At 34.1% G+C, this 71040-nt stretch overlaps 8 protein-coding genes and 1 long non-coding RNA gene across 15 annotated transcripts in view; 2 read left to right on the forward strand and 7 right to left on the reverse strand.

Moving 5' to 3' along the window:
• Positions 1-1931: 1931 nt before the first annotated feature.
• Positions 1932-3072, reverse strand: LOC107937557 (uncharacterized protein At1g76070). The gene has a single exon (XM_016870457.2). The coding sequence runs from the start codon at positions 2841-2843 to the stop codon at positions 2094-2096; it is 750 nt and encodes a 249-aa protein (XP_016725946.1). The 5' UTR covers positions 2844-3072; the 3' UTR covers positions 1932-2093.
• A 614-nt stretch (positions 3073-3686) lies between these two features.
• Positions 3687-5239, reverse strand: LOC107937566 (uncharacterized). The gene is made up of 2 exons (XR_001694710.2): positions 4692-5239; positions 3687-4186 (listed from the first exon to the last, which is right to left on the reverse strand). It is a non-coding gene; the product is annotated as an uncharacterized lncRNA (long non-coding RNA).
• A 1492-nt stretch (positions 5240-6731) lies between these two features.
• LOC107937578 (pentatricopeptide repeat-containing protein At1g20300, mitochondrial) lies at positions 6732-9238 on the reverse strand. Its single transcript, XM_016870480.2, has 2 exons — positions 7531-9238; positions 6732-7179 (listed from the first exon to the last, which is right to left on the reverse strand). The coding sequence occupies exon 1, from the start codon at positions 9150-9152 to the stop codon at positions 7560-7562; it is 1593 nt and encodes a 530-aa protein (XP_016725969.1). The 5' UTR covers positions 9153-9238; the 3' UTR covers positions 6732-7179; positions 7531-7559.
• A 1227-nt stretch (positions 9239-10465) lies between these two features.
• On the forward strand, positions 10466-13949 carry LOC107937571 (probable prolyl 4-hydroxylase 3). The gene is made up of 8 exons (XM_016870469.2): positions 10466-10841; positions 10919-11003; positions 11464-11561; positions 11814-11911; positions 12243-12372; positions 12521-12708; positions 12936-13023; positions 13658-13949. The coding sequence occupies exons 1-7, from the start codon at positions 10651-10653 to the stop codon at positions 13007-13009; spliced, it is 864 nt and encodes a 287-aa protein (XP_016725958.1). The 5' UTR covers positions 10466-10650; the 3' UTR covers positions 13010-13023; positions 13658-13949.
• A 30-nt stretch (positions 13950-13979) lies between these two features.
• On the reverse strand, positions 13980-16978 carry LOC107937570 (RNA pseudouridine synthase 2, chloroplastic-like). The gene is given in 9 exon segments (XM_016870468.2): positions 13980-14354; positions 14571-14673; positions 14771-14840; positions 14843-14945; positions 15028-15106; positions 15192-15394; positions 15483-15716; positions 15814-15957; positions 16028-16978. Coding segments are annotated over 9 exon segments (1296 nt in total). The 5' UTR covers positions 16370-16978; the 3' UTR covers positions 13980-14336.
• Positions 16616-26493, reverse strand: LOC121229433 (calcium-dependent protein kinase 29). 5 transcript variants are annotated; one of them, XM_041113749.1, is made up of 10 exons: positions 25436-26491; positions 24199-24342; positions 23846-23998; positions 23563-23678; positions 23374-23391; positions 20340-20343; positions 17898-18043; positions 17675-17802; positions 17494-17593; positions 17007-17412 (listed from the first exon to the last, which is right to left on the reverse strand). In XM_041113749.1, exons 1-10 carry the CDS (start codon positions 26103-26105, stop codon positions 17341-17343), a joined length of 1551 nt encoding a protein of 516 aa, XP_040969683.1. In that variant the 5' UTR covers positions 26106-26491; the 3' UTR covers positions 17007-17340. The 5 variants fall into 5 exon arrangements, with proteins under 5 accessions (XP_040969680.1, XP_040969683.1, XP_040969684.1 ...); XM_041113750.1 differs by lacking the exons at positions 20340-20343; positions 23374-23391 and having other exon boundaries at positions 17898-18086; XM_041113746.1 differs by lacking the exons at positions 17007-17412; positions 17898-18043; positions 20340-20343; positions 23374-23391 and adding an exon at positions 16616-16965 and having other exon boundaries at positions 25436-26493.
• An 18719-nt stretch (positions 26494-45212) lies between these two features.
• On the forward strand, positions 45213-46571 carry LOC107958199 (NEP1-interacting protein 1). 2 transcript variants are annotated; one of them, XM_016893889.2, is made up of 4 exons: positions 45213-45505; positions 45621-45796; positions 45914-46060; positions 46172-46571. In XM_016893889.2, exons 1-4 carry the CDS (start codon positions 45361-45363, stop codon positions 46310-46312), a joined length of 609 nt encoding a protein of 202 aa, XP_016749378.1. In that variant the 5' UTR covers positions 45213-45360; the 3' UTR covers positions 46313-46571. The 2 variants fall into 2 exon arrangements, with proteins under 2 accessions (XP_016749378.1, XP_016749377.1); XM_016893888.2 differs by having other exon boundaries at positions 45214-45505; positions 45618-45796.
• A 2777-nt stretch (positions 46572-49348) lies between these two features.
• Positions 49349-53254, reverse strand: LOC107958198 (probable nucleoredoxin 2). 2 transcript variants are annotated; one of them, XM_016893887.2, is made up of 4 exons: positions 52862-53254; positions 50786-51280; positions 50034-50662; positions 49349-49688 (listed from the first exon to the last, which is right to left on the reverse strand). In XM_016893887.2, exons 1-4 carry the CDS (start codon positions 53024-53026, stop codon positions 49520-49522), a joined length of 1458 nt encoding a protein of 485 aa, XP_016749376.1. In that variant the 5' UTR covers positions 53027-53254; the 3' UTR covers positions 49349-49519. The 2 variants fall into 2 exon arrangements, with proteins under 2 accessions (XP_016749376.1, XP_016749375.1); XM_016893886.2 differs by having other exon boundaries at positions 50786-51283; positions 52862-53252.
• Positions 53255-70620: 17366 nt separating this feature from the next.
• Positions 70621-71040, reverse strand: part of LOC107958200 (E3 ubiquitin-protein ligase ATL23) — a 1481-nt gene continuing 1061 nt past the window's right edge. Inside the window, exon 1 of the mRNA XM_016893890.2 lies at positions 70621-71040. This exon is cut by the window's right edge and continues 1061 nt beyond it. The gene's annotated coding sequence lies outside the window, so the exon portion shown is untranslated.

Genomic DNA, 71040 nt, shown 5'->3' on the forward strand with positions numbered 1-71040 from the left:
GTAAATTGTGTTTTGTAATAGTCTTGGATGTTAGTACCTAGGCTACTCTTTATTAAAAGAAGGAGAAGAAGAAGATATTGCCCCTTTTTAACTTTTATGTCGCATTTTTAGAGAGATGAAGGTTTTGTCTTTTAAGGATTAAGTTGAAGACATCCTATCCTTCCTCTAATAATTTAGTAGAGTTTGATTTGTTCTCCGGCTGTTGGTGGTTTTGCTATGAGTGAGAGATAGGAAGGTTTTGACTTTTCAATGTTTGGAGAGAAAAAAGGCTTCTATCTATCTCTTGACCATCCATTTTTTTTTCTTTTTTGGTAGAAACCACCGCAATAGAGAGTAGGTAGAAACTTGATTTAAATACAGCAGTTAACTGATAATACATGGAGTGCTTTGCTTAATGCATTACTTGATACTCTAGTTTGATTTTTTAAATGTATTTTTTAAAATGTGATATTATATTTTGTTAATTGAAAATAACAATGTTAAATATTTTAGTATTTAATTAATTTTTAAAATTAATTTCATAAAAATTTATAATTAATTTATAATATTAATAATAATCAAATTTTATTGCATTTAATCAATTCAGCAAATAACATAAATTAAATAAATTCACGATTAACATTAAATTTATTTTATTTTATTTTTTGGTTTTTCAAGGTTTGTACTAAACTAAGTTCAGTGATTAATCCTATGTGTTTTATAGGCCCATTAATAAAATCATTGAAATTCAAACTTAATAATATTAATAAGGGATAAATCTCAAAATTATACATGAAATTTATTTAATGTGTAATTATATACACGAACTTTAATTTGGTGTAGTTATACACGCGAAACTTTAATTGTGGTTCAAATATATACTTAAAATTTTAATTTTAATTTAATCATACATATTCAAAGAAATAAATGCATCAATATATTTTTATATTAGATAAATAGAATTATTATTTATAGATATAATATATAAACATAAAATGATGTTATATCAATAATTTATATTAATAATTTATGAGAATTGAATCAAATAAAAATTTTATATATAAAATTATACAAAATCAAAATTTATATATACAATTGCATATTAAACTAAATTTTATATATAATTTTGAGATTTACTTACATTGAAATGTAGTGGATGAGTTAAAACGCAAGAAATTAAATTGAACATGAATAAAGTAAAGCCGCGGGTCACGTATTGAATGAGACAAATTTTGAGTGGGAAGACGTTTTTAAAAGGATGACTACATATTACTTCAACAGGGTTTTAAAAAATCCCAAAAACAGAAGAAAAGCATAAAGGGAAATCAAGGGTTTGCTTTAAATTAATTACCTATCCATTTATTTTCTCATCATAGAAAGATAAAGTGCCAAAATTAAGGTTGATGAAAGATGGAGCATCATTGTCAGCGGCGTTGGCATGTCGAAATACAAGCCCAAACCCCAGCTCAAAGTTGGACCACCCATCTTCGGATTAGACTTTTAAACCACTCCATTCCTGATTGTGGTTATTTAGTATTTTTCCATTTTGGCAGGCGGCCACTTTTTTGAAAGAGATAGATTTCACTTGTACAACCTAGTAACTGTTTAGCTATTTCAACTGTTCATACATAAACTGCAAGTTTTACTGGCAGTCATGGTTGAAAACATTATCACGTGGACATGATCTCGCTGCTTTCATTAATTAGCCTTATTCAAAGGGATTACGTATTAAGGATAAAAGCGTTGATCATTTCCTTCTTCCAAAACGGAAACAAAATTATTATTAGATTAAAAAAAATTATTCTTTTTACTAGAAATATTTTTTTCTTTTGCTAATCCTTATCCCTTGTTTGATGCAACAATTTTGTAATTAACAGCAATCTCCATGAAAAGGAAAAATGAAGAAGCTGTGAAGCTTAAGCAATCATTTTATATTTATCTGTACACAGGAATCAAAGGAATGCCAGTTATATTACAGACTTCTCAATGTTTCGTCACTCTATATTTGCAGTATTCTGTATATAATAAACGAGAAAAGAAGGAAGAGAGAGGGGAAAAGAGAAAAACAAAAAACAAAAAAAAAATTATACATACATATATATATATAAGAGGAATTACTTTGCGGTGACAATGGGATTCAATTGAAGGGGTCTAGGTGGATTCATGGTTCTTCTTTTCCATAAGTTAATTTCTTTTCTTGGCTGCAAAGGCACCTCTCCACCAACCGTGATTGGTGCCGAGAAAGGAATGATCACTTCTTCCTCTTCAAAAAAATCACTATCTCTTCTCTCATCACCAATATCATCATCCTCAGAGTAGTAACCCCTACGATCAGCTTCCACTGGTGCAATCTGAGTCGTCCAATCGAAACCGGCAAAAGCATCACGCCCACTTGCAAACCGCCTCATTTGGCCCAAGGAAGGTGCCCTATCACACGACTTTGTTTTAACACCTGGTGCTTCAGATTTCTTTGCTGGTTTTCCCATGCTGAAAAACCGCTTTAACTTGGACCCGTGCTTCTTTACTTCTCCAGAAGAAGAGGATTCAGAGACGACGGGCTTCGGCAGTTTGGGAAGCGAAACGCGCTTACCTTTTTTGATACACTTCTTGTGCTTGATCTGTCCCATGCAGGAAACTTTGGGTGAAGTTGGTTCTTGAGTCTCGAAGGCTTCACTTTCACTCTTGGACTTCCTTCGAGCTTCAGCTGGAATCATCGAAACGATAGGACCAGAGAATCCTTTCCCTGCAAAGGCTTTATGCTTCACTGGGCTGAACGGGTGGTTTTGAAAGCTCACACTGACCGATGAAGCTGCTTTGGGCAAAAACTTCAATATCTTGTTTCTGGGTTTCGCTTGTTTCTCCATTGTCGTATGCAAAAAATAAAATCACTTTTTGCAGAATTTGGCAAAAAACTCCTTTTTATATGTAATGAATATTGAATAAAATAAAAAAGGTCAGGAGTTGAAATGAAACTATGTGCTTTGAGGCATTTTATTTTGACCGAATCAGATAGGGAAAGGTTGGGTCAAAGCCTATTTAAGACTGCGCAAGCATTGTGTGTTGTTTAAATTTAAAACCATGCATTTACATTACAGCTTGCTATGGTGACGCAGAGTTCCCTTCTACTTGCAGACAAAATTAATTTGTATTCAAAGTTTCCATTTATTATTTTATTAATTACCCAATAAACAAAATGATTTAAATAAATTGGGCATGCCTTGTGGCTTTAGCTTTGTCGGTTTTTGACTATTTTTTTTAATCTAATCATCAAATTGTGTGGGTTATACAATGCAATTCACAATACTATTATTATGTTTGTTTGTTTTTTTACGTATTTATCATTAAAAATTATGATATATTTGATAATTTGAAGGCTTGGTAAGTCCTTATGAATAAATAGTTATAACTCTTTGAATTTGTGTTCCATACCTGACGTAGAAACATGTTTGATGGGATAAGTTTGAGAATTAAAATTGTTTTTGTTTAATAGTAAAAAGAAAAAGTTAATATTTAATTACGGTAGTGAGTATTATGTTTAGGGCTCAGGTAATCATGAGTTTTCAAAGTTAATATAATTTGAAACAGCCCACAAAATTGAAAGTTATTGTAATGCTGAGGGTCTTGATTTAAAAAAAAAGAAGAAGTCAACTACATACTTGGTAATATAATCATGTGATTTTCATGGAATTGAAGTCAGAGCTTTTACCTTGACGTCAAACAACTATTTATTTATCCAAAGACCATTGCCTTCCAATTTCTTTGGCTAAAGATACATGAAACAAAGTAGTTGTTTTGCAGTAAAAATAACTACGAGGGAAACAATGTTCCCACAGATATCCACTCCTTGCCATCTTTTAACATTGAAAAACTGTCTTCGGGAGACCTCCCTTATATTTCGAAATCAATAAAAATAACATATGAAATGTAAAACTGATGACAAAATAATACTTGATTGGTGTCCATGGACGTCTGTCAATCATAATATATTGTGATATTTGTAAAAGCCCATTTTTGCCTGGGCCCATACCAACAAATAACCCAAATAATAAAATCCAAAATAAAATCTCAAAACCCTAAACTCCCACTTGCCTCTTCTCACTCTCCCATGCTGTCTGCCACCAACACCACTCCCACTCTCCCATGCTGTCTGCCACCAGCACCATCACACACCCCCATACCGTCTACCACCACCATGCCTTTGCCGCACCTGCAAACAAGCAAAGGAAAAGGACAAAAAAAATGGAGCAATAAACAGTAACAGAATATTGTATTTTTGGCTATAAAAGCCACAAGCAAAATCGAACTCGATGGGGGGGGTTTCTTTCTTTTTACGAATACAGACACAAAAAAAAACAAATCAATACAGAAAAGCTTGAACAAAAAGTCTCCACAAGGTGATTTGATTCTCATTTTTCTTTCGATTTCGTTTCTGTTTTCTTTGATTTATCTATCACATGAAAAACGAATAAAAGGGGGGATCGATTGTATTTTGGGGAAGAATCGATTGTATTTTAGGGGAGAACCGTTTGTAAATAGGGGGCTTTCTTTTTTTTTCCTTTGTTTTCAAGAGAAACGGGTATGGATTTTTGAAGATAAAATATGCAAAAAAAAATATTTCTTAGGTGATTGCTTGTTGCACTTTTTTTTTTATTTCAATTTTTCTTCTTTCATTCGACACAAACACGAAATATAAGAGAGGACGAGAGGCTTACCGAAGTTGTATCGTGTTTTCGCTGTCGAAGGGTCTTGCTTTGTTGGTCACAATCAAATTTTGGAGAATGGTTGAGGGCTTGAGATGAGCCTTTCGGCTGAAAAGAAAAGGGGAAATGAGGAGAGTAGAGAGCATTAAGGATTTTTTTTTAAAAAAAGAAAAGGGGCAAAAGTAAAAATGATTTTAAAACAGTTTTTATTTTATTTTAAATAGTACAATAAAACAGCATTGGAAAGGGGAAAGTCAGCATGCGACTTGGGCCATGTGCATTGTCCCTTTAGATGGGGGATTTGTACTTTTAGTCTCTCCCCTTCGCGCCAGCTTCTAAATTGGCCCAGTTCGCATTTTATGTTCTTGTAAATTTATCCTGAAATTTGCATACTGTCCCAATTTGGCCCAGCCCAGGTGTTGCATTTAGGAGTTTGGATTTTTTTGAGCTTTTGGTCCCTCCTTATTATTCGCGTGTTCGATTTGGTCCTATTCTCTTTATCTTTATTTCGGACCTGCCCCGAATTTTTGTTTTCAATCCAATTTAATCCTTTTAGTTAATTTGCCATTTTATTATTAAAATTGATTAATTATATTTATTTATTAATTTTATTATTTTTGCTATTATTATTATCATTATTTTTATTCTGTTATTGTTATTATTTCTCTTGTTGTTTTCATTATTATTTATATTATTGTTAGTACTATTAGTACTCTTTAGTTTATTATTATTATTATTATTATTTCGTCATTATTTTCTATTATTGTTATTAATATACTACTATTATTCTTATTAATGTATTACTATTATTTTTTTTACTTTATTATTACATTATTACTATTGCTATCATCACATTATTAAACTGATTAATTTCGGATTGATTTTGTCATATTATATATTTTCTCTTTGTATATATTTACATTATTATTGCTATTACTATTATTATTATTATTATTATTAGACAATACATATATTTTATATTATTATCAACTTTAAATATTTTACAAATGTTATTTCTTTTAAACTTTTGTATATATCGTTTATATGTTAATGATTTTAAATTCTATTATTGTTATTTCTTTTGAACTTTATATACATATCACTTATTTTAAATTTTATCTTAAAGTTTTACTGTGTATTATATTTATATGTAAATTTTCATCTAGACTCTTTTTAAAAAAAATTCATTAAAACGAAAGAGACGTTTGACATTTGGCAATCCATGGAATTGTGCCCTAACGTGCTGGGTTTCGGTTTTCTCGTTCGACCAAATAGCCGAATATCCTTTTTAAACTTTCAAAATAAGGTAATATTTCGTATTTAGAAAATTCGAGAAAAATCGTGCCCTAACTTACTGAGCTTCGATTCTTCTCGCGTTGATCCTAAATAACCGAACATCCTTTTGAAATTAAAATAAATAAGGTTTAAACAAAAAAAAATAAAGGCAAGCTTACTCTCGAAAATACGATGTGTTGTATCCTAACTTACTGGACGTGACATCTTGTTACTTCGAGATAAGGAAGCATTTTCCATTTTGATTTATTTGAGTAATTTTAAAATAACAATATAAGGAGGGATTGTATTTTAAATTCTTTTTGAGTTTTTTTAATTTTCGACACCAAGACATTAAGAAATCAACTAGGTACCAATTTTGGGCGTATCGAGGGTGCTAACCCTTCCTCGTGCGTAACCGACTCCCGAACCTGTTTTTGGATTTCGTAGACCAAACTCGTTGTTTTAATAAAATCAAATTGTTTATCAAAAACAACCATTTTACGAGGTGACCCGATCACACCTCATCAAAAAAGATTGGTGGCGACTCCCAATTTCGTTTCATTTTCAAAATCCAAGTCGACCCCGTTTTCATCCAAAAAAAATGGTGTCAACAATATTCACTTTGGAATTTCCGATCTTCCGAATTATAGGGTTGAGCTTGCCTGCCTGCCCTGGAGTTTCCATACAGCTGTGCTGATTGTGTTTAAAATCTCTCAAGTCCACGGTGGATGTAATCTATTTTTATATCAATTTCTTTATTTATTACTTTCACTATTATTTAAATTCAACAACTTCCAATCAACATAACTTATGGTTCATGTCCAACTAAGAAAGTAATGGATTGAACTCAATTACCCGGCATCCATTGTAGGCCTATAGCAAAGTGAAAAGAGTCCAAGATTTAATGATTCTAACATGCGTCTATTCAAAATTGTACATTACACCCAACGCTGCTTGAATCACTCAATAAAAAAAAATGCATATTCACTGCTTTGTTGCTTCTTTTACCAAATTTATCAGTTAATGAATGTGTTTCAAACACTAAGTGTACTTGCTTTGCCTGAAACGAAATGGATTTTGCAGAAGGAACCTGATAAGACTGAAAGGTCTGACTGAGATGCTAGATATGATATGCAGCTGTGGCGTCATTTGTCGATCATTTCAGTTTATTCTTAACTCCCATCAATACTTGGTTTTTTTAACTGGTAACCCTACCCAAACTAACCTGCAAATTTATGAGATTCTTCACAAAAGTATTACAAACAGGTACTCAAAAGGAAATTCTCTAGATGTGATGTTCAGGGGGTAAAGACTATCCATAAACAAAATATCATTCAAATATATTGCTTCAACAGATACATGTAACCAAAATTTGAAGGGGATTTGACAATCTAGAAGAGATGATTTATCAGTAAAAGATCTATGAGAACTAAGTATGCTACTGGTGAAAAACCGAAGGGTGAAGATACAACAATGCATTCTAACTTTCCATTCTACATACTTATGACCATACTCAACAAAAAGATGACATTTGAAGCTTTTAATCGATTGATGGCATGAAAAATTGGAAAATTACCTCATGGATAGAACACCAAGAAACTACTTCTACAAAGGACGTGTTGTGAATCCCCTATCAACCATCTTCTCTACCAGTTCCTCATGCTTCTTTAACTGCTCAGCTTTTCTCAACTGCTCCAGCACCATTTCATAAAGAGGCATACTTGGTTTCAAGCATTTTTCCTCAATCATCTCTTTAAATAGCTTGTAAGCATTGTTCCAATGCCCCATCCCACAATACATTGTGATCAAAATCCGATATGTATTCACATTAGGCTCAACCTCATTCTCATCCATTTCCTTCTTTAACTTGAGAACCATATCAGCAGACTTGGCGCTGGCAAACATTCGCATCAAAACATTATAAGTAACAGTATTAGGCATGCATTTATACTCCTTCATCTTAGTGTACATTCGGTGAGCGGCATTCACATCCCTTAACTTCTCAATACACTTAAATATAGTATTGAAAGTAGACGAATTCGGGATACACCCTTTCTTAAGCATCGAATTAAGCACTTTAACAGCCTCATCAAGGTTATCATCCCTACAATGACTCTCTATGAGAAAATTATAAGTTACCGTATCTGCAGCACAACCGAGTCTTTTCATCTGATTATAAACCTGCAAGACCTTCTCTGTGCGACCAGCCTTGACATGAACCCTCATCAAGTTATTAAAAGTAATGGAATTTGGCTCACAACCTACATCAACCATCTCCGCAAAAACATCATAAGCACGCGTAATTTGGCCACATCTACACAATGCATCAATCACAATCGTATAACTATACACATTAGGCTTAATCCCTGCCATTTTCATTTCTCTGAATACCCTTTCGGCCTCTGAGATATTACGGGCTCGACACCAGCCGTAAAGCAAGCTGGTGTAGAGAATCACATCAGGTTCAAATTCGTCCTTCAATTTATCGAAAAAAGTTTGGGCTTCATCAGCCCTTCTTTTTCTGCATAAAATACTAATCAAAACTGAAAACGCAACCTTATCGGGAACGCACCCGTAATCCTCCATGCGATTAAACGCGTGCACGGCCTCTGCAGCCAATCCGGCCTTCACATAACGCCGTATTAGTATGGCGAATGTTTCGAGTGAGATGTCGACGCTTTTGGCTTTCATCTGATCGATCAAATGCCAAGCCAAGCCGAAATGCCTCAACTTTCCAGCAAGGTCGATCATTTCGTTGTAAGGGTCGGGAGAGTGAGCAAAGTCGGGACGTGCGGCGGCCCAATTGAAGAAGGACAGGGTTTGGAGGAAAGGTATGCCATGGCGAACCCCACTGCACTTGTCAATGACGTAGCGCACGAGGGAAGGGGAGACGGGATGGACGGTAGAGATATTGGAGAAGTCGAGGGAGAGAGAAGGGATGGTGAAGTTAGGGGATGGAGGGGTCGAGTTCGGGTCTGGGTTGGGGTTTTTGCGGTGGTTCTCTTTGATTAAGGAACGGAATTGTTCGGCGACTTGGGTTTCTTCGGGGGAAAGTGCGGCGGGTTGGGGTTTTACAGTCGTTTCAACATCGGCGGCTTCAACTTCTTGTAGTGGGGTTGACACTGAAGAAGAGTAAAATTTGAAGAATGGAAGAGAGAAAGAGGATGGAAAGCGTTGCCTTGCCTTGGTTAAAGCCATGGAAATTGCCTTTTGCGGTTCAAAAATGAGGGTAGAAATAAGATTCAGAGTTTACAGAGTGCTAGCTGCAGCAGCTCAAAGATTAACTAGCTTTTTGAGGGGTTTTAAGAGTTGATAAATGAGGACGCTGGAATTGTATATGGGCTCTTTTCAGGGCCTTTTCTAGTTTATGGATTTTTGGCCCAACCATGTCGTACGGTCTTCCTTGGGCCGCTTATTGACGTGGATTATTATTCCAATAAAATATTAGATTATTATGATTTGCTGCTTATCATCAATAATAATTATTATGTAAAAAGCCTAATCCATCTAATTTAGGATTTCAATTTTTTTTTTTTGGTATAAAGATTTTCTATATATTGTGGATCTTCAACCAAAGTTATTTGTGACGTAATCATCCATCTTCATTTCACTCCTTATTACTTGAGAATGACAAATTGTTTGTAAGCATTACATGCCATTTATACAAAATTTATTTGTTTTCAATACGTTGAATTCGAATATAAAGTTAAATTTAAAAAGAAATGGACAAAAAAATTGAAAAATAAACTAGAATTATTACTTTTAGTGCCTAAACCCGTGTCTGCCTACAACTATACTTGCCTGTGTCCAATTTATTTAGCTCGGCTTGAAGATTCGCTCTAAAAGTAAGAAAATTTGAGTAAAATATAAGTCTGAAAAATGGGTTTGAACAAAAAATTAAAATCCATTTTAAAAAACAGGTTGAGCTTCAGATAAGATTTTTAGGGCCAGAGCTTGACTTGACTTTGGAAAAAAAATCCTGTTGTTTCTATTTTTTTTAACAATTTTAATATATATGTTAATTTTAGCACAATGCATAAAATTATCCATAGTCTTTCCGCAATTCATAAATAGGAGAATATTGCACTTCAACGCACTTAAACCCACGTCTCTTACATTGGCAGCAATGCTTATGCCAATTGAGCTAAGACTCAATCTACTATTGTTTGGATATTTTATAACTTTGGCTTTCTAATCATTTTAGAGACATTTATTAAATTGCATTAATTATTAAGTATCTTTTTAAAAAAATTGTTTTTAATTTGTTGAAAAATATTTATTTTAATATTTTTGATGAATTATATTTTTAATTTTTTTATATATAAAAAATTAATACGGCCAGACTAAACTCGAGATTTTAACATATTTATCTAAATTGAACTTAAGTAAAAAAATTAGACTCATTTTTCGGACTAAACCTATCATCCAGGTCTAAAAATTTGTTAGGGCCTGAACCGGGCCCGGCCCTGGACAGCTCTACCTACAACCATAGAACCAGCCCAGACGTAAACACAACGACAACGTCTTAAATGCTATGCTTAGACGGGGGCGTCTGTCAGTCAGTCCTCTAATGGTTCCAAAAGAAAATTTCTCAACATTTTCTAATCTTTGTTTTACCCGGAACTAGGGGTGGTTTTCTTCTATCCATCCTTAGGTTTTGAGTTCATTTCTTTTGTCTTTCTTTTTTAATTCAAGAATGGCGAAATTGAGACATTCTCGATTGCAAGCGAAGAAATTGTCGACAGTAACGCTTGTATTATCGATGTTGTTTATGTTAACGGTAGTTTTATTGATGCTTTTAGGATTAGGGATTTTCTCTCTTCCCATTAACGGCGATGATTCTCCGCCTAATGATCTTACTTCCTATAGACGCATGGCTTCCGAAAGGTAACTGGGTCTTGATGCTTTTATTTCTAAGCTTTGATCTCTTTTGATGGTGTTTTCTGATCTTGGTTTTCATGCAGAGGAAAAGGCTTGGGAAAAAGAGGGGAGCAGTGGACTGAAGTCCTTTCATGGGAGCCTAGAGCTTTCCTTTATCATAATTTCTTGGTTCGTTTCTATTCTACTCTTATCTTTGTTTATAATCTTTATTTATGAATTACTGTTACACATGCATCAAGGTTCCTTGCGTCCTTGAGATCTTTTGGTTGGTATAAATAATTTGAAATTGTCAATCTGATCTTTCTCATTGTATATGTCTGCACTCGAAAGTAATGTCATGAATGTGAATTAACAATGTAGTCGATGTGTCAAATAACGTAAATGAACTTTGTACATCCCTTTTCTTATTACTGAATCGGTATGATTCTGAGTAGTGGGCTCGGCTTGTTTCCATGATCACCTGCTGATGTATGTTGGATTTGAGGTCTTACTCTTAGTTTTTAGTTAATAATACGAGTAGTAGTAAAACTAAATGATTATGAATGTGATGATAGTATTATTTTTCATTACTTTCTTTTTTCTTTTTTGGGTTGTTATCTTGATTTTCACTTCTTACTCATTCCAACAGTCCAGGGAAGAATGTGAATACCTGATAAATCTTGCTAAACCTTACATGAAGAAGTCCACTGTTGTTGATAGCAAAACAGGGCAAAGTAAAGATAGCAGGTTTGCATTTTCTAACCCCCCCCCACCTCTTCTTGTAGTTATAAATGCTAAGATATGATTTTAAGGTATTGAACATATTCTTTTGTGGATAATGAAGATATTGAACTTCATTTCTCCTGCTTATGCTTTTCTTTCTGTAATTTATTATGCTAAATCTTATTTAAGGAGGCCCTGTTTTGTATGAAGACCAATTATGTGTTGAACTCTGAACCTTATCTTACATCTATCACATTTGACTGGTATTGTTCACAGGGTGCGTACAAGTTCGGGTATGTTTCTGAGAAGAGGGCAAGATAAAATCATCATGGACATAGAAAAAAGGATAGCCGACTACACTTTCATACCTGTAGGTATGAGATTCTAAGACCAAGTGAAACCTTGCATAAATATTTTACTTTGAAATCTATAATTGAACCCTTCTTTTTTGTGCAAAAATTCTCTCTGAAAACTCTTTAGTTATGAGTCTTAGTTAAACCTAAGTAGTGATCATGTGCATATGGAATACTTGTACCATTTTCCTCTAGCACATTTATTATCTACAGCTATTGATGTCCAGATTAGATCTTTCCAAAATTTGTTATCTTTTTGTTTCATTTTGGAGTTAAATTGATAGTTTTCAATTTACTTTTGGTTTATTGCATTTTTCCTTGTACAAATTGAAGCTAACTTTGTGATGCCCAGAGAATGGAGAAGGTCTTCAAGTTCTCCACTATGAAGTTGAACAGAAATATGATGCACACTTTGATTACTTCCTTGATGAGTTCAACACTAAAAATGGAGGCCAGCGGATGGCTACTGTGCTTATGTATTTGTAAGTTCTATAATTTTATCTGTACATGTCTATGATGCATTCTATAGCCAATCTAGTTTCAGAGAACTACTTTCCTCATATCATCTTTCTATATTTGAAAAATAGAAGGATTTGGTATCTCTTACCTTACTTTTTGCTACTCATGAAGGTCAGATGTTGAAGAAGGGGGTGAGACAATATTTCCAGCAGCCAAGGGAAATGTTAGTGCTGTGCCTTGGTGGAATGAATTGTCAGAATGTGGTAAAAGGGGTCTTGCTGTGAAACCTAAGATGGGAGATGCATTGCTGTTCTGGAGCATGAGGCCTGATGCCACACTAGATCCTTCAAGTTTGCACGGTCTGCAATAAATTATTTTTCCTACTTTTTTTTTTTTGGCTTTTATCTTTGGTTGCAATTCAAGAATGATTCAGCAGTTTTACAGTTCCCATAGGAAAAAAATTGAGCTCTTACCATAAATGATTGACGCATGTTCAGAGACTATTTTTCATTTTATCATATAGCAACTCTTAGTTTTCTACTGCTTAGAGGACAGATGATTTTAACTGTCTTGTGGATGATGCCAGGTGGATGCCCTGTGATTTCGGGGAACAAATGGTCCTCAACGAAGTGGCTGCATGTTGAAGAATACAAGTTGTAAACTGCTATATAGAGGTACCTGTCTGCACCTATCGTAGTTTGTTGCGCCAAGAAGCCACTGTGGTAGTTGACTGTGTTCAGCCTTTTGTTGACAAGTGCACACCATGAGCTATCCTTTTCTTGTTTCCCTCTCTAAAATCCACGAACCACTTTGAAAAAGAAAAAAGAGATTTTAAATGTACGAGGTCCTTCAAACCACCTATAGAGAAGTTCATTTGCTGAGCTAGGTAGCTAGCTTCTTCAGTGATATATCAAGCTTGAGCACTAGTACCCTGTATATGCTAAGAGTCAAGTATCATTCCAGATATTGTTTAGATTAGTTTTTTTTAGCTGAACCAGTTAGCTAGCTTGTTTGATGATTTGTGAATCCTTGGATATTAATACTTTGTATGAGCTAAGGGTCAACCCAAGTTTTCTTTCTTTTCGAGGTCATTGAGGGTGTAGATTTAAATGAAATTATGGAATGCAAAAATACAAAATGCAGAATCATCGTGGGTTTAGCTTTGTTGGTTTTTGATAGTGAGCTGGTTTTAAGGATTAATGTTCTAATTTATTTTAGTAGTTATAGTGTCTAAGTAAATAAGAAGATCTTTGGTGGTTGATTTGGTTCCTTAGTAATTTGATACATATGCTGTTTTTTCATTGACAGGATAACAGGGTACATCAGTACTTGTCATAATCGGACGGTGCTGAGAATACAGAGTGATGTAACCCCTATGTGATGGGGGCATTTGTATCTCTTGACCTAATTGTTAGGATGGGAAGTACTTGTTCTCATTTTTTTTTTCTTAAACGCCGTCGGAAACTATCGGCCATTTTCACTAGTGAAAAATACAATTCATAGATTCGTTAGAAGATAGGAACATTGATAGAAGGTGAATGCACAAACAGCCGATTGTAAAGTAGTTAAAAATAATGAATAGAAATGTATTAACTTTTAATTCCTTGGCGCTATTTAGAATTGGATGGTCTTACTCAGAAATATTAAGTGCCCTGCTATTTCATATTTTCATCCCATGTTTAACACTTAAAATGTGGTTCATAACTCATAACACAGACAAGACGGATAAACTAAATTTTACCTATTTTCAGATAAATTTGATAAATTACAGGCAATGACTTTAGCCTTTCAAAATTCAACAAATGCAATTGCCCTTGGAATTCGGCTCATGGGAAAGGATGAAACCAAAAAAGAAAGTTGTAGCCTTAATGTTCTTGGTGATGGATGATAAGGCAAGTGTCGATTTCTTCTTTTTAATTGGAAGAGCCCCCCTTGATCTGAGTCTGCCCATAGATGAGTAGTATTTGTATGCCGCAAATAAATCTGATTATTCCTTAGAAATAGGCTGCAAGCGAGCAAACATGTTTAGGTTATCTTATGATGCATTTAGTCACAAAACGCTTTCTGGTCAACAGAACATTGCTTTCATGAAAGAACTTTGCCATCTAACATAAATGTGCAACTCTACCACATTAAGCATGCCTATCATTACCACAATGCATCATGCAGAAAATATAAGTCCAATGATACGAGTAGCTGGCATCTCAATCAGAAACTTTACCTTCTCTATGCCAATTTTACGAAGATGATTCAATATTTCACCAAAATCTGGAGGGGGTGGGCATGAAAACCGCATCTTCTCGCCTGAGTGGGGATGTTCAAAACTACAAAAGAATAGGCAGAAGCAAAAACTGATATCACTTTCTGATGTTTATGATTGAAACAGAAGCAAATACAATAGGTTAAGTTTTATCTTCTAACCCAAGGACTAAAGCATGAAGGTATGGCCTCTCCAATCTAGAAACCAGCCGTGAAAGTTCATCATTATAGTACGGGGGGTCCTAGGACGAAGCAGTGACAAGGCCATGTTCTTTGTCCCGCCATACACCTCATCACCCAACAAAGGAATTCCCATGTACTTTGCATGTGCACGAATCTACTTCACAAGCATACAAAGAAACAGATTATGAACACTGAACGAGATCTGATCTATGAACAACAAAACTGTAACTGTATACCTGATGAGTACGCCCGGTTTCCAGTCTCCATTGAACCAGTGCGGAACCACCACCAGCGAGCACTTCAATTACTTTATATCTGGTAAAAGGGAACGACCCTCATCTTTCTCCATTATTTATAGAACCATCAAGATAAAATGATGTAATGGAGTACTATAAATCACCTACTAGCAGCATGACGAGCCCGACCATGATGACTTAATCCTGGTACAGCAACCATCCGAATGCGGTTATTTGAATCACGGCCAATGGGAATGTCCACACGCCCAGCAGAAGCTGAAGGCACTCCACAAGTAAGACTAATGTAGACCCTCTGGATAGTGTGTTGCTTAAACTGTTCCGACAAATGGGCATGGGAATGTTCATCCTGCCATACACTAACTATATAACCTGAGGCTAGTTCCTTAATTTATGCAACTTGCATTAGCCAAGAGAAAAAAACAAAAAGGACTAACCTTTGCAACAACAAGCAAACCACTGGTGCCTTTATCCAATCTATGTACAATCCCTGGCCGAACAGAAGCTGGTCCTGCACTGGCGCCATGGAAAATATCTTGTTCATCATCAGACATATCCTCTGTGTCAAAAAGGACTTCCTTTTCAGACGATGCCACTGTGGGTAAACTACAATGGTGGAGAATTCCATTTACTAATGTCCCATTAGCATTTCCAGGTGCTGGATGAACAACCTCAACCAAATAAAGCAATGCCATTGGCAAATGTCAGACTTTTACAGCCGAAAGTGAACTTGAAATAAATTTTCTTTTAAAGGTCAAATTAAATTACCATGTGGGAAGGTTTATTAACGACAAGAACATGGTCGTCCTCGAAAACTATATCCAATGGAATATCTTCAGGTTCGGCTTTCAATGGTTGCAGATCGGAAATTACACAATTAACCTTATCTCCAGCTCTCAGGCTATGCGAGACCTAATTAGAAACTTAACAAGTTAAAACTCAGAATTGTCCAAATGTAATAGTAAAGGTAAAAATGAGTTACCTTGTCGACGACGCGGCCATTGACCTTTACAAGGCCTGATTTTATACTGGACTGCACACGAGCTCTGCTGATGCCTTGAATTCGAGAGGAGATCCAGGAATCGAGCCGAAGCTTGCCTTGCTTGGTCTCATCCACGGTTTCTTCAAGTTGAACGCCTGCATAGCTGGTTCTTATCGGTTCTTCATGTTTGGCGGCAGAAGTGGAAATGGAGATGGCCCTAAGGATTCTTGAGATCGTGAAGGGAAGAAATTTAGGGTTTCGAGAGGAGAGCAGGAGGAAAGAAGGGGAGATTTGAAGGGCTTTAGATGAAGGAAACGGGCAACAAGTGTAGAGCGGTACCATTCCGACTCCCTGCTCCAACCCAAATTAAGAACCGGTTTAACAAGCTGTTTTGAGAGTAAAATAGAGGCAACAGAACACCCAGGCCCACCTTATCTTTATAAAAACAATAGATGATTAATTTTTATTAGTATTTTAAGAGTTTTAATTTTTAACAATTCAATCCTATCATCATAATAAAAAAAAACAGCATCCATTCTTGCATGGGAGACGAGTCAAGTCTGAATCAAAAGCAAGTGCAAGCAAACATTTAATTAACAAAACTCTGCTAGTTGTATTGTATAATTCATAAGCAACACTTGGGTAGGGGAAAGTATATAACACTCTCTTCCATGCAGGAATGGTTGAATGCCTTGCTGTTGTCTTCCTTCTTATTCTCACGATTGAAGCTTTGGCGGCTGACTTTCGAATCCGTTTTCATGTTGCTGTTTGGCTTGTCCCCTCGCGGCTCATGTTTTCCTCTTCACCATGATTGAAATGAGCTTCAGCTTCTGTTGGCCCCCTGTTTTCTGGTTTCTTATTGCTCCTGTGCTATTTTTCTTCTTTTTGCTTGGATTAGGTCTTCTTATGGTCCGCTTCTTCTGCTGTAACTGTCTCTTCTGAAGTACGAAAGTTTTCAAATAAAAAAAAAAATGATCTCTGAACTCAGAAACCCACGGTTCTCCATATGAAAAATAATAATATTACAGAGTACATGATTTGGGGGAGAGAGAAACACACTCTTTTTCTTTTATTTACCTTTCCTCCCACTTTTGTTGAGAAATTTGAGATGCCATTTCTATCTACATACAAAACAAAAGCTAAAAACTACATGGATTCGGAATGATGATCATCATGTCATAATTGGTGTTTAAAGATGGAAAGAGAAAGAGCCCAGAAGTAGCCAACAAGATGATCTAAATTTGGTGAAGTTCCTTTTTAGCTTTTCATGGAACATGCAGTGGCAGCAGCAGTGTTTCTTTCTCATCTGTCTTTCACATCCCATCCCCATCTTGAGTTCCCCTTTTCATCATGGCTACAAATTCCTCATAATTGATTCTCCCATCCTATATCATATCTACACTCATGCATCCGACACCATTGGCAAAGGAAGAAATTTATGAAGGATTAGAACAAATAGATTTTACCTTGTCAGTATCAACATCCTCAATGACTTCATCTATTGTAGCCTCATCTCCCATCCCATACTGAGTCATAGCTTGTCTTAATTCATCTCTCGTGATAAACCTGAATGAAAGGTGGGGGGGAGAATTATACTAAAGTCAAACAAGCAAAGATGTCATAGGAAGAGTCGTGGAATACACTAACCCATTGCTATCCTTGTCGAAGTAGTTGAAAGCCTTGCGTATGTTATCTTCCCTGTCGAGCCTATGTCGATGCATTGTAGCTGTGACAAATTCAATGTAATCAATGGTTCCACTCTTGTCAACATCAGCCTGGTAATAAAATTTAGACATTCAGAAGTTGGCAGTTGTTTGCATCTCAAGCTTTGTTTCACTATGTAAACCAACAAAAAAAAGGGAACTGTTACAGCATCCATAAGCTGCTTTATTTCTGGTTCAGTTAGCTTAGATCCTAATCGAGCTAATCCATCCCTGAGTTCTTCAAGTGTTATTGTACCACTTCCATCCGTGTCAATGTTGTTGAACATCTGCTGTAAGCCCTTCTTCTCTTCTTCTGATGATAGGTTTGTTGAAAAGTCAACAAAGGTAGGAAGCAACTTGTTAAAAAGGTTGAGCAAGTTGCACCGAATGTTGAAAAGTTGAATGGGATAATTGCAATTTTGGTCCCTAATTTTTTAGGCCATTTGCAAGTTAGTCCCTGAACCTCAACTATAAATAGGCCTTTTCATTTTTCATTTCAACCATCCCAACCAATCTTTCTCTCTTAGTTTTCTCTCTTCTCCCATTTGAGAATTCTTAAGGAATTCTATTTGTTTGTAATAGTTTGGAGATAGTAAAGTTATCATCTGGTGTTAGTGCCCGAGGACGTAGGTATAATTACCGAACCTCGTTAAAACTCTTGTGTTCTTTCTTGTCCTATTTTTCTTTCAATATTTGAGGGTATAATAGTAGTATTTAATTGTGCTATTAAATTACTATAGAAGGGATATTTTGTCTAAGGAAAGACTTGGTATTTAAGAGATCCATGTGATCCACCTCTCTTCCCTGGGAATTGAACTTTGTGTGATTTTTTAGTACAATAATTTACACGCTTCCGACCCTATTGGAACAACAAGTGGTATCAAGAGCCGAAGGTTAATCGTAGTATGCTCTGTGGTTGCAGTTTAAACTGATCTTCCACATCAGAAAAGATTTCCTTAGGTATATATTGAAAGATTATGGAGAAAACGGTCGGTGTAGGAGCTTCAACATCGTCCATGTGGACAAGACCGACAATTGCAAATGCAAGACTGGCCGTGGAGATCTTTGATGGCACAGGCCATTTTGGTATGTGGCAAAGTGAGGTTCTAGATGCCCTTTTTCAGCAGGGTCTAGACATTGCCATTGATGAAGAGAAACCAGATGATGTTCAGGAGAAAGATTGGAAGGCGATCAATCGGTTGGCATGTGGCACAATTCGATCATGCCTTTCTCGAGAGCAGAGGTATGCTTTTTCAAAGGAGACTTCTGCAAATAAGTTGTGGGTAGCACTTGAAGAAAATTTTTTGAAGAAAAACAGTCAAAATAAGCTCCACTTGAAGAAAAGACTGTTTCGCTTCACATACGTCCCAAGTACTACAATGAATGATCACATCACCAAATTTAATCAGTTAGTCACTGATTTGCTGAATATGGATGAGACATTCAAAGATGAAGATTTGGCTTTGATGCTGTTGGGGTTACTTCCTGAGGAGTTTGAGTTCCTAGAAACTACTCTACTTCATGGCAGGAGTGATATATCTCTGAGCGAAGTCTGTGCGGCCTTATACAGTTATGAACAGAGAAAGAAGGACAAACAGAAAAACTCAATCAGAGATACAGAAGCTTTAGTAGTCCGAGGTCGTTCATACACTCGGAAGAAAACTCAAAAGGGGAGATCAAAGTCAAAGTCCAGACTCGGGAAAGATGAATGTGCTTTTTGTCATGAGAAAGGCCACTGAAAGAAAAATTGTCCAAAGCTGAAGAATAAGGGAAAAGCTGCTGTAGATGCTTGTGTTGCTAAGCATGATACTAGTGACTCTGAACTATCACTGGTTGCATCATCATCGTCGTTCCATTCAGATGAGTGGATATTGGATTCGGGTTGTACCTATCATATGTCCCCTAACCGGGAGTGGTTCTCTGATTTAGTAGAACTAAATGGAGGAGTTGTTTATATGGGCAATGGCAATGCCTGTAAAACTGTTGGGATAGGTTCAATCCAATTAAAGAATCAAGATGGATCAACCAGAGTTCTGACTGATGTTCGGTACGTGCCCAGTTTGAAGAAAAATCTCATCTCATTGGGAGCCTTGGAATCCAATGGTTCAGTTGTTACTATGAGAGATGGGATTTTGAAAGTGACATCTGGCGCACTTGTGATATTGAAGGGCATCAGGAAAAATAACTTGTATTACTACCAAGGTAGTACAGTTATTGGAGCAGTCGCTACAGCTTCCGGTAACAAAGACTTGGACTCAATGCAGTTGTGGCATATGAAGTTGGGACATGCCAGCGAAAAATCCTTGCAAATTCTGGCAAAGCAAGGATTGTTGAAAGGTGCAAAGGCTTGCAAATTAAAATTTTGTGAGCACTGTGTTCTGGGAAAGCAAAAGAGAGTGAAATTCGGCACTGCTATCCATAATACAAAAGGTATTTTGGAATATATTCACTCAGATGTGTGGGGGCCTTCCAAAACACCTTCGTTGGGAGGAAAACACTACTTTGTTACTTTTGTTGATGACTTTTCCAGAAGAGTTTGGGTGTATACCATGAAAACTAAAGATGAAGTGCTTGGAGTTTTTCTTAAATGGAAAACTATGATCGAAAACCAGACTGGTAAGAAAATCAAGCGGCTTAGGACGGACAATGGAGGGGAATATAAAAGTGATCCGTTCTTCGATGTGTGCCAAGAGTATGGTATTGTTCGACACTTCACAGTTAGGGATACACCACAACAGAATAGAGTGGCAGAGCGTATGAATCGAACATTGCTGGAGAAAGTTCGATGTATGTTGTCCAATGCTGGGTTGGGCAAGCAATTTTGGGCTGAGGCTGTGACATACGCTGGCCATCTTGTTAATCGTTTGCCATCATCTGCATTAGAAAGAAAAACTCCTATGGAGGTATGGTCTGGAAAACCGGCTACAGATTATGATTCCTTACATGTGTTTGGATCCACTGCATATTACCATGTGAAGGAGTCAAAGTTAGATCCGAGGGCAAAGAAAGCTCTCTTTATGGGAATCACTTCTGGAGTGAAGGGATTTCGTCTTTCGTGCTTAAGCACAAAGAAAATGATCTGTAGCAGAGATGTTACCTTTGATGAATCTGCCACATTGAAAAAGGTAGCAGATAAAGATATTCAGACGAGCAATACTCCACAGCAGGTGGAGTGTACTCCAAAACAGGTGGAGTTTGAGCAGATGGGGATTTGCCCAGTTAATAAGTCTAATTCACCAGCCACAATGGAGGAATTAGAGGTTGAAGAGGTTCTGACCCAAGAACCACTAAGTACACCAGAACCAGTTGCAGTTGCAAGGCCACGGAGAGAAATTCGTAAACCTGCTCGATTTACTGATATGGTGGCCTACGCCCTTCCCGTTGTTGATGATATTCCTATCACTTATCAAGAAGCAATGCAAAGCTTAGAAAGTGATAAATGGAAAAGCGCCATGGATGAAGAAATGCAGTCTCTCCGGAAGAACAATACTTGGGAGTTGGCGCAATTACCAAAAGGTAAAAGGGCAATCGGATGCAAGTGGGTATTCGTAAAGAAAGATGGATCTCCTAGCAAGAAGGATATTCGCTACAAGGCAAGATTGGTAGCTAAAGGCTACGCTCAGAAGGAGGGAATTGACTACAATGATGTATTTTCCCCTGTTGTGAAGCATTCCTCCATTAGAATTTTGTTGGCCTTGGTAGCACAGTTGAATTTGGAGCTAGCTCAACTTGATGTTAAGACGGCTTTCTTGCATGGTGAGTTAGAAGAGGAGATCTATATGACTCAGCCAGAAGGATACACAGATGCTGGTGGTAGAAATTGGGTTTGTAAGCTTAACAAATCGCTATATGGATTGAAGCAATCCCCGAGGCAGTGGTACAAGCGATTTGATAGCTTTATGAGAAGGCAGAAGTACACAAGAAGCAAATATGACAATTGTGTGTATTTGCAGAAGCTGCATGACGGATCTTTCATTTATCTACTCTTGTATGTTGATGATATGTTAATCGCTTCGAAGAGCCAAAATGAGATAGATAAGCTGAAGGCTCAGTTGAATCAAGAGTTCGAGATGAAAGATCTAGGTGAGGCCAAGAAGATTCTCGGCATGGAGATAAGTAGAGATAGACCGAGAGGCAAGCTCTGTTTAAATCAGAAGCAATATCTGAAAAAGGTATTACAATGTTTTGGTGTAAATGAAAACACAAAACATGTAAGTACCCCACTTGCTTCTCATTTGAAACTTAGTGCTCAATTATCTCCGAAGACTGAAGATGAAAGAGAATATATGGCGAAAGTTCCATATGCTAATGCAGTTGGGAGTTTGATGTATGCGATGGTGTGTACGAGGCCTGACATTTCACAAGCTGTTGGAGTTGTGAGCAGGTATATGCATGATCCTGGAAAAGGACATTGGCAAGCTGTGAAATGAATTCTACGGTATCTTCGAAAAACCGTAGATGTTGGTTTAATTTTTGAACAGGATGAAGCACTTGGTCAGTTTGTAGTTGGATATGTTGATTCCGACTTTGCTGGTGATTTAGATAAACGTCGTTCAACTACGGGGTATCTGTTTACTCTTGCGAAAGCCCCAGTGAGTTGGAAGTCTACCTTACAGTCTACAGTAGCTGTGTCTACTACAGAGGCAGAATATATGGCAGTTACAGAAGCTGTTAAGGAGGCTATTTGGCTTAATGGATTATTGAAAGACTTGGGAGTTGTTCAAAGTCACATTAGTCTATATTGTGACAGTCAAAGTGCTATTCATTTAGCGAAAAATCAAGTCTATCATTCAAGAACCAAGCATATCGACGTAAGATATCACTTTGTGCGGGAAGTCTTTGAAAAAGGAAAAATTCTACTTCAGAAGATTCCGACAGCAGATAATCCCGCAGATATGATGACCAAGGTGGTAACAACAATCAAGTTTAATCATTGTTTGAACTTGATTAACATCCTGAGAATTTGAGCACCTTTAGGTGTATGGCGCTCGAGAGCGCATTTGGAGGCACTACAAAAGATAGCTTTATCGAATTTGGGGAGTTGAAGGAAGTATGTGAAGCTGTGATTATCCTAATCAAATCTTCAAGGTGGAGATTGTTGAAAAGTCAACAAAGGTAGGAAGCAACTTGTTAAAAAGGTTGAGCAAGTTGCACCGAATGTTGAAAAGTTGAATGGGATAATTGCAATTTTGGTCCCTAATTTTTTAGGCCATTTGCAAGTTAGTCCCTGAACCTCAACTATAAATAGGCCTTTTCATTTTTCATTTCAACCATCCCAACCAATCTTTCTCTCTTAGTTTTCTCTCTTCTCCCATTTGAGAATTCTTAAGGAATTCTATTTGTTTGTAATAGTTTGGAGATAGTAAAGTTATCATCTGGTGTTAGTGCCCGAGGACGTAGGTATAATTTACCGAACCTCGTTAAAACTCTTGTGTTCTTTCTTGTCCTATTTTTCTTTCAATATTTGAGGGTATAATAGTAGTATTTAATTGTGCTATTAAATTACTATAGAAGGGATATTCTGTCTAAGGAAAGACTTGGTATTTAAGAGATCCATGTGATCCACCTCTCTTCCCTGGGAATTGAACTTTGTGTGATTTTTTAGTACAATAATTTACACGCTTCCGACCCTATTGGAACAACAAGGTTTTCTGCTATCACCTTCCAGCAATCAAATTTCAAGGTATTAGCTGGAGGTAAAACTAAAGAACAGATATAACCGCCCTACATTATGTTATGTAAATTTGATATGGTTATCCGAGAAACATAGTTTAATACCTCTTGGATATGCAAGTTTCACATTTGTGAAAAACCAGAACCATGAGGTCATACCTTCAAGGCAAGTTTTTTAAGCTTGTTCATTACTCTGAACTGCTTCAACCTGCTAAGAACAGCACTATCAATAGGTTTATCTGATGCCTCACCACCCTCCTTCATCCATGGATGTTCTGATTCAAATACACAAAATGGAAAACAATAATGGCTCACTCATTATCAAACTATGTTCTGCGTTAAGGATGAATGCAACATCTAATGTTGTCAATCCGATTCTTTTGTTTCTTTTTTTCTAGAAATTTGCCTAGTAAAATTTTCAGATATATATATATATCTTTACCTAGGGCTTGAGCAGCTGTAATCCGTTTCTTAGGATCCCTTGCTAGCATCTTTCTGATGAGGTCCTTTGCACCTTCAGATATAGTTGGCCATGGCTGACTTTTTAAGTCAAGGTTACCTTCTGAAACTGCTTTAAAGATTTCTTTGTCGGTCTCTGCAACAAGTATCCATTAACAGATGAAAAGATATCAGAACCAAAAGCAAGCCATCGACAAACCAAATGCAGTTTAAGTTACTTAAATCTCTCTCAGGAAATTAAAGACCGAGTGACAGCCTGAGAGAACAAGTAGCCAGACAAGTTTGAGTCTCTCTTTGACTAATGAAGAAATCATCAAAAAAGGAAAGATCCCATACCACCCCAAAATGGAGGCACTCCACTAAGAAGAATGTATAAGATGACTCCAGCACTCCACACATCTATTTCTTTGCCATATTTCCGCTGTAAAACCTCTGGTGCAACATAATATGGACTTCCAACAAGGTCCTTATACATTCTACCTGAAAAAGTAATTAGCATTCAAGTGCTTTGTAGTTGATTACTTGGAAAACCTAATGCATAAACAAGTAGCAATACCTTTTTCATCCATCATTCGCTCATATCACTCATAAGAAGTAATTAAGAAAGGTGAAGTTGGGCAAAGAGGTTAACACATACACATATGATGTCACCAATTAGTCCATCATCTATTTCTTTTTCATTATGAAATTTAATCCTAATTGTATCAATTTTGATGGTTCAATGGCAATAACCACCAGTTTACCTAGAAATATGAAACTACATATTTAACTTAACCAGCTACTTAACAACCATAATCACATTATCTGATTTACAGATGAACTAAAATAGAGTAGTAATAATCCCTTATTTACTGAGAAAATCTGTCAACCATGCTGCTGAATAAGTAAAATCATGTTAGTTGGTTTGTAAGTATCAAAAAGGAACAGTGCTGCATAGGTGTTACCAAGATTTGATATGATATCACAGTCAGTATGAATCATTGAACCACTATTGGATAGAAATTGCCTCATGAGTGCGTTTATATATATACCAAAGTTGATATATAGATTAATTAGTGCTTTCACTGTCATAGCAATATATATAGTCTTTTGGACGTTAATATAACAGGGAAGCACCTGGTTTGGTCATGAATCATGATGCAACCTACCACGTGTTTCTGTTTCTAATTAGCCTTATTTTTTGCTCTGCCGTATGAACTCATTATTTAGCAAAAAATGAATAAATGATCATTGACTTGGTTGACCGGTCCCTTTCTTCATTGACTTGGTCTGGTTGACCCCATGATTATATCTAGAAAGCATAACGTGCAGAGCCCGCTTCCAGCTCCAATTGCTTCTAGCTTTTTATTTACTATGCAAAACTATTAAAAACACTTATTAAAAAAAATGAAAATCCACAACATAGTTTGAAAACAGTTGAGACTTTGATTAAGCTATGATCAATTCATGTTTGATTGCAAAAGGATCGAGAACACATATCATCCAAGATTCAATGGAGAAAGCTTGAATTTTAGGAGCAAAAGGATAATAAATAAAAGAGAAATCGAGTAGTAACAAAGTGATAGAACCCAACCTTCCTCAATGAAGACAGAGAGTCCAAAATCAGTGGCCTTTATTTGAGAATCCTCATCCTTGCTAACCATCAAGAAGTTCTCAGGTTTCAAGTCCCTATGCATAACCCCCATAAAATGACAGGCATGCACCACATTCATAATCTGCCTACAAATGGAAGACGCTTGGCGTTCAGAATAACTCCTTTTGGCTGTGATCCTATCAAAAAGCTCGCCACCTGAGCACAACTCCATCACCAAATGCAGATTCCGGGCATCTTCATAAGCACCTTTGAACTCCACAATATTTGGCTGCCCGGTAAGATGCTGCAGTATCGAAATCTCTCTCCTAACATCACCAACGTCCTTGTCAGTGGTTAGTTTACGCCTGGAAATGGACTTGCAGGCGTATTCTCGTTTCGTAGCCTTTTCAATACAAAGATAAGTGATGCCAAACTGACCTCTCCCCAATTCTTTGCGAAGATCATAAAGAGAGGTGATGTCAACGTAAGGTTTGAGCAAAATGGTTCCAGTCTGGGAAGATGAAGGAGCTTTAGAGAAAGAAGGGTTTTGGCCTCCCGAGGTTGATACTGTCAATGGTTGGTACGGAAGGGGAGGAGAATCAGAAGAGGACGACACTGGGATTTCATGAGATTTGCTGAAGCAACGGCAGAGAGATTGGCAGATACCCATAGATGACGACAGTGAAGAAAACAGACGGGTTGGAGAAAAAAAGTAAATGTCTTTTTTTTTGTCAGAATGGATGGGTATGATTTCCTGAAATAGGCACCCAGCAAACAAACTAGTTTTGGTTACACGGTGTTGCTTTATTAGTTAGGTGCTTTGCTTTTGCCTCCTTGATGGTCTCGAGTATCATTCCTTTGAACTTTTCTTTTTCCTTCTTTTTTTTTTTTTTGCCCTTTTTGACACTCACCAGTCACCACAAACTGTGTTGTGCTGTACTGTGCTTTGCTTTGCTTGGATGTGCGGTGAAAGAGAGAGGAAACAAATAAAAATGGAAGAGGCAGAGGAAGAGGAAAAGGATATGCTTGGTGTTTCGTTTCGGAGTTTACATGGGTTGTTAAACCAAGCAATCTTACGCGTTTTAATATCTTCGCCTTTCTTGTTTCATCCGATTTCATAGCCTCATTTTTCATTTGTAAGAAATCCCATCCATAGGCCAAAGCCCAAAGAAACCGTGGAGACCCATTTCGGAAAAGCTGGCGAACAAATCACTAGGTACCTCAAAATTAAACTGGACCATTTTACCAATAAAGGCCCATTTCCAACTTTATTTATGGTAATGGGGCAATTTTTTATTATTTACCGGAAAGGGTTGAAATATGCAATACGCATCCAAGTAGGAGCGTTTTTAGGTGAAATTTCAGTAAATTGCATCCCTAGGGGAGCGATTTTGCCATGTCAGCACAAAATGCACTAATGTGATAGTGTTTTGCTGACGTGGCAAAATCGCTCCCCTAGGGACACGATTTGCTCCGTGTTTTTCTAGAGTTATGTTTTTTTGCATGTTGCCTCTAGGATTTTTTTGGCATAGGGTTTTAAGGTTTTGTTAAAATAATTTAAAGTTAAGGTTAAGGTTTTGTTAAAATAATTTAGGTTTAGGGTTTAGGGTTTAAGTTTTTGTTAAAATAATTTAGGTGTAGGGTGTAGGGTTTAAGAATTTTAAAAAATAAATCAAGGTTTAGAGTTTTTTCTAAAAATTAATTAAATTAGGTTTTAGGGCTTTTAAATAAATTAATTAAATTAGGGTTTAGAGTTTTTAAGAAAATTAATTAAATTAGGGTTTAGTTTTTTTAAAAATAATTTTGTGTTTAGATTTAGGGCTTAGGAAAAATTATATTGACAATAAGGATTTTTTTTCCTACAGTAGTTTCAGAAAAATTAATTTTAAGAAGACAATTCTGAAAAGATAATGTCAAAAATGCTTCAAGTAGAATGCACTATTAGCAAAATTACTGAAAAAAGCTCCTACGTGGACACTCTTTTTCTACAATAGTTCCTAAAAAATAATTTTGAGAAGGTGGTTCTGAACAAATAGTGTCAAAAACGCTTCAAGCAGGATGCACTGTCAGCAAAATTACTAAAAAAAACTCCCACGTGGACGCTCTTTTTCTACAGCAGTTCTTAAAAAATAATTTTGAGAAGACGGTTCTGAACAAATGGTGTCAAAAACGATTCAAGCAGGATGCACTGTCAGCAAAATTGATGAAAAAAGCTTCCACGTGGACGCTCTTTTTATTCAGTAGTTCCTATTTGGCCTTAGGCTATAAATGAGCCAAATTTCATTCTTAGGTTGCATAAGCTGCAGCAAGAAAAATTAGAGAGACTGAGCAGAATAAAAATTAAAGATGAGTGAATGTATTAGTGCTATTATTTACCATGATGATGAGGTCCGTGACATTGAGGACGACGTTATTTTTTTATCGGAGAACACAACGCAAGTGCTTTTTAACCAGAACATAGATTTGACAGAACTTCGTAAAAGAATTAGGCACAAAATATTCGGAACAACGTTAATGATGGTTTCGTCTATTAAGTATTGATTTTGTACTTCAATTGATCCCGTGACATATGACTCATTTGATATCAAAAGTGGTCGTAGCTTGAATGCGATGGTGCAAACTCATCTCGTTAATGGATCACTTTATCTTGAGTTATATGTACAATTTTCATCTCCAAATGAAGCATTTGCGACTTCAACATCTACTACTATTTGAGAAGAATATACGTCCCCTACCCGACACTCCATTAGTGGGAGGCAGAACACGGAAGCTTCCGTGTTTGGTGGAAGTATGGAATACACAACTCTTACACGACACTCAGTTAGTAGATGGGATATGCACATCAGTAGGTCGATGTTCGATGATGGAAATACATGTTGGGGAATGACATCAACTTTTAGTGGTTAACAATTCATATCTGATTAGAGACGTTATGAAACGTCCATAAAAAGGGATGATATACTCCTTACGAGGTCCACCGGCTAGGGGACCTTGTACGTTGCAGATGATGGTGGGTTGGATAATGAGTTCGATGTGCATCCACCTCAAAAGCCCGACCCAGATGGTGCAGAAGTTGCATTATTTTCTGAATCGAAACTTGTTCCAACCCAACCTGAAGATGTTGAAAGGGTCCAGATGAAGATGTAGAAGATCCACGATTTAGGACGTATTCGCCTCCAGTCCACATACATAATATTGATCTACAGGCAGATGATGGGTTGGAGTTTCCGGATCTACCATATAGAAAGTGTAATCGTACAAGTTCATCATTGGATTCGGATGAATTGGAAGTTAGTAAGGAGTTTTACAGTAATGATAGTTTTCTTGGTGCATTGAAATAACATAGCATCATGAACGGGGTTAACTACAATGTGGTTAAATCCAAATCTGAGAAGTTTAAGGCAGTGTGCAGTGCAAAACGGTACATGTTCATGGAAAATCATGGCTTCACTTAGGAAAAAGACAAGCTTGTGGGAGATAAAAAAGTACAAAGGTCTACATACCTGTGCTGCTAGTACAGTATCACTAGGTGTTTAGGGTTTTTAAATAATACTGTTATTACTTAATGCTGCATTATTTAAAGTACTTCGTTGATAGATGTTCTATAAGATCATCTCAATATGAATTTAGATATGATAGCTAGTTTAATATTACCGACAGTGAAGGCATATCCCAGGACTTCTGTATTGGTCTTAATTGCCAATATTCGTAGCCAATTGAGGTACACCCCCTTTTACCGTAATGCTTGGATAGCTAAAAAGAAGGTGTTAGAAAAGATGCATAGTGGGTGGGACGCTTCATATAATGAGGTATGGCAGTCGTGTCAAGTACTAGGGAGGTACGTCCCAGGTTACATAACAGACATTGGAACGGGCCTTGCATACTACAACGATCGATTGCTCCGTTGATGCCAAGTGTTCAAACGTCTGTTTTGGAGCTTTAAGTAATGTCGGGATGCATTTGTGTATTGCAAGTCATTGGTACAAATTAACTATACATTTATGTATGGTAGATATACCCATCTGCTATTGCTAGTTGTGGTGCAGGATAGCGGTGAAAGAATTATTCCGATTGCGTTTACAATAACACTGGGAGAGTCAAGTGAAGATTGAGATTTCTTTCTTTCTAGGTTAAGATGGCATGTCTGCCCCCTACTTGATATTTGCGTTATACTAGCTGCAATTGAGCGATAGGAAAGCCTGTGGGATCGCACACACCATCGGTATTATCTAAGGTACATTGCGTCCAACTACTACGGACAATATCAGTCTACCACTGTACGATCGCAAGTGACCAACATGGGTATTTAATCTCTATTAATATAATTTCGTTTGTAATATTCAATTTATTTTGAATGGTAGAGTGGTATGTAATTTTCGCTATCAACTTATATTGGCAGGGTACGAGATCAATAAGGACAGTTTTCATAAGATGTTGGCGATTTTGTGTTCAAATAACGATGTAACAACCCAAAATCCGTGGGCACCAGAAAAGTGTGTTATCGGGCCTCCGTAAATAAGTTCGAAAATAATTATTAAAAATATTTATGAGTCTAGTAGTGTGTTTAATTAGGTTTTAATTAAGTAAATTTAGCTTAATTTAGAGTAATTAGTAAAAAGGATTAAATTGAATAAGAGTAAAAGTTTAATTATAGATTAAAGAAAAATTAGAAGGACTTAAGAGGAAATTAAACCATTTCCTATAGCTGAGGCAGTTTAACGTGAAAAATATTAAAGATTTTATTGATTAAAAAAATATATATTTATTTAATAAATAAGTATATTATATTATATTATATTATATTATATTATTATATATAAAAGAAACAAATAAGTTAAAAGAAACAGAATGAAAGCAAACGAAACAGAGAAGAACAGGGGAGAAAGAAAGGAAAGAAGAAAGAAAAGGGGAAATAAGGTTTATGAAGCTTGGAGTTAATTGGTAAGCTCAATCAAGTCCTTTTCTCATAATTTTGATATTTTAGAAGTCTTAAAACAAGTTTTTGATGAAATTAAGTTGTTAGTTTGGAAGTTCTTAGGTTTTTAAACAAAGTTCATGTTGAATAAAATGATGAAATAGGGGTTTAATTGAACGAAATTCAAGTTAGAATAGATATAAGGATTGAATTGAAAAGTAAGCTATAAGTTTTGTGTTTTAGGGACTAGATTGAGGAAAATTTGGAATTAAGAAAATATGTTAAAAATTTAATAGTTAAATTTGAGTTTAAATGAAATTTGAATAGGAATAAGGTGTGAATTGGTGTTATAAATTTGGTTATTAACATTTTTCATCAAAACAGTTTTGGGAAGTAGCAATGGTCTGACTTTGAAAATTCACTAAAAATTTTATAAATTGAACTAGAGGATGAACAAAATATGGAATTAAAGCTTATTGAGTCTAGTTTCTTATAGTAGAAACAATGTAAGCAATTAATTGATGAATCAAGAGATATTTGAAATTTTGTAATACTGGTTCGGGGTGATTTCGAGATGTCCTGTTTTAACTTTGGAAAATCATTAAAAATTGTACAAAAATTATTATGGAGTGTAATTTATATATGTGAACTCCTTAATGAATCTAGTTTCAAAATAAATAAACAAGAACCTTATTCGAGTTCTGTACAATGAGATAATTTAGTTTTAGTAGAGAGAGGTCAGAACTGTCAAATGAAATAACAGGGGAGTATTTAACGAATAAACTGTATTAAATGGCTAGACCAAAAATTCTGGAAATTTTATGATTAGAAGATATATGAGTCTAGTTTTAAGAAAAATTTACGGATATTAATTTGGAGTTTCTTAGCTCAAGATATAAATAATTTAGTAACAATGACTCAAGTAGACAGCTTAATGGTGAAATTATATATATACATTAAAAATGGTTAAATTTGCATGTTTAGGCTCATGAATTAAATTGAATCATGTTGTATTGATGATTATAAATTATTATTTTCGTAGCCAACAAAGAACCTGAAGCATCAGCATCGAAAGGAAAGGAGAAAGTCATCGAGTACTAAAACGGGAGAATTACGGTGTGTATTACTATAATTCGAATTTTAATTATTATTGATTGCTGAATTTTTTTTATTGTTATGTATGGTAAGTAAGACTTGAGGTAAGTATGTGAAATTGATATGAATATTGAGTGAAAATGAAAGTGATGCAAATTGAATCAAATTGAATTGAATAAGTGAATTATGGAAGATGTAATTATTTGAAAAGCGTATTGATTGAAAAATGATTGGTGATTTGAATTGTGAATTGAAAGTGATATAGGATTGAGAAAGTGAATTGAATACCCTATTAACTAGTCGGGCTGAGTCGGATATAGTTGGCATGCCATAGGATTGGAAGTGTTCAGGGATACTTCGACCTCGAGTCGATGAGACACTGGGTGTCACTATATTTCTTCGGATAGATTCGATGAGGTATTGGGTACCAACTTTACTTTGGCTAGGCCGATGAGACACTGGGTGTCAACTATTACTTCGAACTATCCGATGAGGCACTGGGTGCCATATTGGTGTGTTTGGTTGGATCCGTGTATCCGCCAAAGTCCGAGTTACGTTAATAGGGTGAAAAATTGAAATGTGAATTTGAGGCATTGAAACGAGAAAAATAAATTGAATTACGAATTGAAATTGGAATTGTGATAATAAGAGAAAAATATGAAATGTATATTCATAAGTGATATAAATTTAAGTTTGAGAAAATACATTGATTTATGAATTAGTACATATGACATTAATTGTTAGGTATTTTAATATTTATGTTTTTACTATTGTTGATATAATTTGAATTATGGTAATATCACTGAGTATATCCATACTCAGCGTACGGTTGTTTCCGTGCGCAGGTTAGTAGAAGTCAAGTGTCCCGGTTCAGCATCCAGAACATTCCCGACTCCAACACAAATTTGGTGATGTATATTTTTCTTTTGGGTAAAGGTGGCATGTACATAGGTGTTATATAGTCACTTGAATATGCATATTACTTTGGGTAGTGAAGGTTGAATTATAAGATTTAGATGGTTAAATGAAATGGTAAGAAAAGTATATGATATTTTGATACATGAACATTAAGTTGTTAAATGAATGAAGTTTTTAATCAATTTTGAATGATACTATGATAGTTATTAAGTTGAAATTATGTTAATGATATAAATATTAGTTATATGAATGTGAAAAATTGGTGCTGGTTGTTTTAGTTTGAATTTGCAGAAGGTTTTAGGTAAAAATAAGCAGACCGAAATTTTTATAAAAAAAAATTCAGAATATTCGAACAAGTTCCGTTCTACTTTTAACACGTGCTTGAACTTTGAGAGTTCAAGATAGGGACTCAATTATTATATTATACCATAAAAGTTATATTAATTGTAAATTATTAGTAAGTTGTCTGATATGTCCGGTAATGCCTCATAACCTCGTTCCGGTAACGGTTTGGGGTTAGGAGGTGTTACAATTGTTGGTATCAGAGCTATCAGGTTTAGCCGATTCTCGGGCTAAATTGGGCTCGGAAGTGAGTTTAGAAGTACATGCCACTGTCGAGTCGAAATTGAGTCGGGATTTCTGGATGCTAATGTATTTATTTGATTTTGTTTTATAGATAAAATGTCAGATGAAAGAATGGATAATGTTGAACAGGAAATGTATACTGGAAGACGAGAATTAGAAAAAACTGAATCTGTTACACCTGGTGTGGATCCGTTAAATAATCAATCTCCTAACGTAGGGAGAGAAAGAAATACCTCACAAGTGTTAAGAGATATAGCTGATGCATTACAGCATATAGTGAAAGCTATACCTGCTACTACATCTGTACCTACTGTTAGACAGGCCCCGATTAAAGAGGTACGAAAATATGGTGCCACGGAATTTCAAGGATTAAAAGGAGCTGATACATCCGTTGCTGAAAATTAGATAGAAACAACAAAAAGAGTTTTGCAACAATTAGACTGCACCCCCCGAGAAAGTCTGATATGTGCTATATCACTGTTACAAGGAGAAGCGTATCTCTGGTGGGAATCTGTGGTTAGACATTTGTCGGATGATCAGGTAACTTGGGACTTATTTCAAAAAGAATTTCAGAAGAAGTATATTGGGAAATTGTACATCGAAGAGAATAAGCAAGAGTTTTTATTGTTGAAACAGGGGAATATGTCAGTACTGGATTATGAGCGAGAGTTCTCTAGATTGAGCAGGTATGCTTTAGAATATGTTCCAACCGAGGCTGATAGTTGTAAACGATTTCTACGGGGACTACGAGATGAAATCAAGATTCAATTGGTAAGTCTCAAAATTACTGAACTTGTTGATCTGGTCGAGCGAGCAAAAATGATAGAACAAGTACTGGGCCTGGATAAAAAATCAAAAATTGGTAAATCAGCTGGGAAACTTATGGGAACTACTAGTTTTAATCCATTACCGAAGAGATTCAAAGAATCAAGAAGTGACTGGAAATCTAGTTTTAGTTCAGACAGAGGTGGTAGAAGCAGAGGTAAACAGATGACAGTAACTACTAGCAGTGTGAGAGGTCCATCTCGAGGTGTAGAAATTCCAGACTGTGAGCACTGCGGAAAGAAACACAGAGGAGAATGTTGGAAAGTAACTAGAGGTTGCTTTAGATGTGGTTCTACAGACCATTTTATCAGAGACTGTCCGAATACTGATAGTGCTGCACCTGTATCATCACAAAGATCAGTATCTACTGCTAGAGGCAGAGGGTCAGGTAGAGGTAATTCGGCTTCCAGAGGAGGTGCTGGTAGAAGGAGCAGTGATATTGCTACTCAGCAGTCTGAAGCCAGAGTACCAGCTAGAGCTTATGTGGTCAGAAAACGAGAAGAAGGCGATACACATGATGTTGTTGCAGGTATATTTCTATTGTATTCTGAGCCTATTTATGCTTTAATTGATCCGAGTTCGTCACACTCTTATATAAATTCAAAACTAGTCGAATCGGGGAAATTAGAATCTGAAATGTCTAAAGTTTCTATAGAAGTGTCTAGCCCTTTGGGACAAACGGTGTTAGTAGATAGAGTATGTCAGAGGTACCCGTTAATAATACATGATAAAATGTTTCTTGTGGACTTGTTGATCATGCCTTTTAGTGATTTTGATATCATTTTGGGTATGGACTGGCTATATGAACATGGGGTAGTTTTGGATTGCTATAAAAAGAGGTTTAGTATTCAGACAGAAAATGGGGATAAAATTGAAGTGAATGGCATCCGTACCAGTGGTTCGACACGCATTATTTCAGTGATGAAGGCTAATAAATTACTGCGGCAGGGTTGTCCAGCATACTGGGCATATGTTATTAATTCTGATTCAGTTGGGAGTCAGTGCAGTCAAATTAGGACTGTACGTGAGTTTCCAGATGTATTCCTAGAAGAATTACCGGGCTTACCACCTGACAGAGAGGTTGAATTTGCTATTGAGGTGTATCCAGGTACAACACCAATTTCTATACCTCCGTATCGAATGTCGCCCACTGAGTTGAAAGAGTTGAAGGTGCAGTTACAAGATTTACTAGATCGTGGATTTATTAGACCAAGCATTTCACCCTGGGGAGCTCCAGTGTTGTTTGTTAAAAAGAAAGATGGTTCTATGCGGTTATGCATTGATTATCGACAGTTGAATAAAGTGACGATCAAGAACCGGTATCCGTTGCCTCGTATAGATGATTTGTTTGATCAGCTTAAGGGAGCTTCAGTATTGTCAAAAATTGATTTGAGATCCGGGTATTATCAACTAAAGGTAAAAGAAAGTGATGTACCGAAGACAGCTTTCCGTACGAGGTATGGCCATTATGAGTTTTTGGTAATGCCATTTGGGTTAACAAATGCCCCAGCTGCTTTTATGGATCTCATGAATCGTATCTTTCAGCCATATTTAGATCAATTTGTGGTGGTTTTTATTGATGATATATTGGTTTATTCAAAGTCAGAGTCAGAACATGATCGGCATCTAAGGATTGTGCTACAGACTTTACGAGAGAAACAGCTATATGGAAAGCTCAGTAAATGTGAGTTCTGGTTATCAGAAGTGGTATTTCTGGGACATGTAGTATCTGCAAATAGAATCCGAGTTGATCCGAAAAAGATTGAAGCAATTGTTCAATGGAATGCACCGAGGAATGTATCTGAAGTACGTAGTTTTCTTGGTTTAGCTGGGTATTACAGAAGATTTGTAAATGGATTTTCAAAGATAGCTTTGCCGATGACCAAGTTGCTGCAGAAGAATATTCCTTTTATTTGGGATGATCAGTGTCAGAAAAGTTTTGAAACATTGAAGCGAATGTTAACCAAGGCACCAATTTTGACATTGCCAGAATCGGGTAAAGATTTTGTAGTGTATAGTGATGCTTCTTTGAATGGTTTGGGTTGTGTATTGATGCAGGATGAGAAGGTAATAGCCTATGCATCTCGTTAATTGAAACCACATGAAAGGAATTATCCCACTCATGATCTTGAGTTAGCAGCTGTGATTTTTGCATTAAAGATTTGGAGACATTATCTTTATGGTGAAAAATGCTACATCTATACTGATCATAAGAGTTTGAAGTATCTTTTTTCTCAGAAGGAATTGAATTTGAGACAAAGGCGTTGGATAGAGCTTCTGAAAGATTATGATTGTGTTATAGACTATCATCCGGGAAAAGCTAATGTTGTAGCTGATGCATTAAGCAGAAAAGCTGTAATTGAATTAAGAGCAATGTTTGCACGGCTTAGTATCAGTGAGGATGGGAGTCTTTTGGCCGAATTGAGAGTAAACCGGTAATGTTTGATCAGATTAAATCAGCTCAGTTGGAGGATAACAAATTATTGAAGAAAAGAGAGATGATACAGAATGGCACAGCAGAAAATTTTAGTATTGATGATTGTGGATGCTTGAGGTTTCAAAATCGGATTTGTATTCCAAATACTTCTGAGCTTAAAAAGCTGATTCTACGAGAAGCTCATGATAGTTCATTTGCTATGCACCCCGGAGGCACGAAAATGTATCGAGATTTAAGAGAATTATACTGGTGGCCAGGGATGAAAAGAGACATAGTAGAATTTGTAAGTAAATGTTTGACTTGTCAACGGGTAAAGGCAGAACATCAGGTTCCTACTGGATTGCTTCAGCCTATTAATATTCCTGAATGGAAATGGGATCGTATCACGATGGATTTTATTACGGGATTACCGTTGTCAGCAAGCAAAAAGAATGCTATTTGGGTGATAGTTGATAGATTTACCAAGTCAGCACATTTTATAGCAGTCAGGACTGATTGGTCGTTGCAGAAGCTTGCAGACGTGTATATTCGAGAAATTGTTAGACTACATGGCATTCCGATATCAATAATTTCAGATCGAGATCCTCGGTTCACATCGAGATTTTGGAGACAGTTACATGAGTCGTTGGGTACTAGACTTAGTTTCAGTACAGCTTTTCATCCCCAAACTGACGGACAGTTCGAACGGGTAATTCAGGTACTAGAAGATATGCTTCGAGCTTGTATTATTGAGTTTGAAGCAGGTTGGGAGCGATATTTGCCACTAGCTGAGTTTGTCTATAATAATAGTTTCCAATCTAGATTCAGATGGCTCCGTATGAAGCGTTATATGGTCGAAAATGTAGATCACCAGTATGTTGGACGAAGTTGAATGAAAGAAAAATAATTGGGTCGGAATTGATTCGTGAAACAGAAGAAACAGTCAAGAAGATTCAACAGAGGTTAAAAGCAGCTTTTGACAGACAAAAATCTTATGCTGATCTGAAACGTCGGGACATTGAATATTCAGTTGGAGATAAAGTGTTTCTCAAAGTTTCTCCTTGGAAGAAAGTATTAAGATTTGGCCGAAAAGGAAAGTTAAGTCCTCGGTTTATCGGACCATATGAAGTTATAGAGAGAGTTGGACCAGTTGCTTACCGATTAGCTTTACCTCCGGAATTACAACAAATTCATGATGTTTTTCATGTTTCCATGTTACGAAGGTATCGATCGGATCCATCTCATATTATCTCTACTGAAAACATTGATATTAGACCAGATCTATCATATGAAGAGGAACCAGTTCAAATACTAGCTCGAGAAGTGAAAGAATTAAGAAACAAACGAGTCCCTCTGGTAAAAGTACTGTGGAGAAGCCATAGTGTAGAAGAAGCAACGTGGGAGCCAGAGGAAACCATGAGATCGCAGTATCCTCACTTATTTTCAGGTAAAATTTCGAGGACGAAATTTTTTTAAGGGGGGAGGAAATGTAACAACCCAAAATCCGTGAGCACCAGAAAAGTGTGTTACAGGGCCTCCGTCTTAGTGAAATAAGTTCGAAGATAATTATTAAAAATATTTATGAGTCTAGTAGTGTGTTTAATTAGGTTTTAATTAAGTAAATTTAGCTTAATTTAGAGTAATTAGTAAAAAGGATTAAATTGAATAAGAGTAAAAGTTTAATTATAGATTAAAGAAAAATTAGAAGGACTTAAGAGGAAATTAAACCATTTCCTATAACTGAGGCGGTTTAACGTGGAAAATATCAAAGATTTTATTGATTAAAAATATATATATATTTATTTAATAAATAAGTATATTATATTATATTATTATATATAAAAGAAACAAATAAGTTAAAAGAAACAGAATGAAAGCAAACGAAACAGAGAAGAACAGGGAGAAAGAAAGGAAAGAAGAAAGAAAAGGGGAAATAAGGTTTATGAAGCTTGGAGTTAATTGGTAAGCTCAATCAAGTCCTTTTCTCATAATTTTGATATTTTAGAAGTCTTAAAACAAGTTTTTGATGAAATTAAGTTGTTAGTTTGGAAGTTCTTAGGTTTTTAAACAAAGTTCATGTTGAATAAAATGATGAAATAGGGGTTTAATTGAATGAAATTCAAGTTAGAATAGATATAAGGATTGAATTGAAAAGTAAGCTATAAGTTTTGTGTTTTAGGGACTAGATTGAGGAAAATTCGGAATTAAGAAAATATGTTAAAAATTTAATAGTTAAATTTGAGTTTAAATGAAATTTGAATAGGAATAAGGTGTGAATTGGTGTTATAAATTTGGTTATTAACATTTTTCATCAAAACAGTTTTGGGAAGTAGCAATGGTCTGACTTTGAAAATTCACTAAAAATTTTATAAATTGAACTAGAGGATGAACAAAATATGGAATTAAAGCTTATTGAGTCTAGTTTCTTATAGTAGAAACAATGTAAGCAATTAATTGATGAATCAAGAGATACTTGAAATTTTGTAATACTGGTTCGGGGTGATTTCGAGATGCCCTGTTTTAACTTTGGAAAATCATTAAAAATTGTACAAAAATTATTATGGAGTGTAATTTATATATGTGAACTCCTTAATGAATCTAGTTTCAAAATAAATAAACAAGAACCTTATTCGAGTTCTGTACAATGAGATAATTTAGTTTTAGTAGAGAGAGGTCAGAACTGTCAAATGAAATAACAGGGGAGTATTTAACGAATAAACTGTATTAAATGGCTAGACCAAAAATTCTGGAAATTTTATGATTAGAAGATATATGAGTCTAGTTTTAAGAAAAATTTATGGATATTAATTTGGAGTTTCGTAGATCAAGATATAAATAATTTAGTAACAATGACTCAAGTAGACAGCTTAATGGTGAAATTATATATATACATTAAAAATGGTTAAATTTGCATGTTTAGGCTCATGAATTAAATTGAATCATGTTGTATTGATGATTATAAATTATTATTTTCGTAGCCAACAAAGAACCTAAAGCATCAGCATCGAAAGGAAAGGAGAAAGTCATCGAGTACTAAAACGGGAGAATTACGGTGTGTATTACTATAATTCGAATTTTAATTATTATTGATTGCTGAATTTTTTTATTGTTATGTATGGTAAGTAAGACTTGAGGTAAGTATGTGAAATTGATATGAATATTGAGTGAAAATGAAAGTGATGCAAATTGAATCAAATTGAATTGAATAAGTGAATTATGGAAGATGTAATTATTTGAAAAGCGTATTGATTAAAAATGATTGGTGATTTGAATTGTGAATTGAAAGTGATATAGGATTGAGAAAGTGAATTGAATACCCTATTAACTAGTCGGGCTGAGTCGGATATAGTTGGCATGCCATAGGATTGGAAGTGTTCAGGGATACTTCGACCTCGAGTCGATGAGACACTGGGTGTCACTATATTTCTTCGGATAGATTCGATGAGGTATTGGGTACCAACTTTACTTTGGCTAGGCCGATGAGACACTGGGTGTCAACTATTACTTCGAACTATCCGATGAGGCACTGGGTGCCATATTGGTGTGTTTGGTTGAATCCGTGTATCCGCCAAAGTCCGAGTTACGTTAATAGGGTGAAAAATTGAAATGTGAATTTGAGGCATTGAAACGAGAAAAATAAATTGAATTACGAATTGAAATTGGAATTGTGATAATAAGAGAAAAGTATGAAATGTATATTCATAAGTGATATAAATTTAAGTTTGAGAAAATACATTGATTTATGAATTAGTACATATGACATTAATTGTTAGGTATTTTAATATTTATGTTTTTACTATTGTTGATATAATTTGAATTATGGTAATATCACTGAGTATATCCATACTCAGCGTATGGTTGTTTCCGTGCGCAGGTTAGTAGAAGTCAAGTGTCCCGGTTCAGCATCCAGAACATTCCCGACTCCAACACAAATTTGGTGATGTATATTTTTCTTTTGGGTAAAGGTGGCATGTACATAGGTGTTATATAGTCACTTGAATATGCATATTACTTTGGGTAGTGAAGGTTGAATTATAAGATTTAGATGGTTAAATGAAATGGTAAGAAAAGTATATGATATTTTGATACATGAACATTAAGTTGTTAAATGAATGAAGTTTTTAATCAATTTTGAATGATGCTATGATAGTTATTAAGTTGAAATTATGTTAATGATATAAATATTAGTTATATGAATGTGAAAAATTGGTGCTGGTTGTTTTAGTTTGAATTTGCAGAAGGTTTTAGGTAAAAATAAGCAGACCGAAATTTTTATAAAAAAAAAATTCAGAATATTCGAACAAGTTCCGTTCTACTTTTAACACGTGCTTGAACTTTGAGAGTTCAAGATAGGGACTCAATTATTATATTATACCATAAAAGTTATATTAATTGTAAATTATTAGTAAGTTGTCTGATATGTCCGGTAATGCCTCATAACCTCGTTTCGGTAACGGATTGGGGTTAGGAGGTGTTACAAACGAACAAGGTGTAGACTACATCTATAACATACCTTTCAAACAGTGGACACAAGCATAAGACGATGGCCTACGATATGGTCATATGACCTCAAATCTAGCTGAATGCATAAATTCTGTTTTAAAAAGAACACGTCATTTATCGATAACCTCAGTTGTGCGAGAGACATATTTTTGTTTAGTGGTACTATTTCCAAAGAGAGCAGTGAGTTATGAAGACCAAATGTAAGAAGGGAATGGATGGTGTCGGAAAGTATTGCAAGAAATTAACAAGGCAAAAGCATGGGCCAACACCATGTACATAATGTGTCACGATTACGAAAACCTATGGTTTCGTGTAACGGAGTTTAACAGATCGAACTTAGGTATTACTAGTGGGCAATATCATGTACACTTGAGAAATATAACTTGAGACTATGGTACGTTTGACGTACTTCGTTATCCATGCGCTCATGCAATTGCAGCTTGCCAGAATCTTCGTTTGGATCCCATGAGATATGTTGACAAATTGTACAAAATAGAATACATGTACAATGTATGGAGACATGTATTCCCACTTGTCCCAGATGAACGTAAGTGGTTGTCTATATCGCTTGCTCCGTTTAAATTGTTATCGGATAGAGAATTGTGTCGCAAACCAAAAGGTTGACCTTACTCGAGTAGAATACGTAATAATATGGATATCTGGGAAAGAACGAACCAACAGAAGTTGTGCGGATGGTGTAGGAACCCAGGTCATACAATTCGATCATGTTCAAATCGAAATAGTTAATAATTGTTGTAATGAAACTATGTTGCATTATTTCTATTGCCTTATTCAAAAAAACTTCTATTTTATTAAAAATATAAAAATAATTTACTATTAAAATATTAAAAAAATATTTTATTAAATGAAACAATATAAAAATAGTTTGAACAAATATATTAAAAAAATCAATGTATGTGCCGATCAGAATCAGTGCCACATTGGGGTAGTCGACTGGTACACGCTAGATTTTTTATTGGTTCAGCTTTCGGCGGGAGTTGTGGTTATGGATGTTGGGATAATGACCTAACTTGATGAAATAAAGAATGCGGAGGTGTTTGCATCACTCACGGGGGAAGTGTTTGAATCTAATAAGGCGATGGGGATTGATAATGAGATGAGTTTCCCGACGGTGTCTCATGCGATCCTTCCTGCGATTTATATATTATCGGTTGAGTCGGAGTTATGGGGAAAGGAGATACACTGGGCTATGCATTCTAACCTGGCATAGGACTAGGAAAATGAAACATTTAAGGGTTGGGATACATAAAAGGGCTAGGATACGCACTTGGCATAATTTGAAGAGGCTATGGTGTAGGTGTCGTCAGTTGAGACGTTGGGTCCGGTGATTATGTAGGCACTGTTGATGGGCCTGTGCCGTTATCCATTCTCCTTGAATTTAAAGGGCCCTGTCGTTCCCTTTCGACACGAATTTGCCTATGCCTCTGCTCTTCTGACAGCAAATATGGCTTGTCATGGATTTTAAATCATGACATGTAATCCGGCGCGCACGCTAACTCTAGAACGATGATAGTTCGCGAGTAGGTATATTATCATACCTATTTTTCCAAATTTTGATATATTCCGAGAAGAATACTGGTCAATTCATATTCGATTACCGTAAGTCGATTTTGTACTCATCATTAAACACCTCAGGTGCCACGGGAATCGGTTTTCAGAATCTAAATTACCGAAATACTCTATCCGTGTAGTGCATCTGGATAGTAGCACAGTTGACCAATGAGACTTTTACATGCCAAATGTTCGGATTTTTAAAGAATTCATTCGTAATTACTGCCTGAATTGTCAGATCCTCGTATAGTGTCCATTAAAACTATATGAACGTGATAAAAATATTAGTTATATATATAATACTAAATACTAAATATGAAATGACTATTTTATGTATATATATTATTTAATACTTACTTGCGCTTTCGACCGTTGGTCTAATAGAAGCCATATATCTTCAAAAGCGGTTCCAACATAATCCGCTGAATAGTTCCACCTAATTAAAGATTTTTTTAGCATACAATTTCAATGTAATAATTGTAAAATCTAATATAGATTTTACCTTGTTATGAGTGGGGATGTATATGGATGGTTCACTTGATGACATAAAAATAGAAAGCGAAACCGAGCCCATGATTGTAGTAGTGATGGGCAACATCCGATTTTGGCTTTATTTGGTGACGTCGCTTCGCACATCTCTCGATACAATATTGCCAACACAGCAGGCCCTCAATTAAATTTGCCAGCTGCTCTAAAATAAACGGGTTTCAGCAGTCACCTTAGATGTATAAGGTTTCGTGATAAGTTCGACATCAGATAACCTCCAATCATCTCAAGGATGTATGCCCGAGCATATCGTATTCTTTCTACTTCAGTCATTATTCCCTCGCTTCGGGAATGTGTCTCATAACCAGCCCATCTCGATCTAAACTCTGTAAATATTATCTAGAGTCACACCCAAATGATCGTAGCATACGGCTCCCCAATCAGCAGATTGAACGAACTCAGTGAGTGCAAACCTATCCACCGGCAATCCCAATTGTAATTGCACGTCATTCAAAGTGATGATACACTCTCTGCATGGAAGATAGAATGTGTACGTCTCATGTCTCCACCTCTCTATTAATGCATTGATTAATTTTGGGTCCTACTTGCACCCCTGGCCTATAGTGGTCACGTGCCAAAAACTCGCTTCCATCAAGTAATTTTCTATCAACGGTGATAGAGGACCAGACATATTGCTAATATAACATTGTAATAGCCGATCTACAGACTGTTATAAAAAATTATAAAATAAAAATTAATTAAAATTACATAAATAAAAAAGTATTAAATAATATTCAAAAATTAAAATTAACCCTTACCATTCATTTGTTCGATGGATATATATTTATGATCGAGACGAATTAATTCCCTGGTCATTGCTAACACAATCAAATATTTTTAAAATTATAAAAAAAATACTAATTTAGAAAAAATTAAAGGAAATAATTAATTAAAGAGAGTTTTGAGAAATTTAGGGAGAAATTTGAGAGCTTTTTTTCCAAATTTGGAAGAAATATTGTGTGAAAAAAATATGAGGATTTTTATAGTTTTTTTTTTACTGTTGGACCCCCCAACGATAAAAAATTTAAATGGTCGTTGGGAAAAAACATTTAGCAAATCGCATCCCTGGGGGAGCGATTTTGTCATGTCAGCAAAACGCTTCCAAGTTAGTGTGTTTTGTGCTGACATGGCAAAATCGCTCCCCTAGGGACGCAATTTATTAAAATTTCACCTAAAAACGCTCCTACATGAACGCGTTTTGCATATTTCGGCCATTTTTGGTAAATAATGTAAAAGTTGACTCATTTCCATAAATAAAATTAGAAATGAGCCTTTATTGGTAAAATAATCATTGAACTGTGTAGGAAAATTAAAATTTAATTTTATTATTTTAATAATTTTTAAAAAATTAAATTAATTTTTATTATTTTTAAAGATTAAAAGATAATTTTATTATCACTAATTAAAAAATTTATAAATTATAAAAAACCTCACCCTGTTAGCTACCGGCTTAACTAGAGCTAGTTAAATTGATAGCGGAAATTATTTATGATTTGTTGATTTCTTAAACCCTCAATATGACTCACCATTCCTTTCAATAAATTAGTGATCGACTGCCAATCTCCAATTTCTTGGGAATCAATATGTTCATAAACCAAATACATATTTTCTTACGTATTAAACAAGTGGTTAGGTAAACTTCAAAAATGACTGATGCACCGTTTACTATTATTTTTCTAGTTTAGAATAATTTTTATTTTAAATATTTATGATAATAAGTTAAGATTTCTTCTCCTTGACGTCGTAACAAGAAGTTGTCGTCACGATAAGAAGAAAATCTTCATCCCGACAACGTGACGAGGTATAAAAATATGTAATTAATTTCTTGAACAGCAATTTTGAGATTATTTTTTAATTAGACCCTAAGCATTTAAAAATATATTGCATTAATTAGTATATAAAGTGTATTCAAGGTAAGTGGGTATCAAGTAACATATAGTCTATATAAGTCACATTAGAATTACGGGAATTGTGTGTGAGTTAGACCTAGATACAAAAAATAACACAGTTAAAAAGAGAATTTTACATTTCAATTTGAAGAGTTTTTCACCGTATTCTACTGTCTCTTATTAATGGAATTTTTTTTATTGGTGTTTTTTATCCTATTTGAAAAGTTTTTCTATCAAAGATTTGCGTGTTTGATTATTTCAATTTTTCATTATTTTACTTGTTTATAGCTTATACGAATTTATTGCCAACACCAATTCGGATATATTTCAATCAGCTTAAATTGTATTTTTAAGTTTTGTACTTAAAAAATAAATGAATAAAAGGAGAAAACCTCGAAGCTGCAATCATCATTTTGTTTTTGTTTAATTTGAGCTTTGAGATTATAGACGACGACTTTGACCAATAACTACAAAGTCTTCGGTCTTGTCTTCACAATATATTGAGTTAAAACCAATATCTTTTCCTGCCAATGCAAATAACAAAATCAGAGAGTGAAATTCGGCCACTTTCCAAATGGGGTGCCTTCCTTGCATGTTCTGTTGTCTAGGCACCATTTCCATTCTCAAATTTCCTTCTTAAGACCCTTATATTATTCTTCCAATGGATCTTTGCATCTGCTTTTCTCCTCCTTTTATCATGTCACGTAATTTACCCGTTGAAGAGACAAGGGAACTGTGCTGCTCAGCAGCTTCAGCACTTGTTACTAAACTGTCCTATGCAATCTTCATCTTTTTATTTGCAGTGGGTTAGTTCTTAATTTGTTTTACAAAATTAAACAAAGAACCCCTCTTTTTACTGTGAAGTGATCTTCGCTTGAATTCCATTACTGATGAGAATTTGGCGTTTTCTATGTTTAGTAGGAGCAACATTAGGAGCCCTGACTGGAGCTTTTGTTGGGACGAAAACAAAGATGGGTTGTCTTCATGGAGCCATGGTTGGAGCCATAAAGGGCAGCTTTTTCTCCATCAATCTCTTCAAAATTTCACTCAGAATTTGCAGTTCCGAAATCCGTGTCTCAAAATCATTTCATACAGAGGTTCCATTTTTTTCTTTTTTTTTCTTGTGAACGCTGTTTAAAGTGGGAAATTGGTCCAACAACAATGACCGGTCATTTTAACTTTAATGCTTGAATATGTATTTGGTTTTTTGTTAGGTAAGTGTATTTTACTCCACATTCAACGAAGTCATCAGGAATGAATTGTCAAAGGATTCAATGGCGAAAATTCCGAAGACGAGAATCACGGAACAAAACGTGTGGGATTCATTCAGGAACAGAATCTCTTGTTCGATTTGCCTTGAGGTTTTATTCTCTTCTCTTTTGTTGTTTACTACTATGTGATTATCCAATTTGTTCCTGCAAATTTCTTTTGAGTGTAGGAACTAAACTTCATTCATCATTCATTGTTTCCAGGACTTTACACCTGGAGAAATAGCCCATAGCTTGCCACACTGTCACCATATGTTTCATACCTCCTGTATTAAACAGTGGTTAATGCAACATAAATCTTGCCCTTTATGCAGGAGGAAATTTCGAAGCTCAAAATGGCATTAGTTTCCTTCGTTCTAATCAAACGAGACTCAAGAATGACACCATAATTATACTAGGAATTTAGAATTTTGGATAACAGTACCTCCTCATTAGTATAGTTTCTTTTTCCTTTTGAACTTTTTGTTGTATGCACATGTTCCTACGTTTATTTTAGAATCTTACCTTTTTTTTGCATTGTTTACATAATAAACGAACCGTGTAGTATTAACTACAAGACAGCTTGGTCTTGGTTCTGAATCGCATCCATCAGCAATTTCATTCACAACTAATTCCAATGAAATTTCCACGTAAATAAATGAGTCTCTGCCAATGTTGACAAAAATAAGAGATTTCGAACCATGCTGGAAAGTGCTGACCAGCGAGCTCACGAGGAAAAGACGGGCTATAATCCCGACCACTTTACTTTTAGCAGCCGGTTTGAATTACAATAATAACGACCCAAAAATATGTTCTTGGGAAAGCTACTTGGGTTCTCAAGAAAAAAAAATACAGATAACTAAAAGAATCACAAAGCATGAACTTGATTGAGAGTTGAATGGAACTGTATCCAGAAAGAAACCTATGTAGAGTTCAAATAAACACATCAGCATGATCTCTACCAGTCATCCCCTCAGCATAACCTTCTACTTCATGTGACTACTTGTTAACAAGCAGGCAATTTTTCTCATACAAGATGGAATGATAATAAGTAATCGAGAAAGTGAAGGGAGTACAGTAATTGGTGGGTATATCTGTTCAGAAAATAAATATATAAAGATAAGATCAATAGTTACACATACTGTTCAAACTTATGCACTGGCAGTTCCTTTTGAAACTTAGAGCTCTATTAAGATACTTGAGTTCATATCAATTCAACATTATTGACAATATTTAAAAACTATTGCATTATGCTTTCTGAATTTGATAAAAAGTACTGTTGACAGTAGATGGAGCAGGAAGCAAAGTCAGTGAAATAGAACAGTATAACAACAAAGAATATAATGCTGTGCATATGCTACGAAAGATTCTAAAACCACGCCCATTATTAGAACAACGATGAATATTGTTTCAGTCACCTGTCGATACATAACCAGTAAGATCTGGTGCAGGATGTGTTATATATCTGGTTTACAGATTGTTGGGTTTTTGTGCAAAGGAAGAACAGTGAACAAAAACAGCAAGAAGCATGAAACAATTTACTAGCTCACCAACGTCCAGCAAGGAATGAAAAAACAGATTTTCATTACCGTTATCATAGCAATACATGATTTTTATAGACAATCATCTTACCAAACACAACTAACACCACTAATCAGCCTAGAAGTTGTGAAACATTGCTTGTACACTAAAACAAGCCAACTAAACACATCATTCACTACCTAAGCACATCAAGCTATCATCAAGCTTGTTCGTTTTCAACCAAACTAAATTACATTGCAACTAAAACAGACAACTTGTTAACGCAGCTTGCACACAAGCTGCAGCATGCACTTTAACAAAAACATAACAGCAGCATGGTTGGCCACTTTTAAACATAAATAATAATTAACCAAATATTATTGCCAGATAACCAGTGTTAAAACTTGAAAATGCTAAATTGTGTTCAAGTTGCCTCTTACCATCATTAGGCATGGTCAAAATAGGAATTTGGGTGATGGAACCTTTTCCTCCTATACGCCCCCGCACATTCATAAATTGTGGCCAAATCAGTATACATATAACCAGGATACCCACGCTTTCCAGGGACTTCTTCAGAGCAGCAGATACCGATAGGCACTTGTAAAACAAGATGAATGACATAAGTCCAGCATTGCATTACCAAACGTGGTAATCCAACAGAGCATCAATTCATCATTTTTATCAGATTTTAGGCATTCTAAGTCCCTAGCATTTGACAGTATGAAAATAATTTGGCAAATTTGTGTTCCATATATCCTCCCAATGAATAAAGCATTTGTACCTCACGAACAGCATCTGCCTAAGAACTCATATCTGTCAATATAACCAGAACATGTTTCCCACATTCATAAGCCAAATACTCAGCAGTTGTCAGTGTAATTCGAGGTGTGATAATTCATTCAATTGTGGGGTCATCGGCCTGTAAACGCATCAAATATAGCACTTGTGGAGGGAAAAAGAAGCAGAGTAATGGGACTAATTTCTTCAAATGAATACTCATAGCACATGTCATCGACGATGAAATGTAAACTGACAATGACAAGAATTACTTTGCAGGAAAAGAAAAATGGCCGGAAAGAGATTAATTGATGAAATTTACCAGGTTCAAGAAAAAGGATCACTCTCTCCATAGATCAATCTTCCTCGAATTCTCCCTTAAAAATTGAGTGGTCTCCATTGTTTACCCACATAGCAACAAACACTGGCAAAATTGTCTTCTTCCTGATCCTTGAAGTGAATCCACAAAACAGGTGGCAAAGTGGAATAAGAGAAAGGGAAAAAAAAAACATTTGGCTTCCAGACAATGTGTATTGGTTCATTTCATCGCAAAAAAAAAAAAAAAAATCACCGAGGTCCACAAAATGAACCAAGATCATCAAGCGTATTGTCAGTTCAAACTTCATTAATACCATCATAGACTATAGTGTAGACATACACCAAGGAGATTATCAGACTTTTCAAGCAAATGTAAACATGACGGTAAATGATTAACTTACCCATTACCATCTCCAGAGTTTTCCTCCTCCATGTCAAATTCAAGCAAGCTACCGCCGTTTTTTTGGCAACTGATCTGATTGAATCTAAATTTACAAACGATCCATATTTCTTACCGCGATTAGAATTTGATGTGATTTCTTTTATCTTTGTATACTACTATTTGGTGTTCTTTTTTTTAATTCGTGGGTTAAGGCGATACATTGTTAGAGTTAAATGTGAGTGGGGTCATCTTGTTTACCTAAGATGCAATGTTGTCCCAGCTCTAGGATATTGTTCTCCTTAATGGAGATAGTGTGTGTTTTGTTTTTTCTTCTTTTTCCTACTATCATTTGGTTGAAATATGCTCAGACTAATTATAACTTCTATATATTTCGTTTGTACGACTTTATGAAATTAATTTCAATTATTCTATATAAACAGTCACACTTTTCAATCCCCAAACATTATTTAATAGCTTCATAGCATAGAACTTTACATGTAACCTTATTTTTTTTTCTAAACTCTCGAATTGTATACCCTTCCACTCAAATTAACAATCAATTACTTTGATAGATTTCAAAAGCAAAACACCTGCCTAACTATTCTTTCCTTCTTTTTCTTATATGGAAACTTCGAAGAAGCTTCATTTGCTTGGTTTCTGGCCGGAATGGGCGAAGTGGCCATGTCAGCACTGAAACGCTCATGGCTGACGTCACGTAGTTGGCGCGAAAAATCAAGCTGAATTCTGCACCAGAGTTCGTTTCGTTTAATGCTTAATATTTAGTTTAAGGATCAAATATATTGTACAAATTTGAAAAAAGAAAATAACTTCGAAAAAATAATATTAACCCAAACATGAAAAATTATGAAAGATTTAAAAAAAAAAAAACAGTTGGAACACACATTTTATTTGTTACAGTCAAATGATGTTCACGGCTTTAGCTACAATAACATAGTATTCTCAGTAGAAAACCCACATATCAAGTGATATAGAGAGAGAATTATAGATATTAAGAGGTGATGGCATGATGGATTGATCAGAATTCAATTAGCATAAAAGCCAGTTGAGGTGAGGTGAGGTGACAGTCACCTGTCTTCAATTGAGCTTTGAGGGGTGACAGCTCTGATGCACCTTGGGTGCACCTCGTACCCACACTCCAGACATTGGTAAGCCCAACCAGATCCCTGCTCTTCACAATCGCAGCATATAAAGGGCCCCCCTCCACTGCCTTCTGATACCAACGTTAGCAGATGCCGATGTCCTGCATGGTATTCACTTCTTGGTAAGCTCTTGGCTGCCTCTTCCAGTTCTTTCTCTAGCGACTCCACTTTGGCATCTGTGAAAGGGTACGCATTTTCCTGGTACAGATTTATAAGGTTTCTGCCTTGCTTGGTTACCGTTTTGCCGTCGGGGCCTATAATTATCAAACAAGGAATCCATTGCACATCAAAGTACTTGGCAAGGGTTCGGGCCGTGGGGTCTCGGAAAGGCAACGCCAGCCATGGCATGGTACCAAAGTAGGATTCGAACGAACTTTGATCACGATCATTTGACACGAAAACAATCTCAAAATCCTCACCACCACCTTTTTCTTGCAAAGCTTGCTTGATCTTCTGATAGATGGATATCAGTTTCGGAGTGAACTCAACACAAGGCATGCACCATTGCGCTGAGAGGTACAGTCCAACTGTCTTACCTTTCAAGGAATCAACCGGCACCTGCAAAGGAAATTAACGATTGAATCAGCCCAGAAAATATTTTAAAATGTCTTCTCCTCCACCTCGAATAAATTAAACCATTACAAATAGGCAAGTGTAAGCACTAAGCACTGAGTGACTGACCTTTCTAGTTATGGTTTGATCCAAGAGATAGTCCCTTTCAGGGTTTGTTAATAAATTGGTAACGGTCTGGCTGTCATGCTTCCTCTTCTCTTCCCTTCGCAATTCATCCAACTTTTCTTTGGTAAATGGGAAGGCATCAACCCCATACCGGTAAATGAGTTCTACGCCATCATAGTAAGTATCATCATCCTTGGTGTTGTCAGGCTGCAAAATAACTAAGCAAGGAATGCTTTCCACGTCATATTTTCGATTCAATGCCTTCTTTGTCTCCAAATCAGAAAAGGGAATCGAAAGCCATGGCATGTTTTCACGGTAGTTGTTGAAGGCATCCAAGTCTTCATCAGATGACACAAATACAATCTCAAAGTTAGATCCATTGCTCTTCAGCTGCTCATACACACCAATCAATACTCGGTTGAAATTTCTACATGGTGGATACCAGTTAGCTGAGAAGTAAATTCCGATCACCTTGCCCTCCAGATCCGAAATTTTCACCTGCTATATAAAAAAATAAATTCAAGTAATCGTGAAAGGTCAATTGGAGCCATTTAAGGCTAACGAAAAGTCAACTCCATTTTCCCACAAACATTTTTTTAGAACCAACGTCTGTTGTACGGTCAGAACGTTATATTTCATGTATGGAAATGCATCTATGACTAAAACCAAGAAAGTTGGCATGAAGTACATGCCCCAAAGTTTGCTGTACTGTAAGGATAATGCATACGCCACGTGTGTTACGGATATAGCGTGAATGTGAGGCTAAAGGGAGGTGAAAAGCAGCGCCACATGTCTTCTCAGCTTAGTTGTTCACAGCAAAACCGCAATGCAGAAAAGGAATTGACCCATTGACGAGGACAGGCATATTTGGCATTTGTTTCTCGTGACTAAAGAGTATCACAGTGCACCCCCACCTAGTCCAGTAAAAAGGTGATGGATGGGGTGGGGTCTGAATTAGCCCACCAGCCCGCCCGCCCCACTACGAATCCTTCTCCACAAGGGCAACATAACCACGACAAACATCACCGAGAAAGAGTACTTCTTCACCACCGATTTTTCTGGGCAATGTTGGATTGCCGACAACAGAATCACGCATTTACATTATGCATCTAATACACTCATTCACTTCTCAATCCCAGGTAATTACATGTTTCTTCTTTTTTAGTAATCAAAAGATTGATAGTACCATAACAATTGAGGAAATTTGCTGTTCATTCCAAATCTCTCGATTAAAATCTAGTTTAGCAGACGCCCTAATACATGAAATTAACCATTTTTCCAAAATATAAATTCAGTTACTCCATTGTTAGACATTCAAATTAACCCATCATATTATACTAAATTAAAGTCAAAATGGAAAAACGGACATGTCAACATTAAAGAAACATACAATGGAGTACACCGAAGAAAGAGAATGAGCCGGCGACTTCTTTCCATTTTGAAAACCCTAATCAACTTTCCTCTCTTTCTCTCTCTCTCTTCAACAAAAATTGTTTAATATGACTAATAGCTCAAGTTTGAAGACTGCCGACTATTGCAGTAATTCTATATTTTCGTCCCAAAGCAAACCAACCAACTTAAAGCCAACTAGCCATGTGTCTGGTATTTCCAGCACTCGCTACCAAACAAATCTCTTCAAAGATAGACAATAGTCATCTGCTACATCATCTTTTGGCATTTTTTAAAAAATTAATAAAGTTTAATTTTTTAGGGTAAAATATTACGAAATAGTAATATAAGTTCTAGAAGTTTCGTATGCGGTTGGTGTCTGTACCGTGTAGTTTTCATATGGAGTCTTGGGTAGAGAAGGGAAAAAAAAAAGCTAGAAAACGGAAGTCGTTCTAAGCAGAAAGGTTTGGCAGAATAGGATTGCGATGAAGGCATGAATGAGTTAGGCCAAAAGTTGAGTGCATGCTTTTCATCTCTGACCCACTATTAGATACCGAGAGAAGACGATAAAGAAAAGATGCTTCAGCAATGAAGAAAACAACCCATGAATAACACCCCCCGCCCCAAGGTATATTGCTACCAAATATTATTCCATCCATGGAAAGAAAATAAGAAAGCTGCGTTAATAACCTGATCAGTTTCAGCAGCTGCTGCAGTGGAGCAGAGAAGATAATAACGATCTTTAGAACCCAAAAGAGAAGATAAAGTGGAGGGCGAAAGCTTTTCAGAGTTCCCGTTTGTCGGAGCTTGAACCAGATTGTTGGAATCGTTGTCCAAGTTCATCTCCACCTTCATCACTCTTCTTTCTCTGTGTCTTTCTCTATCTCTCTCTGCCTTTTGGTTTTATGTGTTTTGGTTGAGTCAATTACCCGGCTCCGATGCTTATATTCCATGGATCGGAACCCATCTTTACACGTCACTCACCCCGAATCATAATGCATATCAACTCATAACACGTTGCATTCACACCAATATCCATGAGAGAGAATTCCCAAACTCTTGCTCACCTACATTAACTATAATGTTGCTTCCCATCCTAAGCCGACCGATCTTTTTATATGAACCTTTCGTATTTTATTTGTCAGGTCCGCAATCTGCCACGCGTTTAACTTTTAGGACAAGAAAAAAAAACAGCGTGCTTTTAAGGTTGAAAATTACATTTAAAGAAATGGATGTCCATGTTTTTTTTTTTTTTTTCCTTTGGGTACCAGATGTCCATGTTTTGGATATTATTTCAATATCCACCGTTACCAAAAGACATGGTTACAGTGAGGTCCCGTGTTCTCATAAAGAATTTGATGTTTTCCAAGCCCAACAAACAGAGGGGACACATAGCTCTCTACCGCTACTCTTACCTCTCTATTTCTTTTTATCCCACCACATTATTGAATGTAAATATTAAACGTACATATCATGCTTTTGTATCCGAAAGTTTTCATCTTAAACGTAATTCCATTTTCTTTTATATTTTAGTAATTAATTTAGACCCATCTATTTATATCAATTTGGTGCATTTTAGTTTTTATTTAAAAAATCAGAATAATTAGAACAGAGAAGTAACTATTTTATCAATAAAGGTTCATTTTTAACTTTATTTACGAAAATGAGTTAATTTTTTCATTATTTATTTGAAATGGCTGAAAACTATAAAACGCGTTCACCTAGAAGCGTTTTTGGGAGAAATTTTAGCAAATCGTGTTCCTGAGGGAGCGATTTTACCATGTCAGCACAAATTATGCTGATGTGGGCGCGCTTGCCTGACGTGGCAAAATCGCTCCCTCAAGGACACAATTTAGTCCTTTTTTTTCCCAACAGTCATTTAAAAATTTGATTGTTGAGGGTCCAACAGTAAAATATATATATATAAAATCCCCTCCTATTTTTTTCACACAACATTTTTCTAAATTTCTCAAAAAATCTCTCAAATTTCTCCCTAAATCTCTCAAATCTCTTTTTAATTAAATTATTTTCTTCAATTTTTTTAAATTAGTATTTTTTTATAATTTCAAAAATATTTGATCATGTTAGCAATGGTTAGGGAATTAATTCGTCTCGATCATAAACATATATTCGTCAAACAAATGAAAATGGTAAGTGTTAATTTTAATTTTTTAATATTATTTAATATTTTTTCATTTATGTAATTTTAATTATTTTTTTATTTTTAATTTATAATTTTTTATAACAATCTGTAGATCGGGTGTTACAATGTTATACTTAATATGTCTGTTCCTCTATTACCGTTGATAGAAAATTACTTGAGGAATACGGATTTTTGGCACATGGCTAATATAGGTCGAGGATGCAAGTTGGACCCGAAACTCATCAGCGCGTTAATTAAGAGGTGGAGGCCCAAGACGCACACATTTCATTTTCCATACGGAAAATGTACCATCACTTTGAAGAACGTGCAGTTACAATTGAGATTACCGATAGATGGGTCTATACTCATCGGGTCCATTCAATTGGCTGATTGGGAAGCCATATGCTATGATCTTTTGGGTGCGATTCTAGATAATATATATGGAGGTTGGATTGAGATGGGCTGTTACAAGATAAATTCCAAAAGCCGGGGAATGATTCGACTGAAGTAGAAAGAATACGATATGCTTGGGCATACATCCTTAAGATGATTGGAGGTTATCTGATGTTGGACTTGTCACGAAACCTCGTACATCTGAGGTGGCTACTGAAACTCGTTAATTTTAGAGCAGCTAGCGAACTTAGTTGGGGGTCTGCAGTGTTGGCGACCTTTTACCGGGAGATGTGCGGGGCGACGCCATCAACTAAAGCCAAAATTAAAAGTTGCCTATCACTAATGCAATCATGGGCTCGGTTTCACTTTCCATTTTTACGTTCTCGAGTGAACCATCCATATAGATTCTCACTCATAACGAGGTAAATATTATATTAGATTTTACAATTATTACATATATTTAAAATATAATTTTATGCTAAAAATTTATTTAATTAGGTGGAACCATTCGATGAGTTATGTTGGAATACCTACCGCTCTTGAAGATATACGACTTCTATAAGAACAACGGTCGAAAACTCATGTAAATATTAAATAAAAATATATATATATAACATATTCGTTTCATATTTAGTATTTAGTATTATGTATATAACTAATATTTTTATCACATTCATATAGTTTCAATGGATACAATACGAGGATCCGACAATTCAAGCAGTAATTCTGAATGAATTATTTCAAAATCCAAGCATTTGACATGTTAAGGTTCCCTTGGTCAACTATGTTACTGTTGAGATGCACCAGACGGATAGAGTGTTGCGGCAATTTGGATTCCGACAACCGATTCCCGTGGCACCTGAAGTGCTCAATGGTAAGCACAAAATTAACTTACAGTAATAGAATACGAATTGGCTGGTATTCTTTTCGAAATATATCGAAATTTAGAAAAATTAGTATGATCATTTACCTACTCGCGAACCGATCATCGTTCTAAAGTTAGCATTTGCACCGAATTACATGTCATTGTTTAGGATCCATGGCAAACCATATTTATTGTCAAAAGAACAGAGGCTTCAGCAAATCTATGTCGAAAATGAACAACAGGGCCCTTTAAATCTAAGGAGAAGGGATAACGGCACGGACCCATCAACAGCGCCCACACAATCACCGGGCCTAATGCCACAAGCGACGACACCCACACCATAGCTCCTTCAAATTATGCCAGGTGTATATCCTAACCTTTAAATGTTTTCTTTTCCTAGTCCTATGCTAGGTTGGAATGCATGGCCCTGTGCATCTCATTTATTGATGACTCCGACTCAAACCAATGATATATAGGTTATCGTCGCATCAAGGATCGCACGAGGCACCGTCGTGGAGCTCATCCAATAACCAACCCCTATCACCTTATGAGATTCAAACACCTTTGCCACGGGTGATGTAAACACCTTCGCATTTTTTATTCTATTAAGGTGGGTCATCCTCTTAACACCCACAACTAGAACAACCACAACCCCAGCCAGAAGCTGAATCAAGTAAGAATCCAGCGCGTAACCATCGACCACCCCATGTGGTATTGATTTCGACTGGCACATACGTTTATTTTTTAAATATATTTATACAAACTATTTTTATATTGTTTTATTTAATAAAATAAAAGTTATTTTGAATATTTTAATAGTAAATTATTTTTTATATTTTTAATGAAATAGAAGTTCTTTTGAATAAGGTAATAGAAATAATGCAACGTAATTTCCTTACATCAATTATCAACTATTTTGATTTGGACATGTTCGAATTGTATGACCTGGGTTCCTACACCATCTACACAACTTCTGTTGGTTTGTTCTTTCCCAAATATCCATATTATTACGTATTCTGCTCGAGCAATATTTACCTTTTAGTTTACGACGTAATTATCTATCCGATAACAACTTAAACAAAGCAAACGATATAGACAGCCACTTACATTCATCTGGAATCGATGGGAATACGTGTCTCCACACATTGTACATGCATTCTATTTTGTACACTTCGTTGACATATCTTATGGGATCCAAATGGAGATTCTGATATGCTGTAATTGTATAAGAACATGGATAACGAATTGTGTTAAAAGTCCCACAGTTGTAAGTCTTATTTTTCAAGTGTACACAGTATTGCCGGTATTGCCCCCGGTAATACCTTGGTTCGGTCTGTCAAACTCCGTCACATGAAACTATAGATTGTCGCGATCGTAACACATTATATGCATGGTGTTGGCCCAATACCTTTGCCTTGTTAATTTCTTGTAATACCTTCCGACACCATAAATGACCTCCTATATTTGGCCTTTATAACTCGTTGCTCGCTTTAGAAATAGTGCCGTCAAATAGAAATATGCCTCTCGCACAACAGAGGTTATCGGTAAATGACGCGTTCCTTTTAGAATTGAATTTATGTATTTAGCCAAGTTTGAGGTCGACAAATGGCGCTTCCGTGTTTTGCCTCCTACTAACGGAGTGTCGGGTAGGGGTCGTATGTTCCTCTCAAACAACAGTAGATGTTGAAGTCGCAAATACTTTATTTGGCGATGAAAATTGTATATATAACTTAAAATATGGCAATCTATTAACGAGATGAGTCTGCACCATCGCCTCCAAGCTACGACGACATTTGATATTAAATGAGTCATATGTTACGGGATCAACCGAAGCACAAAATCAACACTCAATAAACGAAACTCTCATTGGCGTCATTCCGAAGATTTTGCGCCTAATTTGTAACGCCCCTAACCCGAATCCATCACCGAAATAGAGTTACGGAGTATTACCGAAGTTACCGATTTATTTATCACATATTTCATTTCATCTAATGTTCATATTTGGAACCATTTAAAATCAAACATATTGTCCCTTAACGTACTTATTTTTCTCGATATGTTTTTACTTGAATTTATTACTCGTCTCAATTTAATTAATTTCCTTGTATCAACGTATCAAAAATAATCACCTATTTATATGTCATGATAAATATCATTCTCTTGCCATTTCTTCATAAATATAAATCAGGTAATTCATTATATCGATATTTCATGCTAGCTGAATATTCATACATATTTTCCTCCTCCTCCTCTCCGTTCCACATCCTTAATTTATATAACATGCAACAAGTAACATTATCAATAATTTCACTATTTACTTATATGTATATTCAAACTGTCCATTTGCGTCACAGCCACTAAATTATTTATATCTTAAGCTACAGAACTCAAAATTAAGATCTGCTAATTTTTCATGAAACTAGACTTACATATCTTATTACCATAAAATTTTCAGAATTTTTGATTTAGCCAATAAGTACAGTTTATTTTTTAAAGTTACCCCTGTTTTGCTGTCTGACAGTTTCGACCCTTCTTCACTAAGAATTAATTATCTCATCATACGAGATTCGGATGATGTTCCTGCTTATTTATATTGAAAATAGACTTATTAAGGGTTTTAAACATATAAATTTAATCCCTTATTTATTTTTATCCAATTTTTTATGATTTTCAAAATTCAGAACAGGGGAACCCGAAATCATCCTGATATTGTCTCACAAAACTTATTATATCTCATGATTTACAATTCCATTGCTTACATAGTTTCTTCTATAAGAAACTAGACTCAATAAGATTTAATTTCATATTTTATTCATCCTCTAATTCAATTTCTAAAATTTTTGGTGATTTTTCAAAGTTAGACTATTGCTGCTGTCCAAAACTATTTTAGTGCAAAATGTTGATTTTCATTTTGCCCCAAATTTCACAGTTCATACAATTCAGCCCTTGCTCAATTAACCCTTCAATTAAGCTAATTTTCTCAATTAATACTTTTCCTAGACATTATAAGTTATTTCATAACTATCGAACTTCAGAATTTCCACATAAAACTCTAACTTCAAACTTTTTTACAATTTAGGTTCCAAACATTCACTTTCTATTCAATTCTTTCAATAAACTCAGTATATAAACAATTTAAAGCTCTAATTCCATGCCAAATCATCATATACTTCCAACACATATTCATAGAAACTTTCAATTTCTTTCATAGAATCAAAAACTAATGAATTCAACAAGTGGACCTAGTTGTAAAAGCCACAAAACACAAAAATTTCAAGAAATAATCAAGAATTGAACTTACTTGCAGTAAAAATATGAAAAACCAGTTAAGGGAACTCTTCCATGGTGTTTTTGCTGATGAGAATGCAGAAAAATAAAGAGAAATCTAGATAATTCCACTTTAGTCCTAGCTTTATTAAGTAAATTTTACAACTTTCCAATTTTGCCCTTAATTCTCCTTATTTTCTTGCTGATTTCATGCCCTTTCTGTCCAGCCCAAATAGACCTTGGGTCTATTTTCCTTTTAAACCCTCTTTTTTTATCATTTAAGCTATTTAATCATTTTTCACAATTTTGCATTTGATACAATTTAGTCCTTTTTGTTCAATTAGCTATCAGTACTTTAAAATTTCTTGACGCAACTTTAATACTAACTTATTAACACTCCATAAATATTTATAAAAATATTTATGGCTTGATTTAAAATTCCCGAGGTCTCGATACCTCGTTTTAGATTCTAATTATTTTAATATATATATTTTTAGTACACTATTCACTATTTCAAAAATTTTCCTAACTTCACGTTTAACTTATACTCACTAAATTAATAATATTTCATACTCATTTGTCGGATTTAGTGATCTCAAATCACTGTTCCGACACCACTGAAAATTAGGCTGTTACATAATTCTTTTACGAAGTTCTATCAAATCTATGCTTTGGTTAAAAATCGGTTGCGTTGTGTTCTCCGATAAAAAAATAACACTATTCTCTCACGGACCTCACCATCATAGTAAATAACAGCACTAATACGTTTGACTCATCTTCAATTTCTATTCTGCTTAGCCTCTCTAATTTTTCTTGCTGTAACTTATGCAACCTGAGAATGAAATTTGGCTCATTTATAGCCTGAGGCCAAACAGGAATTACTGTAGAAAAAGAGCATCCACGTGGGAGCTTTTTTCAATAATTTTGCTGACATTGCATCCCGCTTGAAACGTTTTTGACACTATTTTTTCAAAATAGTCTTCTCAAAATTATTTTTTCAAGAACTACTGTAGAAAAAGAGCGTCTACGTGGGAGCTTTTTTCAGTAATTTTGCTGACAGTGCATCCTACTTGAAGCGTTTTTAAAACTATTTTTTAAGAATTTTCTTCTCAAAATTATTTTTGCAGTAACTACTATAGAAAAAGAGCGTCCACGTGGAAGCTTTTTTCAGTAATTTTGTTGACAGTACATCCTGCTTGAAGCATTTTTGACATTATCTTTTCAGAATTGTCTTCTCAAAATTATAGGAATAGGCTTTCACACTTGAATACTTTCGAACAGAATCATTTATTTGTTATATCGTAAGTATTTTTTTTATAAAAGAAATGAATATATTAATAAGTTATATGTTATATAAGTTTTAAAATATTAAATTTTCATTTCATATATATTCTATAAATTTTAGGGTTATAAAATTATTTCATATATGATACAATCAAATATACTTTCCAAAATATCAATGCGTGCAAGGAGTGGTGACGGCTATAATATATGCTTGTAGTAGCTTAGCTTTGAGTTCTCAATCCTCGTTGTTGTGGGCCGACTAAGCCAACACCACATAACAACAAGCGAGCCGAACACCTCAAGCAAAATATCTATTTGTTGTACTCAAAACATAAATGTTTGATAAAGAAAATAATAAAATATTCCAACATTAAAAAGAGTTCACTCAATCAACATGTAATAATTTAAATAAAACGTATGGTATAATTTTAAGGTTTTTTTCCCTTTAATATGAGAATTAGAACAAAACCTAATGGATTATAAATATCTGATTTCACTAAAAATATATTTATGTACGTAAAAAGAAAGAAAATGGGAGAGTTAAGATGAGAAAAGGAAGAAGATGGGTCAAGTTTATGGTGCCAAGGGAGTTAGCTGGGAAGAACAAAGCAAATACCTAGGACCATACGGGATGGGGCACGTGGAAGGCAGGAGGACAGATGTCACGTGATGCGGTTATAAGGAGTTTTTGGGTTTACTTCAATGATTTGATTTTCAACTGTTCGAATCTCAGAGATGGGGTCCCACAACAAACAAAAGATCGTTAGGGAAGGATGTAATACCCCTACCCGTATTCATTGCCGGAATAGGGTACGAGGCATTACCGGAGTTTACGAATTAAATATTTTTTTTATTCAATATAGCCCCTTTATAAATATCTAACCTTCACTGCAATATTAAATCGAGACCAATCCACATCAACCAAATCAATTCAACATATTTTTATGATAGATTCATGCATTTATATAAGATAACGTCATCACATATCTATAACCAGGTTTGTTAACCATACTAATGGCTAACTTTACATTCATTTCACGTTAACATTTACTTTGTTAGCTTATACATGCCATTGATTTCCAAAATAAAGTTTCTTTATATACCGAAATCCTGAGGTTGACAGTGTGATGTGTCTCCGACCAAATCCGACCTCCGAGCTCTGAACACTACAAAACAGGGAAAAAGGAAACGGGGTAAGCACTTTGTGCTTAGTAAGCTCATGTAACAAGAATTATACTTACCTAATATTTTCAATACAATACAATAAACATCCATATATCCATTCAATGCATTATTACCCTAATATGCACAAACTCAACATTCAAGTTAGTACAATAATTTCCATGTACCAATAATATATACTATGATTGATGAGCTCGTCAATACCATGATTTCCATTTCCTTGTTATTTTTCCATATTTATCCCGTTGAATTTATCGGAATTTCGATGGATTTTCAGAGGTACACTTTTAGTGTACAATTCCGGGTCCGTCAATTCATATTCATGTGCGCACATTTCCATTTCAGAGAGCACACTCTCGCAAACCTCAACCTTGCAGCGGGATTACCAGTTCAGGCTAAATCCCCTGCAATATAAACTCATAGAGTATTGTCGGGATTACCAGTCCAGGTTAAATCCCCTGCAACGACAATTACTCTAATGAGCTTGGATTTGAATTACCAGTCCAGGCTAAATTCAGACTCTAATTCGGATTACCCATCCGGGCTAAATCCATTTTACACATATTCTTCGGGAGGGCTATATCAAGATAGGATCACCCGTCCGGGCTAGATCCTTTTTACCGTCAATTTCTTTTCAGAAATCCATCGAATTTTCCTTTCATTCAAACGAGATTTCTTCCCATTTTATCAAATATATCAATGTTTCATTAATTTTCACACAATGAACACTCAAATCATATTCACATCAATAACATACAATCTCAAGCATTTCAGAATATAATTCAAGTTACACGAACTTACCTTGATACTTGTTTGTAAACAGTAAAAATCTACTAATCCCAAACTTTTTCCTTTCCTCGATCTAGCTTCGTATTTGAATCTTCTGGATCTAAATAAATAAATTTAATTATCAATTTAATACATTTCATGTTCATATGCAACATTCTCTATAATTCAACTATTATTTATAATTCATTCAAAGCTGTCTACTTGAGTCATAGTCACTAAATTATTTATAACTTGAGCTACGGAACTCAAAATTAAGATCCGTTAATTTTCCCTGAAACTAGACTCATATATATATTTTTACCATAAAATTTTCAGAATTTTTGGTTTAGCCAATCAGTACAGTTTATTCTTCAAAGTCACCCCTGTTCTGTTGTCTAACAGTTCTGACCCTTCTTCACTAAAAATAAATTATCTCTTTATACAGAATTCAAATGATGTTCTCGTTTGTTTCTATTAAAAATAGACTTATTCAGAATTATATAAATATAAATTTAAGTCCCTAATTATTTTTATTCAATTTTTTATAATTTTTTAAAGTCAGAACAGAGGAACCCGAATTCATTCTGACCTTGTCTCACAAAATTCATTATATCTGAAAATTTACAAATCCATTGCTTACAATATTTCCTCTAAGAGAAACTAGACTCAATAAACTTTAATTCAATATTTTGTTCATCTTCTAATTCGATTCCTACAATTTTTGGTGATTTTTCAAAGTTAGTCTACTGCTGCTGTCCAAACTGTTTTAGTGCAAGCTGTTTATTACCATTTTTCCCCTAAGCTTTTAATAAATGATAATTTCGTCCCTACTCAATTAGCCTCTCAATTGAGCTGATTTTTCTCAATTAACATTTTATTCTATCACCTTAAACTAGTTTACAACCTTTAGGAATCATAATTTCAGCAATAGACTTTAATTCCAAATATTTTCACAATTAGGTCCTAAATATCAATTTCCATTGAAATTGCCTAATAAAATCATCTCATAAAAAAAATTAAAGCTTTAATTTCATTCTATTTCATCATAAACTTACAGCACTCAACCATGGTGACTTTCAATTTCATCCATGAAATCAAAAACTAATGAATTTAATAGTAGGACCTAGTTGTAAAAGTCTTAGAAACACAAAAACTACAAGAAAAAGGCAAGTATTAACTCACTTGGTGCAAAAATTATGAAATACCAGCTTAGAGAACCCTCCTATGGCGTTTTTAGCTGCTGGAATTGAAGATAAATGAAGAGAAATCTAGATATTTCCTATTTAGTCCTAGTTTTATTTAGTTAATTTTGCAATATTTCAATTTTACCCTTAATTTATCAATTTTTCTGCTGATTTCATCCAGCCCAAATAACTTTTGGGTCTAATTTCCTTTTAAATCCTTTCTCATTAGACTCTTAAGCTATTTAATCACTCTAGCAACTTTTACACCTATTACAATTTAGTCCTTTTCATTTAATTGACTACCCAAACATTAAAATTTCCTAACGAAATTTTAATACCACATTAATAACATTTCATAAATATTTATAAAATTATTTTTGACTCGGTTTTACGAGATAGAGGTCCCGATACCCTTATTTTACCCAATTTCTTCAATAATTTCTTTTTCTAACTAATAACTAAATTGATAAAATTTTCCTATCAATATTTTCATACGATTTTCCTATTATATCAATTTTCAAGCAAAAATATTGAAATAAATTTCTCTTTAAATCGGATCTATAGTTACGAAACTATTGTTCCGATAACCTTGAATTTAGGCCATTACAAAGGAAGACCACGTGTCAGACACATTACCGTGTCGAAGTGAGTAAAAGTGAAAAAGCAGCTGCTCTTTATTCCTGTTTTGACGGAACTTGGTGAATCGCAAGCCCAGCGCGATTGGCGCTTGTGTCCTGTTATTTATGGAACACTTGGCGCCATAAGGCTCCCCTTGGGTGCATTGGGGCTCCAGTGCGTTGGCCTTTTAGGCTAAAATAAATTACAAACTGATATGTTGGTAAACGCAGGGGCATTTGGGAAGCATTCTTCAGAATGCATTCACTTCACTGGAGGTTTAAATCTAGATTGGAACTTTTTGGTCGAGTAAAAATTTAGCAACTTTATTTGCTTTTCTTTTCTTCTTTCACCTATATATTATTTCTTTTCTTTCTCATTTTAGAGTTATTTCTTTATTTCATCTTTCAATAATATTTTTATTATTTTAATAAATAATGAATACAATAAATTATAATTAATTAATAGAAATATTTTATGTATAATTATTGTTTATTTATATATACATAATATTATTTCAAATAAATTTAGTTTTAATAAAATTTAATTAAGTATTATATTTATAATAATTTTTTATACATTATTATAATTTAATTATTTAATATTAATAAAAATATTATTTGATATAGATATAATTTTAATAAAAATTTAATGCATTTATTAATTTCATAAATATCAAATAAATTTTTTTGTTAAATAATTACGTATTTTTTCCTATTATATTTATGTCTTCTAGAAAAAATTTTTAATGGTCATTTTCTTTTTCATTATAATTCACCTTATTGCCACCACTGCGATTGAACCCAAATAGATATCTCACCACTGATTTTAATCACATCTTTACAGTATCCAATCTCATTACTACAATAACTAACTTCACTGCTATTGTTGTTTTTACCCTTACTAGGAGTAATCTCACTACTTATCCAAAAAAAACCTAACATGCAGGTATTTTTATGTCTTCCATAAGTATTTAGACAAATGACCAGATCGGCTTTGCCTTTTATTTTTTTCATTGCTTGTAACACCCAATCAAATTCTCCTCTATGTTTAAAAGGTGTTTTTTTTATCCTCATTGGTAATGAAAAGATTATATGATAATTCTAAAATTAACATAAAAACAAATTTAACATTTAACGTTTATAAATTATGTTAATTTAATCATAATTTAAAAATAATCTTTAATGTTTATACATTATCTCAATTTATTTATTTTTTCTCAAAATCAAAACCAACATCATCATTCTACTATTGTTCCACCAGCAACTTCCTTTTACTAATAAATGTCACTCTACCTAAATGCACCATTGACACACTCACCTTAATGCCCTACATCAATCCTATCATTTGATCCTCCCATATCCTTAATATTTAGATGTGTTTAATAGGAATGACGGAAAAAGTGAAAAGAAGAAGTAAATTCTTTTTCATCATTATTCGATAAAGTTAGAAAACGAAAAAGAATATATATTTGAAATACATAATTTTAAATTAATATATACCTCTTTCTCATTTTCTTTCTTCTCATCGTTCTAATTTAGAAGGATTTATTTTTATGTATTAAGATGGAAAATGATCAATTATCTTATTTTATTTCTTCTCATTTTTCTTTTTTTATCAAACACGCTCAAATTTTATTTTATTTTCATTTTTTCACTCCCTCCTCCCAACTCTCAAAATTTCTATACAACTAAATACTCTCATCATCTAATTCTTACCATCACTCCATCACTAACCCCTTCATTAGTTTACCATTATCCTTGCTCGACCACCACCACCATTTTTACATACTCAATATCCAACATTCAACACTCATCAAACACATCACCATAGAGCACCATTCACCCTCGCAAAGTTATTTCCACCATCCCCCTTAACTCACCACCACAAACTAAGAACATGCCACAAAGGTTGCATGTGATCAATATATTTTCACATCAAATGGCACATCATTGTTTTTTATTTACGTCAGCTGCCACATCAATAATTAACAACCCTTCAGGAGCTTTGAAGGTAACTCTATGTTAATGTTCAATTTGTTGAAAATGTCAAAAAGAAAAAAAATTTAAAAAAGAGATTTAGGCCGGTTTTTGTGATATTTAGAGATTTAGGGTGGATTTTCTGATTTCTTTAACACATTAACTCCTTTAGTTAAGTGGTTAAATGTTAGTAATTTTATCATTGATGAGTTCCAGGTTTGATTCATGTTTTACTCACATTTGTATTTTTTATTTCATGTTGTTTTTAAGTTTTTTTTAATTGATGTTGTAAACACATTTTGGTTAGATGGTTAAATAATAATAATTTCATCATTGAATTCCAAGTATGATTCATCTTCTAAGAACATTTGTATTTTTTATTTCATGTTGTTTCAAGCTTTTTTTTTAAATTAATAAATAGATTGTTTTCAAGTTTTTTTAGTTAATAACTTTTTTGTTTATAAAATTAAATAATTATTGCAAATATCATTATTTTTAGTAAATATAAATTTTATATGTGTAATATTTATTTTTCAACCCATAACACAGGTGCAATAAATTTTAGTATTATATATTTTTGTATATGTATTTGAAATATTTATATATAAAAATAATAACTATATTTGAAATAATCATTTCATTTTATAACATTAGAAATCAACGTACCCATAATATAGGTGAAGAAAATAACTATTGGAAATATAAATATTATATATAAAAAATAGATAATTTTTTAAAGAACAAAATATATTTAACATAATAATAAATATAAAAAATATTTTTATTAATTTATTTATATAAATAAAAAAATTATTAATTTCAAATATTTTTTAACAAAATGAAATTACATGTTGAAATGAAATTACATACCTCTATGGCGTGACATTATAAAAAGCTATTCTTTAAAGATAAAAAAAAATTTAAAAAATAAAAATAAAAATACTATGAAAATTACAAAATTACCTTTTAACTTTATGACGGTGTAAACAAATCTCTCTAAAAAGAAAAAAATGCTACTAAAAAAGAAAAAAAAATAAAAAAAAATTACATTCTATTTTTTTAGAATTTAAAATTTAAAATTTAATTAAAGAACTAATTTATAGTTATAAAAAAATCATTTCATTAATTTTTAAAAACATAAAAATTATTATTACACACTCATTCATATCTACTATTCCTTTAAACTTAATTTAATTTTAATTAAATTATTTTAAAACTAAATAATTAAAATTTTGAACGTTGAAAATGTTGTACAATTTATTGAAAAAAAATCGTAAGCAATCATTTTTTTTTTTGGGTGTAAACGCAACTCATGAAATTAATTTCCTAAAATTATCACTCATTACTCTTAATATTCCTATAATTTTCTAAAATGCTTTCCTCATCTATGTGTCTTAATACTTTTAAAAAAAATTCCATGAAAGACTTTGAAAGACGAAAAATTTTCTATTCTTACACAAATGTAACCCAAAAAAGATTGATGAGGAGACCCCATTTCTCCATCTCCCGTATGAGCTAACCAAATTTAGCTTGATCCATTTTGAAAGATTTATTTTCTGATGCTTTCCCTTCCATTTCTTTCACTGCCGTAATTTTTAATGAAATATTGATTGACATTCAAGACCGAAAGCCTTATACTATTTGCCAGATTGAGTTAAACCCAGTTAAACCATTGACGTCACAGGCATTAAATGTTAATCAATATTCCATTTGAATTGACAACGGTGAAATAAAATAGAAACACCAAATTGAAAATTCAAAGATTGGAAAAGTCGAAACCAAAAAATAAAAATAATAAAATTCGTTTCTTATAACATTTTCCTCCCTTTTAAAAATTTAATTAATAAATGAATTAAAGTTTAGAGTTCCAGAGGATATCATATGTTACATGTGGTATTTGTGGAGGAAATTCTTCTTTTTATATGATTTTTATCAATGTTTAGCAAGTTATATTTTCATAACTTCTTCCAATTTGTTTATATTCAATAATTCAACTTACAATTTTACATCCACTATAAATTTCAAAACTATTTTAAAATGTTTTTTAATTTATTATTTTTTAAAAAATAAAATAATTGAAATATATTACAATAAATTCATCAAGTTATCACAATATTTAAATGCATTCGCTAATTTATAATTAAAATTAAGTTAAAATATATAAAAAAAATAGAATTTCACACAATATACTATTATAATATTTATATTTAAAAAAATCAAACATTATTTATTTAAATTCAATCTAATATCAATTATCATGTTTTTAAATTATGCTTAAATATTGACTGAAAATTGCAAAATTTATCAAATTTTATGAAAATTTTAATAAATAATAAATAGTATATATTTAACCAACCATTACAATGCACGGTAAAAAAACTAGTTAAATATGTATTTTAATATTTAAATTATTTAAATTACGGTCCTGAGTTTGATTTTTTTTAAGATTTAAAATTTAAAAGCTAGTATTTGGCTTTTTGATGTATAGGTTTAACATTTAAGATTTAGAATATGGAAATAAGATTTTATATTTTATAAAAAATTATAAAATTAATTTTTAAAATTATCTTAGTAGTTAATTATACAAAATACAGATGAAATAATAAACACTAAACATGAATATTAATTTAAATACTAATTAGTAAATACTAGACTCTAAATCATAAACACGAAAATTTAAATCCTAAATTTAAAAAAGAGAGAGATAATATCACATTTGGTACATGCACTTTCATAAAATGTCCACTCTGGTACCTAAACCATCAGTATTTATTATTATTATGGTAATTGTATTTTTATAAAATGTCCAATGTGATAATTATACTTTGAGAATGTCCAATGTGATACATAAACTATCAATATATGCTTTATTATGAATAAATTGTTAAATCAATTAATAAAAATTCAACATGTATAATGTTTTTCCCACATGGATAATATAAACATGATGTGAAAAACTAAATAAAACAAAAAAAAATAAATTAAATTATGAACAAATAACTAAACTTATTACTGTTAATAAAAAAGAAATAAATATTAAACTTATTTAAGTAAAAAAGTCATGTTATCCATTTAAGTAAATGATCATATTCTCCAAAGAATTATCAATTTGAAATTAATTAATTTTAAAACAATATTTTAAATATTTATTTATTTTATTAGCCGTATATACAATAATTTTTTTAATTTTAATTTAATTTTTAAAAAATATAAAAACCACATTAAATATTTTATAAAAAGACATTTTACCAAACATCACATTATTCTTAAAAAAAAATTTATTTGAGAAAAACAAAAGTTGCATAATGTGAGGGTAGTATTCTCCTTAATTAGGTATATTGGGTTTAAAAATAAAAATAAAATTGCTTTCATTTTCTAAAAGTATATTTGATTGGAAAATATAAAAAAATAATAATTAGAAAAAAAATGATCTCAATAAAAATATATCAAATATCCAATCCTAATTTAAGTGGATATAAATATGGTAAATGCAAAAATTATTAAAAATAAACATATAAAAGATATTTATTTATTCATTAAGTTAAAAATTACAAAAATAGATAATGTGGAAATTAATTACTGCGCAAAGATGTTAACAACCTATGACGATTTGTACAAAGGCAAATGTCATGGCAGTATTGTGGCTTGGGATAATTAAGCTGTGCAATTATCATTGGGTTATATTTATTGGGTGCTAATGGGATTGTTGTCTTCGTCATTCTTCTCGCTTTCTTGGGAAAGATGTTAGGGGAGGTTCTGATTTCTGAAATAATCATACAAAATTATATATAATGGAATTAGTAACGAGTTGTCCCCATATTAACTCATTTCCAAAGGGAACCTTTAAACTTCCTTTAAATCACATTTTATAACTGAATAGAAATGAGATTTTTAGAGGTAAATTTTAGTTACTTTCGCATTATTTCTCGCAAGTATTTTTAAGTAAAAGTTAAATTTTTTTATAAAAAAATATTATTATAAATTTTTTTTTAATAAAAATATTTTTAAAAATTTAAAATATATTATTCCTAAAAATATTTTTAAAAAGTAATGTTAAATTGATCTTAAATAACAATATAGTATTGGTATATGAAATTTAAGTCACTTAGCACTATGAGGATCAAATTTTATGTTTAAACCTATCTCCGAGGGGTAAAAAAAACTTTAAGTAAATGCATGAAGATAGTTGAGATGCTATACTGATATTTTTGTTACTTCGTGTTGTTATAGTATTCACTAATTAATATATTATCAAATAATGTTTCTTCTATAAAAAGAACGTTTGAACTTTAAACAAATACCAGTAGACTTTGTCAGCATTTCCTTTCAGGTTCACTGATCATTACTTGTAAGGGTGTGAACCTCAAAGGCAAACTCCAAGCCATTGCCTATTACTTTTTGGCAAATCTGATTGAATTCTAGTTAGGTTGGATTAGGTGGTGTGTTAGTGTAAACCGTGGAATATAATTAAAGCAATGTGGTGGATGGTCAGGTGGCAATCACATTGCCTAATAAATACTGTAAGATGATTTGAGTTAATTTCTTGCTTGCATTCATTTATTTGGCAAAAAAGACACCAAAACCAACTATTCTTACCATCCATAAATAGACAGCTGATCCTGATAGTGAGATACACAATATACAATGACTGGTGTTCTTCACTTAATTTCATTATGGATTATGAGCATAAAATATGAAACAGATAATGTGATTTGATCCCCTGGGCTGGTGGCTTAAGCCTGCCTGCCCTTGGCCTCCTCCATTGATGGAAATGCTACGCTTCTCTTTCAACTTTATTATATAATCTTACAACTTCTTCATATATATCTTAGCTGCTGATATATACTGCATTAATCAAGATTATTCACATCAAACGAGATTAAAGTAAAGGATTCCTAAAAGCTATAGTTTTTTGACACGATTAATAGTTGTAGACTTGTAGTAGTTGGTGCTGACATCTGCACCATATGGCACCCGTGACATTTCATGTGTATTCACTTTTACTCTTTTAGTTATTCAACATCAAAATTTTTCTTGCTTTCCCTTTGAATCATCATCTTCCTTTTTTTTTCTTTTTTTCAACTTCCACAGCAAAAAAAGGAGGCTCTTCGAGCATGGAGGACTTTTACCCAGCAAGCAAAAAAGAAGAAGGAAATCGATTTAACCATATCACAAAAGAATAAAAAGAG

Source organism: Gossypium hirsutum, chromosome A05 (genome assembly GCF_007990345.1).
Source record: "Gossypium hirsutum isolate 1008001.06 chromosome A05, Gossypium_hirsutum_v2.1, whole genome shotgun sequence".
Lineage (NCBI taxonomy): Eukaryota > Viridiplantae > Streptophyta > Magnoliopsida > Malvales > Malvaceae > Gossypium > Gossypium hirsutum.

Bases quoted from the DNA above. Each gene is read 5' to 3' on its own strand.
- LOC107937557 (XM_016870457.2), bottom strand. From the start codon at position 2,843: ATGGAGAAACAAGCGAAACCCAGAAACAAGATATTGAAGTTTTTGCCC.
- LOC107937578 (XM_016870480.2), bottom strand. From the start codon at position 9,152: ATGGCTTTAACCAAGGCAAGGCAACGCTTTCCATCCTCTTTCTCTCTT.
- LOC107937571 (XM_016870469.2), top strand. From the start codon at position 10,651: ATGGCGAAATTGAGACATTCTCGATTGCAAGCGAAGAAATTGTCGACA. The intron at 11,004-11,463 runs GTTCGTTTCTAT...TCATTCCAACAG, and splicing joins TCCTTTATCATAATTTCTTG to TCCAGGGAAGAATGTGAATA. The intron at 12,373-12,520 runs GTAAGTTCTATA...CTACTCATGAAG, and splicing joins GCTACTGTGCTTATGTATTT to GTCAGATGTTGAAGAAGGGG.
- LOC121229433 (XM_041113750.1), bottom strand. From the start codon at position 26,105: ATGGGTATCTGCCAATCTCTCTGCCGTTGCTTCAGCAAATCTCATGAA. The intron at 23,999-24,198 runs GTATGGGATCTT...TACTTGTTGCAG, and splicing joins AGTGCCTCCATTTTGGGGTG to AGACCGACAAAGAAATCTTT. The intron at 18,087-23,562 runs GTATGACCTCAT...CTTTTTAACAAG, and splicing joins TTAAAAAACTTGCCTTGAAG to TTGCTTCCTACCTTTGTTGA.
- LOC107958199 (XM_016893888.2), top strand. From the start codon at position 45,361: ATGGATCTTTGCATCTGCTTTTCTCCTCCTTTTATCATGTCACGTAAT. The intron at 45,797-45,913 runs GTTCCATTTTTT...GTTTTTTGTTAG, and splicing joins CAAAATCATTTCATACAGAG to GTAAGTGTATTTTACTCCAC. The intron at 46,061-46,171 runs GTTTTATTCTCT...CATTGTTTCCAG, and splicing joins CTTGTTCGATTTGCCTTGAG to GACTTTACACCTGGAGAAAT.
- LOC107958198 (XM_016893886.2), bottom strand. From the start codon at position 53,026: ATGAAGGTGGAGATGAACTTGGACAACGATTCCAACAATCTGGTTCAA. The intron at 50,663-50,785 runs GTCAGTCACTCA...TTTCCTTTGCAG, and splicing joins ATCAAACCATAACTAGAAAG to GTGCCGGTTGATTCCTTGAA. The intron at 49,689-50,033 runs GTGACTGTCACC...ACTCTGGTGCAG, and splicing joins CAAAGCTCAATTGAAGACAG to AATTCAGCTTGATTTTTCGC.